Source organism: Balaenoptera physalus (assembly GCF_965194825.1).
Source record: "Balaenoptera physalus genome assembly, chromosome: 18".
In the NCBI taxonomy this organism is placed as follows: domain Eukaryota; kingdom Metazoa; phylum Chordata; class Mammalia; order Artiodactyla; family Balaenopteridae; genus Balaenoptera; species Balaenoptera physalus.
The window spans coordinates 51,790,848-51,862,936 of NC_138899.1; positions in this window are offsets into that span (position 1 = coordinate 51,790,848).

The window sequence follows — 72,089 nt, forward strand, 5'->3', positions numbered from 1 at the left end:
ATCCTCTTCCTTAGTCGCCCCATCCCTGGGGTTCAGCTTTGGTTTTCTCTCCACCTCTGAGTGTGGCCTACCCGCAGGAGTCTGGTTCTGAGGCTGCCTTGGGGCTCTTGGGTCTGCCTCAGTGAGGACAGGGTGCAGAGTTGGTATTACTGCTTGGATCGAGGGAGCCCCTGCAGAGCCAAATGCACAGGGAGACTGAGGGCCATAGGCACAAGAGATATGACCCTAGCAAGGGCCTTTTATGGCATCTGCCATATGGCACTTGAGAGCCAAACCTGACCAGGCTTTCTGTGGCAACCAGCAACAGATACATGAGGGCCAGCCCTGAGAGGGATTTACTGTTGCCCAGCAGCCAGCACATGAGGGCCAGCCCTGAGAGGGATTTTTTTTTTTTTTTGCCCCACAGCCGGCACATGAGGGCCAGCCCTGAGAGAGCTTTTGCTATTGCTTGGCAGCTGGCGTGTGAGGGCCAGCCCTGAGAGGGCTCCTTTTATTGTCCATCAGCAGGTGCTGGTGTGTGGGGAGAGAGAGGCTACATTAGTGCCTCCTCTCCCTGCATGTGACTCAGCAGTAGTGCCTGCTTCCATGGCAGTCTGGTCTTCCTCTGTAGGCATTCCCTGCTGCAGATTTCCTCCCTCCCGTCCCCTCAGTCCGTCTCCCACAGCCAGCTGCAGTTCTCACCCCAGGCCTGTCCTCCAAATCTCACATTCCAGCCCCCAGCCCCCTTGCAAACTTGTGAACACACGTCCCAGTCCAGGGTGTAGGGCCATGGTACAGACTGTCTATGTAGTTCTCACTCTGTCCCGTCTGACACATATCGGCCACTTCACCCTCCTCTGACAGCCTCAAATGCTTCCCTTCTTTCCCAATTGATTTCCCCACTGGAGAGAAGGTTTCCCCGGATTCAGGAATCTCTCCTCTGCTTCAGCTCCCCTGCCCCGGGGTGCAGGTCCCATCCCGCTTCCTCTCCTCCTCCTTCTCTCTTCTTTTTTTATCTTACCCAGTTATAGGGGGATCTTTATAGTCCTTCCAGTGCCCAAGGTCTTCTGCTAGTGCTCAGCTGGTGTTCTGTGGGAACTGTTGCATCTATAGATGTATTCCTGATGCATCCATAGGGAGAGATGAACTCCACCTTCTCCTATTCCTCCACCATCTGAACTCCATTCTGTACCACTTTTTTGTTAGTCTCTTCCCACTAAAATTTTATGTTTATGGAGGTATTTTAATATTCTGTGTAAAACGTATACTTAGGAAACTGTCCTACTACAGATATGTCACTTTGTTCTATTGATCAAATAATATCCTTAGCTTAAATTCTATCATAATCATGTGATTAGTGTCATGAGATATTTAAAAGATACATGTAGTCTATAAAAAAAAGTGCCTCAACAAATTCAGTACTTGCTTTATTTGTTGTCACTTACACTTTAAAAAAAAAAATAGTAAGAACATTTAACATGCAATCTACCTTTTTAACACTTTTTGAGTGTGCAGTCCAGTATTGTTAACTACAAACATGATATGTTACAGCACATCTCTAGAATATGTTCATCTTGTATAACTGAAACTTTATAACTATGAGTAGGAGCTCTCCATTTCCCTCTCCCCCCCATCCCCTTACAACCACTATCCATCTCTGCTTCTATGAGTTTGGATATTTCAGATAACTCATGTAAGTGGCAGCAGAGAGTATTTCTCCTTCTCTAACTGGCTTATTTAACTTAGCACTGTCCCCCATGTTCATATATTGTTGTATATTTCAGGATTTCTTTCTTTTTCAGACTAAATAATATTCCATCCTATGTTTACGTCACATTTTTTTTTTTTTTAACCCATGCTTCTGTCATGGACATTTAGGTTGTTTTGCTGCTGTGAATAATGTCCCAATGAACTTAAGAGTGCAGCTATCTCTTTGAGATCCTGATTTCAATTATTTTGGATCAATACCCAGAAATGGGATTTCTAGATCATGTGGTGGTTCTGTTTTTCATTTTTTTGCAGTGCCTCCATACTGTTTTCCATACTGGCTGTACAATTTTACATTTTCATCAATAGTGCACGAGTTCTAATTTCTCCACATTCTGGCCAAACTTGTCATAATTTGTTATTTAAATAATAGACATCCTAAAAGATGTGAGGCAATATCTTATTGTAGTTTGATTTGCATGTCTCTGATGATTGGTGATCTGGGGCATCTTTCCATATATCTGTTGACCATTTTAGAAAATGTCTATCATTTCCATTGCTCACTTTTTAATTGGGTTATTTGTTTGTTTTTATTGAGTTGAAGGAATTCCTTACATGTTTTTGATATTAACTCTTTATCAGATATAAATTTTGCAATTATTTTCCTGCATTGCGTAGATTGCTCTTTCACTCATGTCCATTGTTTTGCAGATGCTTTTTAGTTTGAGGTAGTTCCATTTGTTTGTTTTTGCTTTTGTTGGCTGGGCTATTGGTGTTATATCCAAGAATTCATTGCCAAGGCCAGTATCATGAAGCTTTTCCCCTAGGTTTTCATCTAGGAGTTTTATAGTTTCAGTCTTATGTTTAAGTATTTAATCCATGTTTTTTTTTTGTGTGTATAGTGTAAGTTAAAGATCCATTATCATTCTTTTGTACGTGGGTAGCCAGTTTTCTCAATGTCTTTTTTTGAAGAGACTATCTTTTCTCTTTTGTGGATTCTTAACACCCTTATCAAAGATCAGTTGACCATACATGTATGCTTTCATTACTGAGCACTGTATTCTGTTCCATTGGTCTATATGACTGTTTTTATACCAGTACCACACTGGTTTAATTAATTTAGCTTTGTAAAATACTTTGAAATAAGGAAGTGTAATGTTTCCAGCTTTGTTTTTCTTTTCAAGATTTCTTTGGCTATTTGGGGTCTTTTGTGGTTCCATATAAATTTTAGAATTTTTTTCTATTTGTATAAAAAATGCTGTTGAGATTTTGATACGATTCCACTGAGTCATAGTTTGCTCTAGGCAGTGTGGACATTTTAACAATATTAAATCTTCCAATCTATGAAAATGAAATGCCTTTCCATTTATTTGTATCTTTCATTTATTTCAAAAAAATTGGAAATATTTTTCTGGATTTCAGTGTATAAGCCTTTCACCTTTCATTAAGTTTATTCCTAAGTATGCTATTCTTTTTGATGCTATTGTAAACAGAATTGTTTTCTTAATTTTCTTTCTGGATAGTTCAATTTTAGTGTTTAGTAACACAGATGAATTTGTATGTTGATTTTTATCCTGCAACTTTACTGAATTTACTTATTAGGTCTAATTGTGTGTGTGTGTAAAAAAGTGCAGTCATATAGTCCATGATGTTTTGCAATGTGCTTCATATACTTAATGTGCAGTGAATGTCTTCTATACATTCACTTAAGTATGATGTGAGTAGATTTTTCTGGATGTTTGCAATGTTTAAATAATATCACACATTATTTTTGTATGTTTTTATTTCTGAAGATTAACGTCTGAGAACTCTGGGTAGAATGAGTGATGGACTAAGCAAAATCAAAGAATTTCAGAAATACAATATGAATGATTATGAGACTATTAAATAAAAAATGAGACAAAAATATTTAAAAGCAGGTAATATTACTTTAGTTATTTTTATTTTTACCAGTTTTTTTATTTTCATTGTCAAGGATCCTGCCCTTGCCTCTGTCCCGTTGCCCTCCTTTTTTATTATTTATTTATTTATTACTTTTGGCTGTGTTGGGCTTTCTCTAGTTGTGGCAATGGGGGCCACTCTCCATCACGGTGCACGGGCCTCTCACTGTCACAGCCTCTCTTGTTGCGGAGCACAGGCTCAGTAGTTGTGGCTCACGGGCCTAGTTGCTCCGCGGCATGTGGGATCTTCCCAGACCAGGGCTCGAACCCGTGTCCCCTGCATTAGCAGGCAGATTCTCAACCACTGCACCACCAGGGAAGCCCATACTTTAGTTATTTTTTAAAATATAAATTCACTTTGAAGATATAATAGAAATAAAACAATATTTAATAAATAAAAAGTTCATTAAAGTTGTTATGATGACAACATATTATTTGAGAAACTCTGTTATCATCATCTCTTACATTTTTTTCAGCCTCTACATTCATTTTACTTTTTACTGTGTTAATTTGGTTTTTACTTATGGTTATTTTATTTTTTTTTCTGCTGCATTAATATTAGTTTATATACAATTCCTCCTTTAATATATCCAGTTTCTTTATACTTAAGTTTATCAAGTATATAACCTTGTTATGCATATTTTCATAATGTGTATTTAATTTGAGAGCATCCATTAAATACTATCTAAAAATAATTTTACTTGGCAAATATTAATGAGCGTATATTTTCATCTCTCTTTTGTTGTTTTTTCTCAAAACATTTTCATTAATATTTTAAATGTATAATAAAATAATTATCACAAGTAAAAATTGGCATGAGTATAATGAACTGTTGTTCTCTTTATTATAAAATAATTATTCTGATCAACCATCAATACGACAATTCTGAAATATGCTAATTTTGTATGAATTTTTATAGAAGTAAAACGTTTTCTTCAAATAAAAATAGAAAGAAAATAAAATATGGAATTCTTTTCTACTTGGAATGCTTAAAAGGAATAAGAAATGTATTAGTAAAATTATAATTAGTTAATATACACATCAATGCAGTGTGGTATAGTGGGAAAGGACTGGAGTTTGTGGGAATAAATTCTTGGAATTATTCTGGCTTTGTTTCTATCTACATGCACAGACTTGATCCAATAATTTCACCTCTAACTCTGTCAGCTTCCTCTGAATCTAGGGAGTAAAGAGTGTGAATTAGTAGATATTTATGGCACTTTTTACAATCTCTATGATTTTGGCAATGTAAGCTTCTGTGTACTAAACACTCTACCTTGAAGATTTGTATCTATTTCACACAGATTTGAGCAAATGAAATGCTTTGCTTGATACTTTAGTAGATTCTTTCATATAAGGGAACTATCACTTATCAAAACTTCATTAAACTAGACAAGCCATTCAAGTGGCTATTGACATTACCAGTGAGAAAAACTGGCTTGAAGGGAATCAGAAGTATAGTAATATAAAAAGTGTAGGCTGCTGAAAACAGTTATCCGTCCATTTTGCATTGTTGGTCCTTGACTAGATATTCCAGTACTATTAGTTATAGACAACACCTCTGTCATCTCCACAGTACAGAAAGCCCTTTCAATAGCATAATCCACAACATTGCTAAATATGTGGCAACATTATAGTTAAACATAATATAATCATATAAAATCTTTTATTTGAAGAGAAATAATGCAAAGTGTTTGAAGGTTTCTGTCACTTTGATGTACTCTGTGTGTGCTTTTTAATCTATTCTCACTTTCTTTTATACAATATTCTAAGGTATAAAATAGTGTTCCTTTGATTAAACAGCCTTTCAAATATTTGTTACACATCATTCTTCCCCTGCTTTATTTCATTGTATGAAATAATTTTGCTTCTTTATTATCTTTTCTCTCTTCCTTTATTCAAAATTGACTTTATGTGTTCTAAATGTTAACTGGTTTGTCCTTTGTAGTTGCCTTTACATCAAGGTATATCTACACGATGCCAGACATTTCATCTGACACATGTCTTTTATAACACTAGCGGGTATGCTCTGTTAACATACACTGGGCCTTTGATGACCATAGTGTATGTTTTTGTTTTAGAGAAATGAAGGATGATAAAATAGACCGATTTTACTTTATGTTTTACTAATTGAAACGAGGTCTTACAGAAATAATTTAGATTTCCCAGTTGGTATAAAACCACTCAATAACAGCAATAAGGGCTCTCAGATTAGAAATAGCATTTACATTTTCTAAATTATCTAAAACCATTTTCCTTTCTATCCTACTCTGAAATGTCTATATATTTTCTTATTGGATATGCACTTTGGGTTCACAATTACCATTTTATTCCATTGGAATTACAGAAAGAGTTCAAAATACAACTGGGTTAACTAGGAGTCTGAAGGCATAACAGAAAACTGGTAAAATTACTTTATAACATAAACCAGGACTTGTCCCTATGCATGTGGTGTTTATTAAAATGAGAAAATAATGATGCTGGCCACTGTAAGATAGATAACCATGTAGGCCTGTAGCAAGAGGTGTGTACCCCAAGTTATTTCCAAATTGTTTCTTAAAACTTTCTCACCAACTTTTCATCACTGTATTTAAAGAAATCTCATTTTATTATAGTTTCTACAAAAATTAAGCTTTTCAATGAAATATATTGCAAAGTATATTTTTAGAATACGGTAACCATAAAATCACACACTTACAAATCATTTCTATTTTGATTTGCATAAAATTAGTAATTTTTTAGTATCATGTCATGGACATTTCACATTTGAAAAAAATAATGTGACATGTTTTTCTTTAATAGTCAAAGTCACTGATTATAAAAGATAAAAGATTAATAATTATTGGAAGAATTAATATTATGAAAATGTACATACTACCCAAAGCAATCTACAAATTTAATGAAATCCTTATCAAAATTCCAATGTCATTTTTCACAGAAATAGAAAAAACAATCCTAAAATTTGTGTGGAGCCATAAAAGACCCTGAATAGCCAAATCGATTTTGAGAAAGAAGAACAAAGCTGGAGGCATCAAAATTTCTGATTTCAAACTATATGACAATGCTATAATTATCAAAATAATATGGTATGGACAAAAACACAGAAATATAGGTAATTGGAACCAAATAGAGGGCCCAGAAATAAGCCCATGCATATATGGTTATTTAGTTTATAATAAAGGAGCCAAGTGTATACAATGAGGAAAGGATAGTCCCTTAAATAAAAGGTGTTAGGAAAACTGGACAGCCACATGCAAGATAATGACACTGGACTCCTATCTTACACCATACACAAAAATCAACTATAAAACAATAAAGATTTGAACATAAGACCTGAAAATATAAAAACCATAGAAGAAAATACAGGTAGTAAGCTCCTTGACACTGGTCTTGGTAAAAATTTTTGGATTTGACATTAAAAGCAAAGGCAACAAAAGCCAAAATAAAAAAGTGGAAGTAAATCAAGCTAAGAAGTGTCTTCACAGCAAAGAGAACCATTAACAAAATGAAACCTATGAGGTGGGAGAAAATATTGAGACTTGCAAAAATATATATGATAAAGAATATCTAAAATACATAAAGAACTCATATAATTCAATTGCAAAAAGATAAACAATCTAATTTTAAAAATGGTCAGACAACTTAAATAGAAATTTGTCCAAAGAAGACATACAGATGGCCAATAGGTACATGAAAATATGCTCAACATCACTAATCATCAGCAAAATTCAAATCAAAACTACAATAAGAAATCACTTCACACATTTTCCAATGGCTATAATCAAAAAAACAAAATATAACAAATGTTGATGAGTATATGGAGAAAAGGGAAATGTAAATTAGTGTAGTCACTATGGAAAATAGTATGCAGGATCCTCAAAATTTGAAAATAGAACTACTGTATGATCCATCAATTCTGCTTCTGGGTATCTATCCAAATGAAATAAAAACATTAACTCAAAAAGATGTGACAGGGTGAGAGAGTGTCATGGACATATACACACTACCAAATGTAAAATAGATAGCTAGTGGGAAGCAGCCACATAGCACAGGGAGATCAGCTCGGTGCTTTGTGACCGCCTGGGGGGGGTGGGATGGGGAGGGTGGGAGGGAGGGAGATGTGGGAGGGAGGAGATATGGGAACGTGTGTATATGTGGAGCTGATTCACTTTGTTATAAAGCAGAAACTAACACACCATTGTGAAGCAATTATACTTCAATAAAGATGTTTAAAAAAATAAAAAAATAAAAAAAAAAGATATCTGTATCATTATGCTCAATGCAACATTATTTATCATAGCCAAGTCATGGAAACAACTCAAGAGTCCATGGACGAATAACTAGATAAAGAATATTTGGTATATATATTTATATACTCACACAATGGAATGTTATTCAGCCATAAAAAGGAAGGAAATCCTGCCATTTGTCACAAAATGGACTGATACCAAAGGCATTATGTTAAGTGAAATAAGTCAGACAGGGAAAGACAAAAACTGTATGATGACTATATGGAATTAAAAACAAATAAATAAACAAGAAAAACCCAAACTCACAGTTACAGTGAACAGATTGGAGTTTGTCAGAGGTGGGGTTTCAGGACGGGTCAAGTGGGTGAAGGTGGTCAAAGGTACAAACTCCTAGCTATAAAATAAATAATTCCTGGAGATGTAATGTACAGCATGGTAACTATAGTTAATAATACCGTATTGTATGTTTGAAAGTTACTAGAGAGTAAATTTTAGTTCTCATTGCAAGGAGAAACAATTATATCTACGTGTAGTGACTGATGTTAACTAGACTTGTGGTCATTTTGCAATATTTATATATTTTGGATTATTATATTGTACACCAGAAACTAATATGTCAATTATATCTCAATTTTTTAAAAAATGAGAAAATTGTTGTTCAGAGATTAGATGACTTTTTATGTTCTAAAATGGATAAATTATGATAAAGATTGACACTTCCTAAGTTCTGATTTTTTACTCTTTGCTCTTGCAATATTTTTTTTTTAACATGTTTATTGGAGTATAATTGCTTTACATTGTTGTGTTAGTCCTCCTGTTTAAAAAGTTTTGGGAATTGTATTAGTTATCTATTACTGTGTAACAAATTACAAAATCTTAAATTTTAAAAGAGCTGATATTTATTATAATTTTTTGGATCTGGAGCCAGGCTTGGAGATAGTGGGTTCTCTGATTATGGTATCACACGGCTATAATCAATGTGTCATCTCGGTTGTATTCTCATCTGAAGACTTGCCTAGGTAGAATCACTTCCATGTTCACTCCATTTTGTGGGCACAGAGTTCATTACCTCATTGTCATAAGGAGCGAAGGTAATATTTCTTGCTGTCAGCTGGAGGGCACCATTAGTTCCTAGCTACTGGTGTCATCTTCTTGCCATATTAACTTCCCAACACATTCACTTATTTCCTCAAATGCAGATAGGAAGAGAGTCTTGATTAAAACTGTTAGCAAGACACAATCTTATATAATGTAACAATCACAGAGTGACTTCTCATCACCTTTGCCATATTCCATTGGTGACAAGCAAGTAACAGGTGTCTCCCACACTCAGATGGAGATTACACAAAAACATGATCTCTAAGAAGCAGGGATAATAAGAGGAGTACCAAATGGGTTTGTTCAATGAGGGGATACTCCTTCTGGTAGCACAAATTGATTACGATTATTCAGCTATTGTATGACTGTTCCTAGAATTTGTTATTTTGAGACCAGAAGAACTATTAAATTTAATTAAATCCTGGCCTCCAATCTCATCATAAAACACAAATTAAGAAATACTCTTTTTTAAAGTAATTATTGACTTCAACCATGAATTTCTAGTATGTGAGGGTCTTACTACAAACTACAATGCAAATAGCATCCTTCCTTTCTGTATTTCTGGAAGGACAGAAAAAATTTTAACATATTGTGTTAAGCCAATAAAGCTAACAATTCAGTGGGATATTTGTCAAAAATAAAATTGCCTCATAGATTACTATAATGTTTATTTAATTCCAATTTCAACTACAAAACAATAAAAAATAAACATTGACATATATCCCAGTATACTTTTACATTCACTACTGAAAACAAAAGAAAAAAACCAAGACCCTCAATCATCTAATTTTCTTAACAGTTTTCTGCATTTCATCAAGGTGTACATAGCTGAGTATTTTGTTCTTTTCTTTTTGCCTGCAAATCTTAGCACCATTCTTCTTTTTCTTTTATATTTATAATATAATGATGAATTTTGTTTTCCAGATCATTCTGAAATGATCGTTTGAAATTATTTTCAAATTATTTTAACAGACAATGGAATTATTTGGTGTTTTAGGATGAGTTTCTATATCGTATTTAATTTTGTATGAAACCATTTGAGAAAACACAGGAAAAATAAGTACATTGAAGGTGCTCAAATACGACTTGTAACCTCCCTAGAATTGCAAGAAGGAAATTTTGAAAACTGTAATAAAAACATACCTTGTGAAATATTTTGTTGCTGCAAGAGCTAATACATTTTCCATTAGGGAATTGAGAACATTAAGTAGTTTAAAATATAATTCATTTATTTTATTTAAGGTTATAAAACAACTTGAATTTTAAACAAAATTTTATGAATGTTTTATTGAATCAATAAATATGCTAAAATATATAATTTATTTTTATATCAATTGATATTAAAAAGAGTGGACAAAGGTACATTTATTCAGATTGAATATGCAGTATTCAAAAACTATTCCAACTAATGCAACATTAAAACATTGGTATTCAGACTCATGTGAAAATGGACTGGATAATAACCTCTTAATGGGTATTTTAATGAAGCAAAAATGAGAATGTTCTAACATATTTTTATCAAATCTACACTACATAATTCAGAATGTGTTAGAATATATTTAGCAACTAGTCTGAAAATATCTGTTATATGACTTGGAGGAGATGTGAATATAGTACAAGCTTACTTCGTTTTATTGCACATTGCAGATATTGCAAATTGAAGACTTGTGTCAACTCTGCAATGAGCAAGTCTATTGGCACCATTCTTCTAACAGCTTTGCTTTACAATTAATGCTGTTTTTTAAAGTTTGTTTTTTAGACATAATGCAACTGCACACTTAATAGACTACAGTATAGTATAAACATAACTTTTATATACACTGGGAAACCAAAACATTTGTGTGACTTTCTTCATTACTGTGGTCTGGAACTCAACCTGTGATGTGTCCAAGGTTCACCTCTAGAGGAAATTAATACACTTAAATCTGGAAATTCTCTCTATTAATTTTTATGTATTTTTCAATCAATAAAGGAGATAAATAACCAAAGTCCTATAATATTTGTAAAGTATTTTTAATACCACATCTTTTCATATCCTTTCCATTCAATCTCATTTCCCCACTTACAGGAAGATGCAAAAAAAAATGAAAGTTCTCTCCTTCTTGCTAGGGATCAAGGAATTACCAGGGATCAAACAATGAAATTCTCCTCTGTGAAGCCCACTTCAAGGTTCCCTCTTTAATAACTCCTATGGATATTAACCAGTCCCCCCTATGCATTTCAATAACAACTGTTCCTTCCTTACTTCTGAAATAACACTCATCTTATTATAACATATAGCTGAAATTTTGGTTCCAAAAATCTCTTCTGTCTTATTCCTACCATGCTTTCAATTGTACCTCATCTCCCATCAATTTATCTAAAAAAAAAAATATTTTTTAAATTTTTGTTGGAGTATAGTTGCTTTACAATATTGTGTTAGTTTCTGCTGTAAAAGAAGTGAATCAGCTATATGTATACATATATTTCCTCCCTCTTGGACCTCCCTCCCACCCCCCCCAACCCACCCATCTAGGTCATCAGAGAGCACCGAGCTGAGCTCCCTGTGCTATACAGCAGGTTCCCACTAACTATCTATTTTACACATGGTAGTATATATGTCAATCTTAATCTCCCAATTTGTCCCACCCTCCCCTGTGTTCCTCCTACATTATGCCATATGTTTCCAAGTGTCTGTGTTCTTGAACCTCCAGTTTCCTCTGCTTTCTCTGATCTTTGTTTGACTTGCCACATCTATTCATCTTTGAGAGCTCAACACAAGACTGGCTCCCTGTGGACTTATTTCTCTGATCAAAGGGGCAAAATTATGTGCTTCTTTTCTTTGTTATTTTTAAAACTTACTCTTTGTAGTTTATAAAACATACAAATTTGTTTTTCTACTAAATTTTAATGTTGTAAAGGGCATTAACTTCGTCTATAATATAGTAATTTTATATCCTAAAATCTTGATAATTACTTCTCATTTTAAATCCCTGATGAAGGAGAAAATATTTAGTAGAAAGAAAATGAGATAGGTAATGACAGATAGGTTACAAAATTTCCATGACATTGTTTTCCTTGAGAATAAATGGAGATAAAATTATGACCATCCCAAATATTATCCCAATGTATTTTATATAATATTCTATGCAAAATGCAGAATCAGTTACTAGCACATATAAAATGTTCACCATGTCTCAGCTTCTTTTCCCTTTATATATCAAAAGTCGTCTGTATTTGTTCTTAATTTTTTTTAGCTGTTCTATAAAATGTTACTGTATTGAGAAAGGAGTCATTTACCTGTACTAGGTCCTAATTCAATGTTTATAATTGACTCAAGAAATGGGGATTAAATGAATAAATAAATGGACATAGCTCTTGCATGTGAACTGTATATGGTAGATGTAGCCTAAGTAAAAAATTAAAAATTGTGGAAGATGTATGTTAAGGAGAAGTATGTAAAAGGAGAATTTGAAAAGATTCAAAGACTGCAAGTCAATGGGGACACACAGAGAGAAAGAGATTAAAGATTTTTTAGGAAAGATGTATGTTAAAACTCTCTGGAGAACCCCTTTAAGTAAACCAAAATTAAAGATTCATATTCTTTTCAAGATTTGTGGTATTTTTAAGGATTATTTTCTGAATGTTATAATAGAGACATGAGAAAGACTGTGATTATTGCAGTTACATCAGTGAACACTAAATGTACATACAATTCTCTTGACTTTGCCAGGGACCTTAAGAGGTCCTGGACCTCCTTTGCCAGGACCAGGGCATGATTAATTTTTTTCCCCAAATGTCTAAGTCTTTCAATGGAAGTCTTATTTCTATTTTTATTTTTACAATTAAATTTATACTCTGAAATTACGTTATTCAGATATATTTGGACATGCTTGTCATAAAATTATGATTATAATCATAATGGATTATATTTATTTTATATATCAACTTTCTTAAATAGTAACATGACACATAAACCCATATCTCCCATATGGATAAAATATTGAAGCCAGAGATGTAAAATGACTTAAAATGATACAGAGAAAAGAGATAGAAATATAATTCGTCCTTCCTAAATATATTTACATAGACTTTTATCACATTTATAATCTATCCATCTTTGATCATTTTAGTCTATGTTATTTTATGACGCATTTCAAAACAAATTACAGACACCAATATAATCCTGCATTTCTCCTTAAATAGTTCAACATACATATCATTAGCTAGAATTCAATATCAGTTTACATACTTCTTTTCAATTAATCTTTTACAATCAGGTGAGATGAACAAATCTTTGTATATACTTGCTAACTTTTGACAAATACATGACATATACAAATGCATGCCCGTTTGCATACAGAAATGCTGACTTCTACCACAATATAGAATATTATCATAAATTCAGAAAGTTTCCTCCTACCACTTCTCAAACAGTTTCTACCCTCAACAACCAGAGACAGCCACTGGTCTGATTTTCCTTTTTTCTGTCATGAATTAGTTTTGTATGTTGATTTTTTGTTGTTGTTGTTAAGTAGTCTTCCATCATATGAATATATCATTGTTTCTTTATTTACTCTCAAAATGATGGATACCTGAGTGTTTCATACATTGTCTATTAGATGAACAAAGATATTATAAACATCAGTGTGCAAACCTTTTTTTATGAGGCGGTACATATGCTTTTATTTATTTGCAGTAAATACTAAGACACTGGAAAACAAACTATAGTAGTGCTACTCAATTCAAAATTTGCAATTATATTCTTGAAGAATATCTCCTGATCCTTCTTCATTTTCTTTCTTCAGGATTTTAACTTTCAGGCAATTTATTTCTTCTGTTAATGCCTTTCTTTAGCAGTTCTGTTTCATCTCTCCCAAGCTCTGAACTTACTCTTATGATTTAAGTGTAGCTCTTTGAAAAGTTTTTTTTTTTCTTCTCCATAATGAGTATAAAAAACATCAAGAAAGAAAAAATACATTTGAATATCCTGTATTTCCAAGTTCAATAAAGATTACCTATGTCTCCAAAACTTCCACGTGCAGTGTAACAAAATTTTTGTCAAGTTGTTGAGGTCTACAATTAAAAGTTGAGTTGTAGGAAGGACTTATGTTACTATGAAAACTCTGTGGTCAAAATAGTAAAATTATGACAGGTGAATAAGTAGACCAGTAGAAAGGACTAAATACATATAAAAGTTTAATACTATATGATAAATGTGGTACCTCAGAAATCTGGGGCAGAGATTAATTAAGTAAAAGGTGCCAGGGCAACTTGTTAGCTATTTTGAAAAAGATAGAATGAGAGAATGAGGACTAATCTTGTAATCATACCCCAAAATAACTTTCAACTGGATCAAATAAAGAAAGACATCTTGCAAATAATGTATAAAATAGAAGAAATTCTCTTTAATCCAAGTGTAGGGAAAGGCTTTCTAAGTACAATTCAAAATTCAGATGCAATAAAGAAAAGATTGATAAATTTCACTTTATTAAAAAAAAACAACAACAAACTTCTACATTCCAAAACAAAAGCAGCTTTAAAAATAGAAATATAACTAGCAAACTGTAGGAAAATACTTGTTATATCTAATGTAGACAAAAGGCTCAAAGTAACCTCAAAAGATTGAGGAGATGTTTAAAAAAGTTGATAGAAAACTTGGTAAATTTAACGAATAGCCACTTTTCAAAACATATAATAATGGTCCTTAAATATGTGAAAATATGTTCCTCTCACTAATAATACAACAAATGAAAATTAAAATGATGATCAATATATTCACTTTTCAGATTAGCAAAATAATAAAAATTGCTCCATTGGCTGGTTGTGGGGAAACTTCGCTTGTGTACATTGCTGATGAGAATGCACTTTGGCACAGTCCTTATGAAGCAGAATTTGGAAATATCCAATAAGTTACATTTTGACCTTTGACTCATGATCTCACTTCTAGGAATTTACTCTGTATATATACCTCCAATGACCAAAAGGGCCTGTGGCCAATACCATTAAAGAATGCATAGATTTAGTTGCAAAACTTTAGGAAAACTTTAACTGCTCATAAATAGGAGAATTGGCTTAATAAACGATGGTATCTCTACCCAGTGGAGTACTAGGCATTAGCAAAAAATTATATAGGAGGAAGATGTTTGTGAAGTTATATGAGTGATTTTCATGATATATCATCCAGTGGATAATTCAAACTGCAAAAGAATATCTATGGTATGTGTCTTTTTGTGAAATAAAGAAGGAAAAATTAGGAAAAATACATATATTTGCTCATTTGAACATAAAGAAATATAGAAATGGCAAATTAGAAACTAGTGAGATAGATAACATATGGTGCACTAGTGAGAACAGAATAAAAGAAACACAGGAGTCTTATCAGATATATAATTTACAAATAGTTTTTCTCATACTATGGGTTATCTTATCACTTTTTTGAAGGTGTTCTTTGAAACACAAATATTTTAAATTTTGATGGAGTCCAGTCTACCTAGTTTCATTTGCCACTTGTGTTTTAGGAGCACTAAAAAAGACTTTGCCTAACCCAAGATCTAATCCTGTGTAAACATTTAATCTTATGTTTTCTTCTAAAAGTTATATAGTTTAGATCTTACATTTAGGTCTAAGATCCATTTTGAATTAATTTTTGAGTGTAAAGAAGGGGTCCAAATTCAGTCTTCTGCATGGAAATATCAGTTGCTTCAACAACATTGGTTAAAAAAGAATATTCTTTGCCTATTGAATTCTCTTCACATAGACAATAATTTCTATTTGTTTTTATTGTGGTAAAAATCTACATAACATAAAATTTATTGTTTAACCATTTTATTGACATATAATTGACATATAACATTATATAACATCATCTGCCAAAGATATTTTTGATTAACAGATTTATGTGAACCTTAACAAACACATCTAGTGACATTCAAGCTCCTGGTCCCGCCTCACTCAGCAGTTAATTATGACTAGGAAAGAGGCATTAATAGGGCACTTTTCAAATTTGAGATACAATATCAGGAACGTCGGATGACAGAATTTGGTCTCAACATTTTTGAGAGTCTGGAGGAAGAAATCAATACTGAGAAGAAACATTTTAATTACAAAACATAAAGGTCTATAAGAAACACATAATAGATATTGTGGCTTTGCATCATAGTAGATCGTGAAAGATAAGCATTCTCAATATGTAGTTGGCACAGGAAGCAATTTACTCCTCAGCTGTGTTTATTCAAACAAAATGCATAGAATGAGAAAGTTGATTGTTTCACTGTCTCTTACATTGCAATTGAAATGAATCTACTGTTTATTTGGTTTTTCACTAAGAGCATTTTTTTATTTTACATGTTTATGTTTATGCATCCTTAGAGATATTTCTTACTTTTTTCTGGAAATAGAGAGGTATTTCTTATTATGTAGAGTGCATTATGGTACTGTATAGTCTCAGATAATATGTAAATCAATGTTTTATATTATTAATTTTCTCTTGATAACATCTTATAATTGCAACAGAAAATATTTTATTAGTTTCATCATTTAATTAAATTATCAATAAACATCACTTGATACTTAAATCTAAATAAATGAAATTATTATTCTAAGAATACTTTCTACAGAATTTCTAATCAATACTGATTTTACTTTTCTCTATTTAAAATCTCTCTTTTAAACAAATGGTAGTCTAATAGATCTAAGAACAGATGGTTATTTCACAAGTTCAGTTTTTAACCTTAATATACAATACATAAATACTCCACAATGAAAACTGTAATACACTGATCAGGCTATCAATGAGCTACTGAATGCAGGACATGTCAAGCCAGTTCCTATGAGACCCTGATTTTATGTTAATGATATCCCAAAACTACAAAGATAGATGTTCATTTGTTATCAGTCCTGAGACTTAATGTTTAGTCCATATCCACTAATTTTGCTTATTAAAAATCATTTTAGTAATTCATATTTCAATGTATTAATAGCGTTGTCTAATCTTGTATCTTTGAATCTACTTCAAAATTGTGAAACTACATAACAAGATAGAGTTTAGAATGCAGGGAAAATGTTCACAGTTAAACCAAAATACAAATTCTGAGAGACAAGTAGGCATATGTATGATATAAATAAATTGTAGGTACTGTTAAAAGGCAGCAAGTAAGGATATAAAGCTTTCCTACCTACATTTTATCTACATGTAATATTTGAAAATGCTGCTTAGTTAAAACCAAATAAGCAATATGTACATGTCAATTGCAACATAACTAACTACATTCCAGGAAAAAAATATATGAAAGCATGTATATACTCACTCTATTTATTACCTACAGTATGTGTTGCAACAGTGGTTTATGGGTTCTCATATTCTATAACTAGGATGACGCTATTCCATCTGGGCACATTTCAATCTGATATATTTATATTCCTTCTCAAATGTGATATCCTACCCCCCACCCCATACATGTGTCTTTGTGTAGATTGTGTGTAAAGATATTTAATATATTTCTTTTCTAATACATATATATATTTATATGTATGTTTGTTTATATATGTTTGTGTAAATACAGAGCTTATATATAGGCAGAGATAGATATATAGATAGACAGATATGCATATTCATTCTCATACTCTGAGCCTATGAAGATCAAAGGAGCAGAGAGAATAAAATATAACTATGCATTTCAGAAATATTGTTCAAATACTTACACTGAGGAAACATTTATAAACTTCATTATTTTTGTTGTTGTTTTCTGTTCCATTATTTGCTGCAAAGGTAATTTTCAAAATATACAGAAAATAATTTTGTGCTCTAAGGGATTCCGAGAAATCTGTTACAACACTTAAATTGCCTTAATAGATATATATGCTCAGGCAGCTACTCATCAATTACATAGAATGCATTTCCATTATAGCTTAAAAGAGTATATGAGTCCTCTCTTATTTATGCTACAGGACCAGTCAAAAAGTTAGCATTTTGTTGTGTGGAGAATTTAATTGTGAATTGTTTCTTTTTTAAACAAGTTCTGGATACCATGCAGGTGTTGTCTTCACTTTTCCTCCCCAAAGTCATAGAGTGCATATGAAATTTCCATCACAAAAGAGAACATTATATATTACATGCTAAAAATATGTTATATATATTATATATAAAACATGATTATATATATTACATGATATATATAACAAATTAATTGGATGGCCTGTGATATGTTGTTAGGTGTTACTATCAACACAATTAGGTTCAGAGATTAAGCTGGCCTAGTAGGAGGATGCTGGGCTCACATCCCCTCCTGAACACGTCAACACTACAACTACATATAGAGTGACTCTCAATGAAATTGTCATGGAACTAGCAGAACAGCTCTTCTACAACCAAGAATAAAAAGAAAACTCCACATGGAGTCTGGTAGGAAGGCAGAAGAAGCAATCTGATTAGGACCCACACCTCTAATGGGGGGACACAGAAAAGGAAAGTGGTATTATAGGCTTGGGGAGTGAGGGGTTCGAATCACATGTTAGACACCCCAGAACTGGGTCCGACACGGGACAGATGAGCCCCCTTAGCTGGCTTGAAGACCAGTGAGGCTTCCTGGAGGGCTGTAAGAAACTGAAACTCCACTCTTAAAGAATGCATGTACAGACGTATTTACTCTCAGTCACAGCAGATTGAAAACTGGCTGGGGCTCTGTCCAGCTTGCCAGGACCACCCCAGCATGCCACCCAGCCCACACCAGGTTCCTGCTCCAGCCCCTCTTGCTCTGATGCTGTTCCCCACTAAGGAGAAGGCAATGCTGCCAAGGAGATTGCACACATATGGAGGGAATGGAGCCAGCTGGGACCACTGCCCTGCCTCTTACCAATGCTGAGGCAATCATTGCTAGCTGATGTGTCCCTGTACATACTCTGGAGAGAGCTAAGCTAGCTCCAATGTGAAGATTACCATCGCAGGCACAAGTCCCTATGCACAATTTGGAGAGTGTGTGTGCCAGCTCAGTGGTGTTGCACCAACCTCTCTGCACCTGACCCAGCCTCTAACCAAGGCATGCACATCAAGGGAAAAGTGAAAGGAGCACAGAAGTGCAGCCCCAAGCCGTCTGGCACTGGTAACATCACAAATTAAGGCAGAGAATGCCATAACACCTGGGAGAAACCCTACTCCCCTAGGTCTTCTGCTTCAGACATTTGGGCCCTGTTCCTGCCCCTAAATGGAGATGTACCCACTGAGCATAGGAGAAGCCCTGGCTTGCACCTGGCTCTGGCTCTAGCCCCTCTGACTCCAGCCTTACCTCCCAACAAGATGGTGGCTGTCAGGACACCCCAAGGGGAAGACACGGCTTGTGTTCATTTTGGATCCAGCTCTCCCGCCAAAGCCACTGGGCACATGCAGATGGCATAGGGATGCTCCCACAAAAGAACATGCCTTCAAGACCAAGATAGGTAACTGTTTCACCCAATTTCATAGAGACAAAGAAAAGTAAACAAAATAGAATACAGAGGAATATGATTTAAATGAAAGAACAAGGAAAATACCCTAATAAAACCATAAATAATTTACCTGATAAAGAGTCCAAAAGAATAGTAATAAGAATGCTAACTGAGCTGGGGTAAAGAATAGATGAACACAGCAAGAATTTCAAAAAAGAACTAGAAAATATAAAAAGAACCTGTCAGAGCTCAAGGATACAGTAACTGAAACTAAAAAAAAAAAAAAAAAAAAAGGGAACTAGCAGCATATTAAGTGATACAGAAGAATGCATAAGCTATCAGGAAGATAGAATAATGGAAATCACTCAGAACAGCAAGAAGAAAAACAAATTTTAAAAAATGAGAATAGTTTAAGTGACCTCTAAGACAACATCAAACCTACTAATGTTCACATTATAGGGGTTCCAGAAGGGGTGAAATTATGGCTGAAAACTTCCTGAACCTGAAGAATAAAAACAGATGTTCATGTATAGGAAGTACAGAGAATCTCAAACAAGCTGAACCCAAAAAGACCCACACCAAGACATATTAAAACTAAAATGGAAAATATGAAAGATAGAAAATTCTAAAAGCAGCAAGAGAAAAACAAAGAGTACCATACAAGGGAACCCCCATAAGGCTATCAGCTGATTTTTCAGCAGAAACTTTGAAGGCCAGGAGGGAGTGTCACGACACATTTAAAGTGCTAAAAGCAAAAAAAGTAAAAATAAAAATAAAAAAAACCTACAACCTAGGATACTCTACCCAGCAAGGTTATCATTCAGAATTGAAGGAAACATAAGGAGATTCTCAGATAAGCAAAAACTAAAAGAGTTCATCAATACTAAACTGACAGAACAAAAAGTGTTAGAGAGTCTTCTTTAAGTGAAAAAGGAGACTACAGCAAGAAATAAGAAATTGTGGGAAGGGACAAATCCCACTGTAAAGGCAAATCTATAGTAGAGGCTTAAATAAGCTAGGACAAAGGTTAAAAAAATAAATTTGTAAAATCAATTATAACTACAGTAAATAGGTAAGGGATAGACATAAAGATGTGAAATATGACCTCAGAAACACAAAACATGGGGGTGGGGTAAAAATCTAGAGCTTTTAGAATGTGTTCGGACTTAAATGATTATCAGTTTAAAACAAGGTGGTATAGCTATAGGTCAACATATATGAACTGCGTGGTAATCACAATCAAAACCCTACAATGTACATTCGAAAACTAGAGCAAAAGAAACACATGCATAACACTAAAAAGTATCAAACCACAGGGGAAGACACTAAAAGAAGACAAAAAAACAGAGAACTACAGAAACAACCAGAAAACAAGTAGCAAAATGGCAACAAGTGCCTACCTACCAATAATCTCTTTATATGTCAATGGATTAAATTCTCCAATCAAAAGACATAAGGTGGCTGAGTGGGTTAAAAGAAAAAAAGACCATCTATGTACTGTCTGCAGTTATAATATCACATATCATCCATTTATATACTTAAAACATTTAGTTGGGGAAACATATTTTTAAGCTAGAATGATCCAATAAACTTCTGTATGAGTCTAGAAATTATTCTCAGGATTTTAGCACCTATATAGGGAATTATTAGACAAGGGGTCTAGAAAAGAAAGTAGTTTCTCTTCAGATTTTTTTCTGGAATGTGTACATTAGATGCCTTTTTGAGAATTTAAGACAAGAAAAGTGTTAGTGAATTGAGAGTAATTGACTGGATAGAAGTAACACAAAACAGCAGTTGTGTGGGTCATAGATGTGGTGAAAAGTGGGAAGAAAATATGTACAAATTTCATGGTTTATAAAGAGAGAGCCATTCATATTTTTACTTCTTTATATTGTTCATATTGGTCAGGAACAGAACAGGTATAAATATTAGTTTTCTTTTTCCTCCCATATTCCTGATGTAACTGAGTAGAGATTCAAATTATAAGTTAGAAACTGATGTGAATTCCAACTTTTGCAGCATGTATAACAAATATTGTTGATATCTCAGAAACCCAAGGGACTTAGTGTAAACTCAAGGAATGAAGTTCCTCTTGTTACTTTTATTGAGATCCACTACTTGGCAAGAATGCCCAAGGCAGTTGTGCCAGAGGTGGCTCAGGAAAGCTTGGACTATGTATTATAACTGACTGTGGAGGAAAATAAAGACACTGCCAAGGCATTAAAATTGGTCATTAAATATGGTAGATTTGGCTTTGAGGAAACTAAAAATATAAGGTGCCAGAATACGCCTTTCTTCTGTTTGCCTCCACTCAGCTCCATAGCTCCACTTGGCCTTAAGAAGCTAAAGGCTGGGCTTCATAAACCTTCAATCTATGTGGCAATGACATTCATGGAAACTTGTTGAAATAAATACAGTATAATGAATAAGATCACACTTTTGGACATAGTAGGACCTGGGTATGACTCTGTTTCTGTCACTACCTGTGTCATTTTAGGCATTGACTGTGCTTCTCTAGAACTCAGTATCTTCATTTACAAAGAGAAAGAATACTGTATACATATTTAAAAAACTAGTATGGTGTTAGATACGTGATACAATTTAATAAATAACTGTTAGTATACTATAATTTATTCAGTCTAACATTTTAATAATTAAAACCTTTAAGTACCATTAAAAAAAAAAGCACGGCCAATTCAAATTACAAGGCTTATCCTGATGTTATAGGTATATTGGAATCAATAAAATATAGTACTACATACTTAAACATCACAATTTATTTCTAGTACTGAGTCCCTTATTAAAAATTTAATAGGATTTGACAGAAGTGTTGCAACATGGTTTTGTAAAAATTTTACTTGTTTTATTTAACATAAAGTAACATATTATAAAAGTAAATTTTTAAGAAAGCCTTAGTATTTATTTTACTAAGATGAGATGATCAGCAAAATCAAAACTTTTTCTTAGCTATTTTCTGTATGAAATATTATAATGAGACCCTTTCTGGGATTTATACATTTTCTTTAAAAAAGTAATAACAAATCAACCCAAATTAGACTGTTCCTAAGTTGTTAATGATCAAAGATAGATATTAATATGCAGTTTATTAATCTGAGAGTTCTCTTATCTTTTCCAGAGAAATGAGTAAAAAATGTTTACCTGTTTGCTTAATACTTATGGTGAATGCAAAAACAATCATTTTAAAAAATATTATGTCAAAACCTCTAGAATATTCATGACTAGAATAGATATATATGTTTACTGTTCACAAATTGATTAAAATAAAAGTTTGATATTGGAAGGAATATTAGATATTATGTTAAGTCATATTCAAAATATTTGGTTTAAATATAGGTGAAAATAGACAGTTAAAAAAATTCCAATATATTTAAGAAATTTAGTCCTCCACAATGTATTCAAAAAAAAAAAACAAAAACTACCTACTTACCTCTTGTCTTTACAAATCAAATTGGATTCCTAAAAGGTAACAAAATATTGTCCAGCTCTGATTCTTTTTATTCAAACCTGTTCCTACCACAGTCTCCCAATCAGAGTTAATGTCCTCAAGATTAAAGACCTTTTTTTTTTCTCCAGATTTATATCCAATCATTTAGGAAATCCTTCCAATTAAGCCTCAGGTCTGTCACCATCAACTTTCCCACCACTATCACTCTAGTTCAAGACACAGTTTTTTTTTTTTTTTCACTCAGTAGATTGTAAAGACCTCCATCTGTTTTTCCTGCTTATATCCTTGTAATCTTACTCTTTATTCTCAATGTAGTCACCACAGTTATCCAGTTAAATATTTAATCACATCATCACATCATGTCAGTATATTTTCAACCTCCACTGCCTCCATGGCACTACATTTTACTCCAAGTAAATGTCATACAAGATTTTATATAATTCAGTCTCTTGTTAATCCCTCTAACTTTAGCTCCTTACTGAGTAGTTTATTCTACTCAGTCTCCTTACTCTCCCTTGAACACTCCAGACATACTCCCACATTAAGGCCTTTGCACTATTTCCTTATCCTGAAGTATTCTGATAATATCCACTGGCTTACTTCCTCAAGTTCATCAAATATTTACTCAAATAGTACCCTCTTAATGAGACCCCACCTGACCACCTTATTTATAATTGTAACCACTCTCTCCAGTACACCCAGTTTGATTTCCTTCCTTTAGTTTTTCTCACAGCACTTTATTATTTTGTGATTTACTTATTTTTTTAGTTTACTATGTCTTACTCCAACTGAGAAGAACTAACTTGGGTTTTATTTTTATCATTGTTGATATATCTCCAGATAATGCCTGGAACATAGTAGGCACACAATAAATATTGATTGAATGAATGACTGTATCTACAAATATACCTTAATATACTAGGGCTTGAACAAGTCCCTTCAGCCATGTCACCATATACAACAAACTGAGTCATCAGACACCACACTGAGACCACGTTTCACTACCATTACTAAATGGTTGGTACCTAAGCTCCACTGATATGTCTATCGGTTACCAATGCCTGTGTTTACAATGGTTTGGGGCAGCAGACTATCAAGTTGGCTTTCTGATGGATTTCCCATAATAATGTTACTCTTACTGTAACTTCTCAAAATTCATTTTGGAGAACGATTTTGATATCCTTTAAGTGGGTATATAGTTGATAAAAATAGTGGTATAAGATTACTCAAAGTCTTTTTGCCTATTTGTTTCCAGGATTCAAATATAATGAGTCTTTCTGAATATTTGTAATTTGATAAGTTAAAACATTTTCTAAAATTCTGAGACAGAAATCTATTATTAATCTGCAGTTTTCTTACAACCCCTTTAAAATTGTGTGCATGATGGATGGGATAAGACATGTGCTATTTGTTGCCCTGTTTCACTCCTTTAGAGATAAATAATGGCTTTTTCACAGCAGTTCCACTTCATCTAATTCAGTCTGATCTGATACCTCCATTGGGAAGTATAGATCACTCAAAACTGATTGTTTTGGGAAGTTTTAACAGATATTTCATATTCAATGGATTAGCATAAATAGCAGACTACGGTTTTACATTTGTTCTAAAAGCCAACTATTATTTGGACCCACAGCTGCCCTGTTTACAGGCAGAATGCAAAACAGGATAATCTGTAAAGCTCCATGAAAACATAAGTGATTGGCTACACTTATGAAAATTCTGATTTTGTAGATCTGGATATACATCTCAATATTAAAAGAAAACTAACAAAACAAACAACCCAATCAAAAAATGGGCAGAAGATCTAAATAGACATTTCTCCAAGAAGACATACAGATGGACAAAAAGCACATGAAAGGATGCTCAACATCACTAATTATTGGAGAAATGCAAATCAAAACTACAATGATGTATCACCTCACACTGGTTAGAAAGGTCTTCATCAAAAAATCTGCAAACAATAAATGCTGGAGAGGGTGTGGAGAAAAAGGAACCCTCCTACTACACTGTTGGTGGGAATGTAAATTGGTACAGCCACTATGGAGAACAGTATGGAGGTTCCTTAAAAAACTAAAAATAGAGCTACCATATGACCCAGCAATCCCACTCCTGTGCATATACCTGCAGAAAACCACAGTTCAAAAAGATACAGGCACCCCAATGTTCATTGAAGCACTATTTACAATAGTCAGGACATGGAAGCAACCTAAATGCCCATCGACAGATGAATGGATAAAGGAGATGTGGTACATATATACAATGGAATATTACTCAGCCATAAAAAAGAATGAAATAATGCCATTTGCAACAGTATGGGTGGACCTAAAGATTGCCATACTGAGTGAAGTAAATCAGACAGAAAAAGACATATATCATATGATATCACTTATATGTGGAATCTAAAAAATGGTACAAATAAACTTATTTACAAAACAGAAATGGAGTCACAGATGTAGCAAACAAACTGATGGTTACCAAGGGGGAAGGGGGGAGGGATAAACTGAGTGATTGAGATTGACATATACACACTACTATATATAAAATTGATAACTAATAAGGACCTACTGTATAGCACATGAAAATCTGCTCAATACTCTGTAATGATCTTTATGGGAAAATAATCTAAAAAATAGTGAATATATGTATATGTATAGCTGATTCACTTTGCTGTACACCTGAGACTAACACAACATTGTAAATCAATTATAATCCAATAAAAAATAATTTAAAAAAATAAAATAAAATAAAAACTTCTTAGGTAATTATAATCTACATCCTCAATGTGGATTATAGAAGTACGGTAGGAATATAAACCTGCGAAAAAATAATTGTATATGTCTAGCTCATTTCCTTTTGATTTCTTCCAATTATCTCATGTTTCCCACCCCAGCAATGTCTGAAAAGTTAAAATTTGTCCACATTTGAGTATACAGAGATAAATGGAAATCCAAGATCATGGCCATTTAGCTGAAAAAAATGAATTGCTACTGTTACATTGAAATCTCTTGAAACAAAATTATTAGGCAGCTCACAGGGAACTATTTTTATTTATATTCTTTTATTTAATAACTATTAATATTATATACCATGGGTCAGGCTTGTATTAGACTTAACTTATAGATGAACAAAAAAGTCATATTTCATAATTTCATAGAGTTTACTTTCTAAATAGTGGTGAAAATCATAATCCAGTAAACAAATAAACCACAAAATAACAAACTGAAAAATGCTTTATAACAGGTTACTATGATGTGCATAAGTGTGGTGATATGTGTGTGCATGTGTGTGTGTGTGGGCAAGTGTGTGTATTGATAGTAGAGATAAAATGTTGATGCTGGGATTGGTTCTTATAGTAGTTCAAAAAGAAATTTCTAAAGAAATATTTTAACTGGTATTTAACTGAGATCAAATCTTATAGGCTAAACAAAATTTGTGGATTTTATAGTAAGACCAATCAGAAGAACTTGAAGATTTTAAGCAAACATGTAGCCTAAATAGATTGATAGTTTTACTTCATTCTACTTGCTATTTGGAGAATTGATTTTGAGGGTTTAAGAGTAAAAACATAGAGAGTGGGTAAGAAGCATCTTCACTAGTAGACAGGAAAACACAAATACAGAGAAATAAGCATACATTCCTGACTTACCACAATATAGAAATATGACAGGAACAATAGGAGCTTAGCACAACAGAAAAAGTAGGCCCATGAGACAAGTACTAGCAAGGGCTAACAGATACAGAAATTTTATAAATGCCATCCTTCATTTAATCCTCACCACCACCTTATGGAATAGATCCAGCTTTTGTCATTTTACACATGAGAACATTATGGCACAGAGAATTTAACCATTGCAAGGTTATACATCTAGTAAGTGACATAGCATAGATATGAGCCCAGAAACTTTATTCCAGAGCCTAAGCTGTTAATGATTATAAAGCATCTATGATATTACTATAATGCAATGGAGGAATCTCATGCAGATCAGCTAATACAAGGTATGATCCAAATTTGCTTCATAATATAGACACAATAGAATCTTGGACTCACCTGAAATTATCTTTCCAATTACTGAGTATTTGCTGCATAATATTAATACTAAAGTTTAAATAGAGAGACAAAAGTTCCAGAATAGCCAACACAATATTGAAGGACAAGAACAAAGGTGGAGGACTGACACAATATGACTTCAAACTTAACTATAACTCTACAAAAATCAAGGCACAGTGGTATTGGTGAACTAATACACAAATAGAACAATGGAACATAATAAAGAGCCCCAAAACAGACCCCCATAAATATAGTCAACTGATCTTCCACAAAGGAGCAAAATCAATACAATGGAGCAAAGATAGACTCTTCTACAAATGGTGCTGGAACAACTGGACATTCACATGCAAAAATATCAACCTAGACACAGACCTCACACTTTTCACAAAAATTAATTCAACATGCATCATAGAGCTAAATATAAAATGCATAAGTATAAAACTTCTAGAAGTTAACATAAGAGAAAACCTAGATGACCTTGGTTATCCTGATACCATTTTAGATACAATACATAAGACATGATCCTTAAAATAAACATTTGATAAGCTGCACTTCATTAAAATTAAAAACTTCTTCTCTACCAAAGGCAATATCAAAATAATAAAAGTATTGGGCTGGCCAAAATGGTTTTTTTGGTTTTCTATAAGATGTTGATGGAAAAACCTGAATGAACATTTTGGTCAACCCAATAGAAGCCATAGGCTTCGAAAAACTCTTGAAAAAGATGTATCCGATAAAGGATTATTATCCAAAACATGGAAAGAGCTCTTAAAACTCAATAAGATAATGAACAACTTGATTAAAAAATGGGCAAAAAACCTTAACAGATATCTTACCAAAGAAAATACACAGCTGACAAATAACATATAAAAATGTGCTCAATATAACAGGTCATTAGGGAACTGAAAATTAAAATAACAATGTATTATCACCACATACCTATTAGAATAGCAAAAATCTGAAACACTGACAATGCTAAGTGCTGGCCAGGCTGTGAAGCAGGAGAAACTCTCATTCATTGCTGGGGGGAATGAAAATTGGCACAGCCACTTTGTAAGATAAGTTGGTAGATTTTTAAAAAGCTAAACATATGCTTGCTCTACAAACCAGCAATTTCATGTTTTTTTAAAAATTTTTTTGGAGTACAGTTGCTTTACAATGTTGTGTTAGTTTCTACTGTACAGAAAAGTGAATCAGCTATACTTATACATATATCCCCTCTTTCTGGATTTCCTTCCCATTTAGGCCACCACAGAGCATTGAGTAGAGTTCCCTGTGCTATACAGTAGGTTCTCATTAGTTACCTATTTTATACATAGTATCAATAGTGTATATATATCAGTCCATGTTTAGAACTTTCCCAAGTGAATTAAAATTTATGTCCACACAAAAGCCCTAACAAGAATGTTTATAGCAGCTTTATTCATAATTTCCAAAACTTGGAAGGAACCAGATGCCCTTCAGTAGGTGAATGGCTAAATAAACTGTGGTACATCTAGACAATGGAATAGTGCTCAGTGGTAAAAAAAAAAAAAGGATCTACCAACCCATGAAAAGGCATGGAGGAAACAAATAAATATTACTAAGTGTAAGAAACCAATCTGAAAAGTCTGCATATTGTATGGTTCCAAATATATGGCATTCTGTAAAAGACAAAACCATGGACACAGTATAGAGATCAGTGTTTTCCAGGAGTTAGCAGGAGAAAGGAGGGGAACACAGAGAATCTTAGGGCAGTGAAACTATGCTGTATGACACTGAAGTGGTGGATATGTGTCATTATACCTTTATACAAACCCGAAAATATATAACCCCAAGACTGAACCCTAATGTAAATTATGGATGTTGGAGCAAAATAATGTGTTAATATATGCTTAGCAATTGTAGTAAATGTACCACTGTAGTGTGGGATGTCAATAGGGGATGCTGTGTATGCTTGAGGGCAGGGTAGTATATAGAAACTCTGTACTTTGTGCTCAATTTTGCTGTGACCAAAGACTACTTTATTTTTTTTAATTAAAAAAATTTTTTTGACCTATGACTACCTTTAAACAATAAAATTACTTAATTTTTAAAAATCTTTCTGTATCTAATTTAACCATCAGTGCTTAGGTATATCATAGGGACATTCAAATTTTCACTTTAAGTGTTTAGATGGTATATCTTTTTATTGTCCTCAGAACATACACACTATTTATAAAATGTACTGTGATTTCATCCTCTTTTCCTATTTGGTTAAACCCATATCTCCTTATTTTTTTTTTCCTTAACTAAATTATATAATGTTTGAATATAGCTTCTCTTAAAAAATGAACAAACAGATGTTGGTATCATCACATCATTTACAGCACATGACTCAGTTCAATCACACTGAACACTATGACTTTTGACAATGCTGTGAAACATTTGTTAGTTTTTACCGTCCTTAATATCATTGCATGATTCATGATGCATAAGTCACTTACATGTCTTTGGCAAAACAAATCACAGATTTTCTTTTTTATTTTTTCTGCTTTTTTAAAAAAATAATCTTCCTCTTAAAAATGTGATTTTTACCTAACAAACAAAACATCTGTGTAAGTCTTTTGTTTCTTTGTTTTTTGTTTTTTTTTCTATAGCAAGTAATATTTACTTTGCATGGAGCTAATTTAAGTTGAATAGATCTTTTTCTTTGCTCCTTGTACACTTTTTCCTTTCAATGTTATATGAAAGTGGAGATTTTTTTTTTCAGCTAAGTGACACTTAGAACTCCAAATTCAAGTTAACTTTTGACCTGATGTGGTCATATCAATGCAAATCATTGATGTGACAATCAAATGAACAAAAATGTTGTAGGTGTAGCCGGTTGGCTTTTATAGTTATAACAATTAATATAATTCAACTGTTAAGAAATGCATTTTCTCTAAAAAAAAATGCAATTGCTGTATTTAAACCCTTAGCTTTACTGATGACAAGGAGTTTAATTTATTCAAAGATGGTTTCTTACTTAAATCCATTAGTTTTTCAGAAAGTTGACTTAATAATTTCAACATAGATTTAAACTTTTCACCAATATCCCGCCCCCTGCCCATAATGATGAGGTGGGAATAGACATTTCTATGTGTCTAATCAGTCTTCATTATGCTGCCAAAACCTTTTCAGCAATACATAGTGCTCTTTCAGTTAAGTTTTGTCAGACCAAATAGCACATGATCTTCCTTGATTCAGCTCTCTCCAACTCTGCTGACCCAATGAGATTTAGCCACTTATTCCTTCAGATGAAGTTTGCCACATCATTCTGATAATATGCATCATTTTTGCATTTGCTCTGCCTCTCAGTAGACGTAATCTTGATTTCTTTTAAGTTTCCAAAATCAAAGACCCCAGAAAAACCTTTCTTGCATCAACACCTTGCCTCTTGAACACTGAGTGAAGCTTAGTTATAAGTAAATCTATTATACACCCAGCCTTCCTATACACAGAGACTGGAGTGAGGTGGAAAAAGAAAGACTTCTGTATCATTTCTAACTCTCTTTTTGCAAAAACATTTCTTTTCCTCTGCTTCTTGAAGCTATTTTTTCCTCCCTAGGACATAAAGATACAATAAAAACAGTGCAAGATGTTGCTTTACTAACCATAACATATTCCTATTTTACCTAAAGTTTTATGACAAGTTGACAAAACAACAAAAGATTGAGTTTTGTGTTATGTGTTATGATAAAACCCAACAGAAATGGAAAAAGGAATCTTGGAATGAAAATTTCCCCCTGTAGTTATAATCCCTAGTGACATATTTCATTATCTCTGTATAACTAAAGGGAGGTTTTAAGGTCATGTCTTATACGTATAACAATGTCTTTCCAATTTCAAGAAGACATGGGAGTCAAAATGTAGTTGTGTACCTCTAATTATTGTTCCTATAGAATCACTTTCAAAAGTTTTGCTTCTCATCTCTAGTACTCTGAGGTCCGCTATCCTGATGGTTACTTCCAGGGCTGGAATGATTCCATAAGAGGAAAGTTATCTTCAAATTTTGAACTATTTTATCATTGGAGCTTTTAATAACAATAGGAAAATGTAGAAAAGAAATGTCATGGTGACTAGTCAAGTAATTAACTATATAGAAGTAATAAGGTAGGCACTATACAATCAAAACAATGAGATATATGGCAGAGAATCTAAGGGTCTAGAGGAAATTGAAAGTTTGATAGTCTATTTACCAGAACTCTCATTTTGTATTAAAGGAAATTCAGACCTAGAGGATGGTAGAGACTTGGCTGAGGAAAATATTTGACTTAATTGTAGGGTCAAGGCCAGAACTCTTGCCCTTGATTTAGCAATTGTCTTAAGAAATGTAATGTCAGGAAAATAAAGATAGAGAAAGGGATGGTATTTTTGCAAAATCTAATATGCCTAGGACCATTTATGGTAGGATTATTTTGTGTAATTTTCAAGAAAATCAACATGAAGTATTAATAATTTTGCATTAGATAATGATTTGCCTAATAATCTCCTTAAAATTGAAGTAAAGAGTACACTTGCAATGTCATTTTGGAATTATTTGACAAAAAAATTATTCTTGCTTTTCAGATGAAATTCAGGCATAAATATGGACCAATAATGTACTTAGGGTAAGAATCATTTCAAATATGTGACTACAAGCCACGACCTATTTTATTTCAGTCTAAAGTCATTATAAGAATACTAGCATCTAGTCATCAGAAGAATTTCCCTCATATATTCCCCTAAGATTATTCTAATGAAAGCAGAGATTTTTATCTAATAGAACACTAAGATGGATCCATCTGGTGGCCAAATCCAGCTATGTCCAATAAAAGGTAAAATGTAAGAATCACTAAAAGTAGGGAAGAAGCAGAAAGTCATGCTCTTGTCAGAAAGGTTTTTATTTTCATTTCCAAAAAAAATCAATTTTCAAATATTTATAAAATATTAAACCTGATGGAAAACAATACATGTCATGCTTTGGAAGATAGAAAAGTAGGTCCTCCAAGAAGATTGTAAAAAACATAAAATGCTAACAAGTAGAAGAGTCTTTCATCAATCCTTGTATCTTAAGGAGCCATGTAGCTCTCTAATCTCTGAATCACCATTGGGGTCATTCTTCCTTTCCTTGAAAAATAACACACATTTGTAGCCATGATCCAATAACTCCATCATCCAACCCTGTAGAATACAAGAAGTGTAACAAACTTCTTTTATTCTGTTGCACTGTCTCTGTCCCTTTTAATTCAGACTGGCAGTTTTTTTTGCTGGTATAATTTCATTTATATTCCTGGCTTCTACTGAGATAGGTGATAAGTCCATGAGTCACACTCATGATCTCTTTATCAGCTACATCCCTAGTGTCCTCTTCAGAACACACTTTCTCATGTTTTTGCAATATGGATAAGCTGAGAATTTTCTAAATCTTAAGTTCTGGTTTCTTTATGCTTAACCTTTCTTTCTTTAATTTATCTCTCACTTTCCACATTTTACTATAAGCAGTCAAAAGGAACCAATCTGCTCCTTTAAAACTTTGCTTATAAACCTCCTCAGCTAATATCCAATTCCATTGCTCACAAGTTTTACCTTCCACGAAACACTAGAACACATTTCAGCTGAGGTGTGTTTTTTTGTTTGTTTGTTTATTTTTATTTGTTTTTGCCATTTTATAACAAGGATTGTCTTTTCTCCAGTTTCCAATACATGTTCTCATTTCCATCTGAGACCTTGCTAGAGTTGCCCTAACATCCTTTTTCCTTTTTTTCTAACTGGCACCTCAAAACTCTTCCACCTTCTACCCATTACCCAGTTCCAATGCTACTTCCATGTTTAGTAGTTGTTACAGAAGCACCCCACCCCCAATACCAAAATCCATATATTTCTGCATAGGTTGCCCTAACAAATATCATAGATTGTGTAGCTCAAACAACAGAAATTTATTTCTCTCAGTTTTGTAGAGTGGAAAGTCCAAGGTCAAAGTGTTGGTCACTTTGGTCTTTGATGAGAGCTTTCTTCCTGAGTGGTCACATTGGAAGTTATGAATTCTGAGGGTACACAATTCCGTCAATAGCAGTGTTTTAGACTATAAGTTTTGTAAAGAATTTAAGGAAGTTGGAGGTACCTGGGATTTGGGTCATGAAGGCTGTGAAATTTGAATAAAAGTATGAAGAATGAGGAGGAAATTCTGTTTCTAGCAGGTTGTCTGGTTTTTAACCCGGATCAACCCATCCTCTGAAAACATGTAAAAATGTTGTTAAAATGTTTTGTTAAAATGCTCATTTAATGTTCACAGTTAATACTCTGAAGCCAAATATTAAGTGAAAGCAGGAACCCAGAGGGGCAAGAATAGAAAAAAACTTGCATTTGCATTGAAGACATTTGAGGAAGTAGGTGAATTCAATTTTGTTTGTCTGTTTTTCATGGCCTTAGCGAAAATTGTGCAGGGTCCACCCATAGTAGAAGACTCCCACTTCCTTCTCCCTCCTGCAAAAAACCGGTATACTATAACCCAGGGCATTAATGAAGTATAAATTTTAAATAATCTTACCCACTGCTGAGAAGATTTCAGACAATATCCTGCTTGAAAAATATGTTAAATGCACAGGAAAGTTTCCACAGAGATTTGGTAAACACAAGCAAGCTCCCAGCCAAGTTTTCAGCCCTAATAAAAGTCACTTTGTTCATCATTAAAATTTCAAGTCATGAATATATTGTAAAGTAGTAATAGGAATTATACTGTGCACAAGTTCCTGCCATAAAAAAATCACACATCTTCTCTAAGGAACACAACTGAAACTTAGGTATTCACAAAGCCTACACTTAATTTTTCAAGAAGTAGGAGTTCAAAAATATAAGGAAATAGGAAGCATGAATAAAATCAAGAATTAAATAACAGGCAGGCTCATCTTTACTGTTATGATCACATCACATATTAGAAGTCAAGAATGTGAAATATTTACTGTGTTTGATAAAACAAAATATTGGACTGAATGTACAAGTAATGATCAAATGACTTTAAAACATAACCAAGTAGATTTAATCAACTAGAACAATAATTCTCCAAGAAAAACATTAAATTAGAAACTAATACCTGGGCAAATGGGACTCAACTCAAATGAGAATTTTTAATTTGGAGAAAACCTAATAAAATTAATATTACTCTGGTTAGAAGCAAGGCATAGGTCTTGTCCACATTCAAGAGGAGGATCTTATACAAGGATGGGGGGATAATTGGGACCCATCTGAGAGTGTATCTGCTGTAGATTACCATCTGTTCTCACACATGTATCCAACGTATAATAGTAAGATAGGTATAGATAATAGTTATAAAAATTACCATCCAAAAAGGGGTAATCTTGGAGGACTAATGTAGCCACTGGTCTAGTGCAATTCTGAAATCCAGTTTGACAAAATAATTCTCATTGACTTTTTATCTCTGCCTTCCGTACTCTGGTTTGCTGTCTTCTGAGTCATCCTTTGTAGTTCATGAAATGTATCACATGTTGAAGCTGAGCACATTTTATCAACTTGCTTCTTGATGATAGAATTTGGGGCCACAAAAAAAAACTATTTTCATTTGTACCCTCTCTGTCTCTTTCAACTAAATTGGCAGAGTTTTCACTGAAGTAATTTTCTCAATTTCTGGATCTTCCATGAAATTGAAGAGGTTGGGAATCAAGTCAGGTTTCCTTTTTTTGTTTAACAGTGTCTCAAAGTATCTGTCAGCTATTATACTTTACAATAAGAAACATGAAGAAACAAACAGTAGCTTCAACACTATGCCTGAAAAACTCCTTAGCTACCCAACCAAATTTATCACTTACATGTTCTGCTTCCTACCTAACTATAAGCAAACTTTTACTGTTTTCTGCCACGACATATTGGAAACACCAATTTTCAACATGTTCTTTACTTCCTTTTGCACTCTCAGTGACAGTATCCTCAAAATACAGATTTATAATAATAAAAGTATGTTCAAGACAAAGTAAACTTTATATGTCATATCATCAAAATTCTTTCAGCCTCAGCACATTGCCCAGTTCCAAAGTTACCTTCACATAAATAAATATTTGTTACCACAGCAGATTCTTTCAAGTATTAAAAATGTGTTTCATACATTGTTGCATAAGAATAGTACCACAAACTTAGCAGCAAAACAAACAAATAAAAACCACATTTATTATCTCACACAGCTTCTGTGGGCAAGAAGTTTGGATATGACTTAGCTTGGTCCTCTGCAAGGTTGCAGTGATGGTGTTGGTCAGGTCTGTGTGCTCATCTGAAAGTACAGCTGGGGAAGGAGCTACTTCCAAGCTCATGTGGATTGTTGGCAGCATTCAGTTGCATGCAGGCTTTCAGACTGAGAGCGTGGGCATCGGACTGCCTGTTAGCCAAAGGCTGCCTTAAGTTCCTTGTCTAAAACCAGATTATAGCTTGGCAGTGTGCTTCTCCTCAGCCAGCAAGGGAGAGAGCTCGAAAAACTGACATTATAATCTTAAGTAACATTACTGTTACTTAAGTGTTACAACTTTTAACGCTGTGGCAACTTTTATCAAATTATCTTGGTTGGAAACAAGTCATAGGTCTTGCCCATACTGGAATAAGTTACAGAAGGGGAACATAAGGAGATTCAGGGGGTAGGAATAACTGTGGTCCATCTTTGAGATTTTCCACCACAGCTTCTCAGAAATAATGCAAGTTAGAAGATAATGGACACATAGCTTCCATGTGATGAAATATTGCCTCATTTCATCATTTGTGAAAGGGACAAAAAAAAAAACATTTTTGATCAAACAAAAGATGTGTTTACTAAAATGACTCTCATTAATAGAAATTGTAAAGATGATTAAAAATAAAATTTATTTCAGTGGAAGAGCTGGATTACAAGAAGCATTAATAAGCAAATAAAATGATAAATATGTTAAACATAAATGATTACTGAATGTAAAAATTAATAATAATTGCTTTTTAGTTTCAAAGTTTTCAAACTAAAACACCAAATAAATAAATGCACAAGAAGAAGGTGATGAGAATCAAACTGTTACAACCTTTTGTGTTATTTGGAATGAGAGTATAGACACTGATTAAGTTCAAATATTGAAAACAGATATAGGTATTTTTTAATTAAAAAAAATTCAAATAGAATTATAGTGTTCAAATTTCAGATGACTTGAAGAAAAAAGTAAGTGCAAAAAAATCAATACAAAAAAAAACAATTAAAGAGGGAAAAGAAATATGAAAAGCAGGGGTATGGGGAGGTAGAGTACAAATAAGATGATAGAGACAAACACAAATAAATATAAACACATTTGTATAAGCACATTTCTGAGTCACACATAAGTTAAAGAAGATAGTATAATACAAATGACAAAATATTACAAATTGAATGATATTGAAAATTTATAGCTTGTGGATCAATTAGTGTCATCCTGTTAATAAAAGAGAACAAAAAATGGTCATCTAAATAGATGCAGAGAATGCATTTGAAAAAAATATCAGTACTCATGTGTGACTAAAAAATAATCTCAGAAAACTAGGAATAGAAAGTGTTCTTCTCATTCTGATACTATATCAATGAAAGTCTATGGTAAACCTAATATGTAATAAAATATTGAGGTACTTTTTTCTGATTTGGAAATAAAGAATGCAAAATATCATCACTACTATTAAACACTATCCTTGAGGTTCTAGCTAGTATACTGATCATAAAGAACAATAAAAGTACTTCTAAGGTGCCTATCTTTGTCCCTGGATGACAAATAACACTTCAGGCAGTACGTCATGCCACCAAAGCTCACTCTTGAGCCTTGACCATTTGTCTCAGTTTGGGATTTGGTTTTGCCCTGAGGTCATGGCTTTTTGAACTGGAAGACTCCTGATTTATTTGGAAGCTGTGGCTCTGTCTCTTTCTGCATATACATGACCACACATTGACCCAACTGTGGTTTCCAACAAGGTTGAACCAATGTCACCCAGAGCTGACAGAATGACAATCTTTACAGTCCTTGCAAACCCTAGAATTAGAAATGTATAAATGTGAACTTCCCCACCTTTATTATCCTTATCTAACGGCTTTTCTCATGGTAAAAATAATTGGTAAATGTTCAATTTTTCTATTTAAGTTCTTTTTTTAAAAAAAATAAAATCAAGGTTTAAAGTATGCAATAAAAAAAAGATATAAGAACCATAAAAATAAGTAAAATTGTCATTCAAAAATAATTTGATTACATTTCTTGACTTAATTAAAGATACATAAATAAGTGGAGAAGTATACACATCCTGGGCTGTAGGATCTAATATCATAAACATATCAATTATCCCAATATTTATCATGGATTCTAAACAAATTAAAGGAAAACACCACAGGTTTATGTGAAAACTTAAAAGCTGATCACAATGTATATGGAAGAACAATGGCTTACAGTAACCAAGGCATTTAAAAAGATCATTAACAGGATGCAGTAAGAAATATAGCTTACCAGTTATCAAGTATTATCATAAAGCTACATTAACCAAACAATAATTTATGGGTGTAGAAATAAATCATTTGATGAATGCATCAAAAACAGATACACATAATTAAATTCTTGACATGACAAAGCAGTAAGTCAGAATAAAAAATATCTGTGTAAGTTTAACTACATTGAAATTAAGTATATCTGGTTGTACAAATTAGGAAAAGACTTTGCATTCACATAGATAATAAAGGATAAAGAACTCTTAATCCAATGAAGAAAAAAGGCAAACCTGCTAATATGAAAATGGGCAAACATTTTGAACAGGGATAGCCTAGAAGAAGAAACCTATGGTCTATAAGCCTGAAATACATTAGTGATCAAGGAATCACAAAGTCAACCACATTAGATACACACCAGCTTGACAAACATATTAGAAGGCTAATAGTTTTCAGTGTTGGTGACAATGTAGAGAAACAATAAATATTATCCACAGCAGAAGGTGGTGAATTTTCATAAATCCAACTTGAAAACCACTCTAGCATTGTCCAGGAATTTTGAAAATTTCTTTATAACTCAGTAATTTCATGACAGTGTTTCTTGCAGAGAATGACTTCTACATATGCACCAGGCAAAATGCACAAACATGTTCATAGCAACAATTTTTTAAAACAAAAAGTAGTAACTGATGTATCTATCAACAGTAGCAGAGAGAAATAGATTGAAATACAGTCATGCATAGGATACCATATAGAGTGAATTATTGCTCTATGGGACAATATTGATGAATATCAGGAGGACAATATTAACTAAAAACAAAGTTTCAGAATGCATACATAATTCTATTTAACTAATTTCAAAAACATGTGAAATTAAGTGTTCCATTGTTCAAGATATAAGTATATGTGGTGAAATTATAAAAGAGAATACAAGGTTAAATACAGGAAAATTCTCTCTGAGGAAGTAGAGATGGAATTGGAGTATACAGGCTTTCTATATATGATTAAAATGTATTTTTTTCTTAACCTGAGTCATGAGTACACTTTTATATTCTTCATTTTTCACCCTAGTATCTGATTTAATATTAACATATAGGTACATATCAATACAATACTAAATATTGGATATCTATCTATATATCTATATTCAATATTAAATAAAATACTATTATTAAAAACAATGAGTAGGTTTTTAAAAAATTAGTCAGAAAATGTGACAAAGGTAATCCATGTTAAAAAAACTGGCATGACTAAACTTAATGGCTAGATTCAATATTTCATTTTGGTTAGATTAGTTAAAGTGGAGGATCTCTGTCAGGAAATGAAGAAGGATGATGTAGGCTGGACATAGGTGTCAGATTGTCTTATGTTCTGATATCAAGGCTGGGAAGGTGAGTTTGATTCTATCAGTGGTGGCATACATTGTACTTTTTTCATCTACAGAGCTAATATGATACTAATGTAACACTGCTATTCAAAATATCAATAGTTATGCTTAATTTTTTTCAATTTTAATAAAAATATTTAATAACAAAAGCTGCCTAGTGGGGAGATAAGGCCTTTGTGGAATATGCTGGAGGTTGATTTCACAATTTCTTGGATTAAATTCTCACCAATTCTTTTATGTCTTGCAGAATTGAACTTCCCGCATCATCACACATAAGATAATTTTTAGAACTGAATAATCTTCCTTTTAGCAAGACTAGATAAGAAAATATGCTGATGCTATTCAGTTACAATGCAGAGTTCCCTTGGGTTACGGTTCTTGCTTGTTCTCTCTTACCAAATCAAAAATGGAGAACAATTTCCTCAGGCCAGTGGGTAATGCTCTCCTGAATGGTGTTATTAAGGGACTCACATATACATAGTATGGACCACAGCGCCTTGCACTTAGCAAGTGGTTACTTCATTATTATTAAGTTACATAAGTTATATCCTCTTTGAACATATCTCAGGGCTGGGACACACTAGTTTTTGTTTTTGTTTTTGTTTTTGTTTTTGTTTTTCACGCTAGTTATTTAATAGTCATTATTGACTATGTATGAATGGGAAAACCACAGTCATATTTAAATTATACATCTCCAGTCTCAGGAATTTATGATCTAAGAAGTATATTATTTCAAAGAGAATATCAAGAATGTGTAAAATATTGAGGAAATATATAAATTAAATGGCAAATATAAATGTTTGCCCACACTTAGTTCCTTTATCTCAGGTTCCTCACCCAAACTGTGAGGATTATACTCCCCAGTTCAAAGGAGAAATAACAAATTGTTGACTCCAATATCCTTGAAGAATGAAAATGCCAGTAAAATGCTTCAGATATAAAGAATTCAAGAGAAAAGGAAATCTCATGCTGTTTAAATAGTGAGTGTAATAAAAGAATTCCTTAAAGAACACTTCAGAAACATTGAAATACAAAAGGATCCATCTTTCAGGCTGTTAGTATTCTGGTTCTGACCAAGGACAAATAAAGACCAGAGCATATTACCAACTGCTTTGTTAAAAGCTGAGCCCCTCCCTTTCCTTTTGCCTGCCACAGCACAGCAAGTTTCCTGAATGATAAACAAGTTTTCCACATGTGATCTGAATATATTTTAAGAGAAATTAAAAAAATTGAAGTGTACTGTTTAAAAAATATCCTGGTGATCATCATATTTAAACAAACTATTTAAACATTAAACACCAAGTCTCTTTTTTCTAATATATAAGTAATGCAAAGGTCGTGTGAGAATTAGTTTTCTATTCTTCCACTCGATGTCCATGTTGCTCATGCAATGAAAAGAAAAATAATGTGTTAGCATATGCCACCAATAATTAGTACAGGTAGAATCAATTATAAGTAACTCTTCATTTGTATATATTTTGAAACTACTCTTTTCTGTAAACAAATAAAAGTCATTCACACAGCCAGGCACACAAAACAATAATAATAATAATAGCAGCAACAGAATTGGTGGCAATAACTTTCCTACATTGAATGTATTGCCAAATCTTCTTCTAGCTGCATTCTGGTCTGAAAACTGACAGTACATTCATATTTTTTTAACTTATTAATCAGAAATATCATCTTCTAATTTTAAAAGCTACATAGCTATGATTCATTCACATCAGATTCAGGCCATGCCATGGCTCAGCAGCAGATCAGAATCTGATATGCCATAAATTCTACTTTCTCTAGAGATCTTAGATGGAAATAATATGGGTTTTTTTTGTTTGTTTGTATTAAGTTCCCCCTTTCTAACAATGGGAAATTTTGCATTGCTGTATTTCACAAATAACACTGTTTATAATTTTCATAGGGCTGCATTTTACTTATATTAATGCAGCTCTGTGTGGAAGTATAGAGACCTTTTAAATAATCTCATTAATCCCACTGATAGTCGAAAGAACTTTGTCAGGCAAGCAGTAGAAATAAATGATTAACATGAGTTCTTGATGATCTATATATGCTGTGTTTCTGATATGCCTATTAAGGACTGTGACAATTCAGCACTGCCTGTATATTTTTTTAAGAGCAAGTGCATATTTGAAGAATGAAAATTTTCATCACATTCTTAACAAAATGTTATTCACTTAGTACTCATCATTGTGAATTGTTATGAAACATCTATAAAAATTTGTGTAGATATTATGACCTCAACTATGTGAAAATGTGAAGACTGAATACCAGCTACTAAAAAGAAAGAATAATTATGTAATGTGATAGAGGTGCCAATTATTGCTACAATGGCAATCATATTACAATGTATAAATGTATCAAATTAATATGTTGTACACCTTAAATATATACAGTGTCATATGTCAAATATATTTCAATTTAAAAAAGACTTGAAAGAAAGAAAAAAGTTTATAGGTTTAAAAAACTAAAGCAAAACAAAACAAAAAAATTATAGACAAAATTCTAATATTTAGTGAAAGAGAAAATCTTAATCAAATTTTTTTTTAAATGTTAGAAGTGTATAGATTTAACTCTGCACTTGATATAAGTGAGTTAAAATCAATTAAAATATTAAGGTAAATTTAAGATTTAGCATTTCCCCATTTAAAAAATATGTTTGAAGTATAAATCACTTGTTTTACTAGAGTTCCAGAGTTTATTTTTGAGAGACTCATAATTTTATTTGCCAGGCACATAAAATTTAATGTTGACAAAATATATTTTATCTCTAATCAGAGTTTATCAGTTAAATGCAGGATAAGATGCTGATTCTGAAACAAGGAAGAAATGAGGCAGGATGATGTCTTTGTGTGATGAACATATTGGGAACTGGATATTGTTTCTAATTGAATAAATATATGGAGTAAAAGAAATCAAAGTGGGAGTAAGGAAAGAAAAGAGGTCAAACTATTAATATTATAGTCAAAACAAAATAATGAAACAAATCAAGAGACAAAGAGCAAATTACTAGTAATCTCTGACTCTTTAATAAGCTGTCAGTGATAGGTCATTTTATCTACTGTCTGGAGGAGGTTTTCTTTATCTATATATCTATATCTATATGTATATATATAAAACACCTTCATAAAAAGGCTATTAATTTTTCAGCATTGCTATTATTAATTCTAAAGGAATTTATAAAACATTGACTAACACTGTTGATTGGTTCCTTTGCAGAAGGATTTTAGTTTGATATAGTTCCACTTATCTATTTTTACTTTTGTTGCTGTGTTCTTGGTGTCGTACTCAAGACATCATTGCCAAGACCAATATCATAAAACTTTTCTCCTCTTTTCTTCTATATTTCATTCATTGAGAGTTTTTATTCTTCCTTCTGTTAATATAGTGTATCACACTTATTTATTTGCATATGTTGAACCGTTCTTGAATCATAGGTATAAATATCACTGGTCACATTGTATTATGATTCTTTTATTGGGCTGTTGGCTTTGGTTTGCTAGTAGTTCAGGAATCTTTGCATCTATGTTCATCAGGGCTACTGATTTTCTTGTCCTGTAATGTCTTTTTTTTTTCCTAGTGTTTCTTATTTGTATTGGGGGGGTGGGGGTGGGGAAATGCAGGGGTAGATAAAAGGGCTGGAGAACAGGTGACCCTTTCATTTTTATTTTTACTGAAAGAGGAAGTACCGTCACTCTGATAGCAGGTTCACCTGAAGGATACATCTTGAGAGTTTGTAACAGCATCCAGGACTGTCTTGTTGAATTTCAAAATGAGAAAATCTTTTTCCCTTTTGACAAATAATGTGCACTGGAATGTAGAGTTGCCTTTATCAAAGTCTTTGTGTGAGGCATTTTATGCTAGGCTTTTGTTTATTTTTAAAATAAGAATTAGAAGTAAATCCTCCAAACTTCTGTCATTCCAAGAAAAGGTGAGGGGAAATTTAAAGTTTTGCACAAGTTGTTGGGAGTAACTAGCCTGCCATCTACCTACCGTTGCTGCCGGATCCAGGGAAGACCTGGCTTGGAGGATGGGTAGTAGGCAATCCGAGGCATGCCCCACAGAGTCCACCCATGGTGTCGCCTCAGGTGTGTGACAGTCACTTGGGCAGTGGTCCTGTAATGTCTTTGTCTGGCTTTGGTATCAGGATAATGCTGGCTTAAAAAAACTGAGTTCAGAAGTGTTCCCTCCTCTTCAGTTTTTGGAAGAGTTTGAGAAAGATTAGTGTAAATTATTTAAATGTTTGGGAGAATTTACCAATGTAGCTATGTGGTCCCGGGCTTTTCTTTATTGGTAGGTTTTGATTACTGAATCAGTCTTCTACTTGTTACTGGTCTGTCCATATTTTCTATTCCATCATAATTCAATATTTATATGTTGTATGTTTCTAGGGATTTATTCATTTCTTTTAAGTTATCCCATTTGTTCTTATATAATTATTCATAGTAGTCCTATTTACTCCTATTTACTCTGTGGTTTCAGTTGTAATGTCTCCACTTTCATTTCTAAATTTCTTTATTTGAATTTTATCTCTTTCTCTTTTTTCTTAGTCTAGCTAAAGTTTTGTCAATTTTGTTTATGTTCTCAAAAACCAGTGCTTAGCTCTTGGAGGGCACACACAAAGTAGTGTGTGCATTGGGACTCAGGGGAAGGAGCACTGACCCCGGGGGAGACTGAACCAGACCTACCTGCTCGTGTTGGAGGGTCTCCAGCAGAGGTGGGAGGTGGCTCTGTTTCACCATGGGGACAAGGACACTGGCAATGGAAGTTCTGGGAAGTACTCCTTGGCATGAGCCCTCCCAGAGTCTGTCATTTGCCCCACCAAAGAGCCTAGGTAGGCTCCAGTGCTGGGTTGCCTCAGATCAAACCACCAACAGGGAGAGAACCCAGCCTTACCCATTAACAGTCAAGTGGATTAAAGTTTTACTGAGCTCTGCCCACCAGAGCAACAGTCAGCTCTACGCACCACCAGTCCCTCCCATCAAGCCTCTTAAGATAGCCTCATCCACCAGAGGGCAGACAGCAGAAGCAAGAAGAACTACAATCCTGCAACCTGTGGAACAAAAACCACATTCACAGAAGATAGACAAGGTGAAAAGGCAAAGAGTTATATACCAGATGAAGGAACAAGATAAAACCGCAGAAAAACAACTAAATGAAGTGGAGATAGGCAACCTTCCAGAAAAAGAATTCATAATAATGATAGTGAAGATGATCCAGGACCTCAGAAAAAGAATGGAGGCAAAGATTGAGAAGATGCAAGAGATGGTTAACAAAGACCGAGAAGAATTAAAGAACAAAAAACAGAGATGAACAATACAATAACAAATGAAAACTACACTAGAAGGAATCAATAGCAGAATAACTGAGGCAGAAGAACGGATAAGTGACCTGGAAGACAGAATGGTGGAATTCACCACTGTGGAACAGACTAAAGAAAAAAGAATGGAAAGAAATGAAGACAGCCTAAGAGACTTCTGGGACAACATTCAATGCAACAACATTCAAATTATAGGGGTCCCAGAAGGAGAAGAGAGAGAGAAAGGACCAGAGAAAATATTTGAAGAGATTATAGTCAAAAAATTCCCTAACATGGGAAAAGAAATAGCTACCCAAGTCCAGGAAGCACAGCGAGTCCCATACAGGATAAACCCAAGGAGAAACATGCCAAGACACATAGTAATAAAATTGGCAAAAATTAAAGACAAAGAAAAAATATTGAAAGCAGCAAGGGGAAAATGACAAATAACATACAAGGGAACTCCCATAAGGTTAACAGCTGATTTCTCAGCAGAAACTCTACAAGCCAGAAGGGAGTGGCATGATATACTTAAAGGGATGAAAGGGAAGAACCTACGACCAAGATTACTCTACGCAGCAAGGATCTGATTCAGATTTGATGGAGAAATCAAAAGCTTTACAAACAAGCAAAAGCCAAGAGAATTCAGCACCACCAAACCAGCTCTACAACAAATGCTAAAGGAACTTTTCTAAGTGGGAAACACATGAGAAGAAAAGGACCTACAAAAACAAACCCAAAACAATTAAGAAAATGGTCATAGGAACATACATATCGATAATTACCTTAAACGTGAATGGATTAAATGCTCCAACCAAAAGACACAGGCTTGCTGAATGGATACAAAAACAAGACCCATATATATGCTATCTACAAGAGACCCACTTCAGACCTAGGGACACATACAGACTGAAAGTGAGAGGATGGAAAAAGATATTCCGTGCAAATGGAAATCAAAAGAAAGCTGGAGTAGCTATACTCATATCATATAAAATCGACTTTAAAATAAAGAATGTTACAAGAGACAAGTAAGGACACTACATAATGATAAAGGGATCAATCCAAGAAGAAGACATAACAGTTATAAATATATATGCACCCAACATAGGAGCACCACAATAAGTGAGGCAACTGCTAACAGCTATAAAAGAGGAAATCGACAGTAATACAGTAATAGTGGGGGACTTTAACACCTCACTTACAGCAATGGACAGATCATCCAAAATGAAAATAAATAAGAAAACAGAAGCTTTAAATAACACAATAGACCAGATAGATTTAATTGATATTTATAGGACATTCCATCCAAAAATAGCAGATTACACTTTCTTCTCCAGTGCACACAGAACATTCTCCAGGATAGACCACATCTTGTGTCACAAATCAAGCCTCAGTACATTTAAGAAAATTGAAATCATATCTAACATCTTTTTTGACCACAATGCTATGAGATTAGAAATGAATTACAGGGGAAAAAAACGAAAAAAACACAAACACATGGAGGCTAAACACTACGTTATTAAATAACCAAGAGATCACTGAAGAAATCAAAGAGGAAATCAAAAAATACCTAGAGACAAATGACAATGAAAACACAACAATCCAAAATCTATGGGATGCAGCAAAAGCAGTTCTAAGAAGGAAGTTTATAGCTATACAAGTGTACCTTAAGAAACAAGGAACATCTCAAATAAACAATTTAACCTTACACCTAAAGGAACTAGAGAGAGAGGAACAAACAAAACCCAAAGTTATCAGAAGGAAAGAAATCATAAAGATCAGAGCAGAAATAAATGAAATAGAAACAAAGAAAACAATAGCAAATATCATTAAACGTGAAAGCTGGTTCTTTGAGAAGATAAACAAAATTGATAAACCATTAGCCAGAATCATCAAGAAAAAGAGGGACAGGACTCAAATCAATAAAATTAGAAATGAAAAAGGAGAAGTTACAACAGACACCACAGAAATACAAAGCATCCTAAGAGACTACTACAAACAACTCTATGCCAATAAATTGGACAACCTGGAAGAAATGGACAAATACTTAGAAAGGTATAACCTTCCAAGGCTGAACCAGGAAGAAACAGAAAATATGAACAGACCAATCACAAGTAATGATATTGAAACTGTGATTAAAAATCTTCCAACAAACAAAAGTCCAGGACCAGATGGCTTCACAGGTGAATTCTATCAAACATTTAGAGAAGAACTAACACTCATCCTTCTCAAACTCTTCCAAAAAATTGCAGAGGAAAGAACACTTTTCAAACTCATTTTATGAGGCCACCATCACCCTGGTACCAAAAGCAGACAAAGCTACTACAAAAAAAAGAAAATTACAGAACAATATCACTGTTGAATATAGATGCCAAAATCCTCAACAAAATACTAGCAAACAGAATCCAACAACACATTAAAAGTATCATACACCACGATCAAGTGGGGTTTATCCCAAGGATGCAAGGATTCTTCAATATACGCAAATCAATCAATGTGATAGCCCATATTAACAAACTGAAGAATAAAAACCATATGATCATGTCAATAGATACAGAGAACGCTTTTGACAAAATTCAACACCCATTTATGATAAAAACTCTCCAGAAGGTGGGCACAGAGGGAACCTACCTCAACATAATAAAGGCCATATATGAGAAACCCACAGTAAACATCATTCTCAATGGTGAAAAACAGAAAGCATTTACTCTAAGATCAGGAACAAAACAAGGATGTCCACTCTCACCATTATTATTCAACATAGTTTTGGAAGTCCTAGCTATGGCAATCAGAGAAGAAAAAGAAATAAAAGAAATACAGATTGGAAAAGAAGTAAAACTGTCACTATTTGCACATGACGTGATACTATACATAGAAAATCCTAAAAATGCCAGCAGAAAACTACTACAGATAATCAATGGATTTGGTAAACTTGCAGGATACAAAATAAATGCACAGAAATCTCTTGCATTCCTATACACTAATGATGAAAAATCTGAAAGAGAAATTATGGAAACACTCCCATTTACCACTGCAGCAAAAAGAATAAAATACCTAGGAATAAACATACCTAGGGAGACAAAAGACCTGTATGCAGAAAACTATAAGACACTGATGAAAGAAATTAAAGTTGATACAAACTGTTGGAGAGATATACCATGTTCTTGGATTGGAAGAAGCAATATTGTGAAAATGACTATACTACCCAAAGCAATCTACAGATTCAATGAAATCCCTATCAAATTACCAATGGCATTTTTTACAGAACTAGAACAAATCATCTTAAAATTTGTATGGAGACATAAAAGACCCCGAATAGCCAAAGCAGTCTTGAGGGTAAAAAACGGAGCTGGAGGATTCAGACTCCCTGACTTCAGACTATACTACAAAGCTACAGTAATTAAGACAATATGGTACTGGCACAAAAACAGAAGCATAGATCAATGGAACAAGATAGAAAGCCCAGAGATAAACCAACGCACCTATGGTCAACTAATCTATGACAAAGGAGGCAAAGATATACAATGGAGAAAAGACAGTCTCTTCAATAAGTGGTGCTGGGAAAACTGGACAGCTTCATGTAAAAGAATGAAATTAGAACACTTCCTAACACCATACACAAAAATAAACTCAAAATGGATTTGAGACCTAAATGTAAGACCGGACACTATAAAACTCTTAGAGGAAAACATAGGAGGAACACCCTTTGATATAAATCACAGCAAGATCTTTTTTGATCCACCTTTTAGAGTAATGGAAATAAAAACAAAAATAAACAAATGGGACCTAATGAAACTTCAAAGCTTTTGCACAGCAAAGGAAACCATAAACAAGACGAAAAGACAACCCTCAGAATGGGAGAAAATATTTGCAAATGAATCAATGGACAAAGGATTAATCTCCAAAATATATAAACAGCTCATGCAGCTCAATATTATAGAAACAAACAACCCAATCCAAAAATGGCCAGAAGACCTAAATAGACATTTCTCCAAAGAAGACATACAGATGGCCAAGAAGCACATGAAAAGCTGCTCAACATCACTAATTATTAGAGAAATGCAAATCAAAACTACAATGAGATGTCACCTCACATCAGTTAGAATGGACATCATCAGAAATTCTACAAACAACAAATGCTGGAGAGGGTGTGAAGAAAAGGGAACCCTCTTGCACTGTTGGTGGGAATGTAAATTGATACAGCCACTATGGAGAACAATATGGAGGTTCCTTAAAAAACTAAAAATAGAATTACCATATGACCCAGCAATCCCACTACTGGGCATATACCCAGAGAAAACCAGAATTCAAAAAGACACATGCACCTCAATGTTCATTGCAGCACTATTTACAATAGCCAGGCATGGAAGCAACCTAAATACCCATCGACAGACGAATGGATAAAGAAGTTGTGGTACATATATACAATGGAATATTACTCAGCCATAAAAATAAATGAAATTGAGTCATTTGTTGAGATGTGGATGGATCTAGAGACTGTCATACAGAGTGAAGTATGTCAGAAAGAGAAAAACAAATATCGTATATTAACACATGCATGTGGAACCTAGAAAAATTGTATAGATGAACCAGTTTGCAGGGCAGAAATTGAGACACATATATAGAGAACAAACGTATGGACACCAAGGGGGGAAAACCACGGTGGGGTGTGGATGGTTGTTTGCTGAATTGAGTGATTGGGATTGACATGTATACACTGATGTGTATAAAATTGATGACAAATAAGAACCTGCAGTATTTAAAAAACAAATAAACAAAAACAACTAATACTAAACTTTCTTTGGGTTATTTGTATGGAAATATGTTAATATAAATGTTTCAGACATTACATGAAATTTCTAAAAATCTTATATGTTCTGGTATAATGTTATGTCATAAGTCTAGTTATTACTTTAAAATGTATATCTCAGAAATAACTAAATTTCCTTGTCAATTGCATTATTATGAAATTTCATCAAATCTTTAACCATGGTCATTTTTAAGTCTTTTGGCATTTACAGAGAGTCCTGGGTGTACTGTGATGCTTTTGCAAAAATGTTCCTATAAAAGGGTTTCATCTTCAAGGAATTCATGGAAAAGACTCTGACAAGTACAGGTTTCTTGTAACTGACTATACTGCTGAACTGAATGAATAAGCATTTTCAGAACTCTAATGGAAAACTGATGAATTCATAAAAGTGCTAACAAAAGATCAAGATGAAAAAAAAAACATTAATTACATGGGACTGAGTGAACTGATGAGGATGATTATAATTTTTATGAATTTCTGTTTGAATAAAAAAAAAAAAAATCCCATGAGGACTCAGAGGCAAAAAATATACAAATCAGTTTTCACTGTAAAGTAAAGGAACTGTTACAGGGGAGGATTACTGGACTGAATGTCAATATTATGACATAGTATGAGTGTGTTTCGTGTTTGGTAAATCCAATCATTGTTGCTTTTGTTGTGGTCATCCATTTACAATGCTTGGTGTCAGTTTATTTATCTCTTGTAAAAATAAAATACAGTGTGTGTGTTAAAAAAAAAAAAAAAAAAAAGAACCTGGGAAAACGTCTTTCACAGTGAAGTCCCTCTATGGCTCGGAGCATGTAGGAGAAGAGTGAGGAAGGAATCCGAGGGTCAGCAGGACTTTGCCCAGGACTGGTGCAAAGTCTTACTTCAATCAACCAAATGATAATGAGGCAGGAGTTAGATGGGCCCCAGGCTGAGCAGCTGGAGTTTGTCCCCTGTGGACAGATACTCCAGGATGAAGACAGTAGCAGGAGGATAATAGGAGAAGTTAGGCCCTGCTCAGATAAAAGAGACCACATATTCCTCATTCTCGAAGTCAAGGAGGCCCTCCCGACTGTACATGTACAGAAATGCTCCTTAGAGGTCAAAAAGGAGTGATGTCAACCTACCCATAGGCCTCTTTGCTAGAATCCATCTTGGCTAAGAGATATGCACGCACACAAGGGAGAACCCTGAGATAAACCAAATACAGACTCAGAGCCAGGCAAAGCAAGATGATTGTCCAAAGGAAACCCAGAAGAAATGCCCCATGTAAGTGATTAAAACTACTATGAGGGTGTGACTTTTTCTCTGAGCCGGGCTGTGTGTGCCTGTTCACATGTACTCTTTTTCCTCCTAATAAACATTTGTTTCACTAAAACAAAACAAACAAACAAACAAAAAACAACAGTGCTTTGTTTCCTTCATTTTTTTCTATTGTTTTCCTAGTATACATTTCATTTATTTCTGCTCTAATCTTTATTATTCCCTTCTTTTGGCCAAATTTTGACATATATTTTTTCTAGCTCCCTGAGGTGTAAAGTCATATGTCTATTATATATATATTTATAATGCAGATATTTTTATCTTTGAAATTCCCTCTTAGAGTTGCTTCAGCTATATCCCATGAGTTTTGGTACATTGTGCTTCCATGTTTGTTTGTCTCAGTATATTTTCTAAATTACATTTTAATTTGTTCTTTGACTCATTTGTTTTTCAAGAGTGTGGTGTTTAATTTCCACATATTTGTGAATTTTTCAGTTCTCCTTCTCTTATTGATTTCTAATTTCATTCCATTGTGGTTAGAAAATATATTTGGCATGATTTCAATCTTCTTAAATTTATTGATTTGTTTTGTGTCCTAATAAGTGATCTATCCTGGAGAATGTTTCTTGTGCACTTAAGAAGATGTATATTTTGTTGCTTTTGGATGCAATGCTATGTTATGTATACATCTGCTAGGTCCATTTGGTCTATAGTGTTGTTTCAAGTTCACTTTTTTCTTACTGACTATCTCTCTGAATGTTCTATCTATTATTGAAAGTATAGTAACAAAATCTCCTTTTATTACTGTACTACTGTCTATTTCTCCTTTCTGTTCTGTCAATATTTGCTTTATATATTTAACTGCTCTTATGTTAGGTGTATATATATTTAGAATTGTTATATCTTCTTGGTGAGTTGATCCTATTATCATTATATATAATGTCCGTATTTGCATCTTATGACAATTTTTGACTTAAAGTCTATTATGTCTGATATCAGTATGGTTACCTTTGCTTTCTTCAGGTTGCTATTTGCATAGATTTTTTTCCCATTTCTTCACTTTCAGAGTCAAGAGACTATATGTATCCTTAAATCTAAAGTTAATCTCTTGGGTCTTGTTTTTCTATTCATTTAGCCTCTCTATGTCTTTGACTGAGAAGTTTAATCCATTTAAGTTTAACATAATTACTGATAGAGAAGAACTTTCTATTGCCATTTTGTTCATTGTTTTCTGTCTGTGTTGCCATTCTTTTATCCCTCTTCCTCTCTTGCTGTCTTCTTTTGTGATTCATTGATATTTTTATAGTGATACAGTTTGATTCCTTATCTTTGGTGGTATCTTCTATAGGTAATTTCTTTGCTGTTACCATGAGGTTTATATAATTTGTATTTTAGTTATAGCAGTCTATATTAAGCTGATAACAACTAGTGTTGCTATTGCATGGAAAGAAGAAAAGAAAATTTTATGATATGATGGAAGTATTGCATATTTTCATATGGCTAATGGTTACCTGGATATATGCATTCATAAAACTCATCAAGCTCTATACTTTTAATAGTTAAAATTGTTATTATGTATTAATTAGAACTCAATAAAAAGCACTCAGTAGAAATTGTACTTAGCTTAACTGTTCTCAGAACATCTTTACAGTCTATTCACTTTATAGCAGTATCTGTCCCTAATTCTATGCCATTGTTATTTTCCTGAAAATGTTTTTTTAATAATATCTTACTTTCCCCAACATTTGTCTAATGCTTTCTTCAAATTTGTCTTTTAAAAGGTTGAAGTTTTTGACACCTGTTTATATAATTTTATAAAACAAAAATATTTTTATTTAACAAAAATCTGTCTATACAGGTGCTGAGGTATTTTGTAGCTCTGGATAAAATATTCTTATATATATATATATATATATATATATATACACATATATATATATATATACATACATAAATTCATATTCAATGTTTAAATATTTTGAGTTAATTCTTTTGATAAATAGTACCCTTTTGCTTCTAATCATTTTTTACAAATATATTTGCAAGACAAACTTATCAAATAAATTGTATCTACTCATAGTTAGCCTGAATATATTGTCACATTTAGATGCCACAGAATCATAGACCTCTTCAATTATATTTCATTCAAGACAGAAAACATACTTTTAAGATTCAAATTAGAGCTCACCAAAATGTTCTTTCCAGATTTTGAGTTATTTCAAAAGGCAATTATAGAATTTCAAAAGTAAAGTTTTATACAATTTGAATGTTCAGAACTTAACTTATTCAGTTATTTCATTTTAGGCATACCCTTTGATTATTCTTCTTTGCTAGGTTTGTTATTAAGTCAATAGAAGCATTAAAACATAACCTTTTGACATTCTATTAATGAAATGTTTATTTAAAGATACCTAATTTGTTTTGTAGAAAAGGCAACAAAAATTTAGAAGAATCATTTAAAATACTATCCAATATAATAATTGAATATGTAAATAAAAATTTTAAGTAGTTCTTCAAATGCCCAGGCATTGCTAAAGGTGATTTCTGCTCCTGGACTTACTGGTTTAAGACATACCAGATGTATCCTCCTACCTTAAAAAGCTAGATAAATGGACAAAATATTCAAAACAACTCTTTTAAGCCATTGGAACACAGGCAGTGCAAAAATATAACCCTCGAGGAAACATAAATAAATGAGATAAGCTGAAAAGCATGTCAGTTTGGCTGAGTTAACACAACAAGGGTAGGAGTTTGGGGAAGTAGAAGCATCTGAAATTTGTAGGACAATGTATTGCCTTATTCAAAGGCAAAACAGAGAAAGAATTCTAGAAAACAACATAGAGGTTCCTTTAGGTCTATTACTGAATAAAATACTAATGCATAGTATGAGGCTTCATAAACTTGACAAAGAAACTATTTGCCACTTGGATGCAGAACCACTCCCATAGCTTACACAGGATATGGAGACATTTGAGCCCTAACCAGTCTTAGTATTGATATATCATTGAACACCAAGATTATTTCTTAAGGATGCCAGAATTATCACACATTGTAGTAGAAATTAGCACTTGAGTAAAGAGAAATCTAGTTCTGGCCCAACATAGTTTAAAAATATGTCTCATATAAAACAAGCTACTCCAACATGTACTTAGATATTTGACAAATAAAAGCAACACCCTTTAAAAAATAATAGTGAAAGCAGACATTCAAAAATGTATCATTTTGAAAAACAATATCATTTTCCATGTTCAGCATTTAATTATAAATTTCTAAACATGCAAAGAAACAGGAAAATATTACCCATAAACAAGAAAAATTAATTATATAAAGATAATAAAAAAGAGACAATTATTGAAATTGACAGGTAGGGTCTTTAAAAAGTTACTAGTAATGTGCTCAATAATTTAAAGGAACTATGGTCTCAGAAGCTATGAGAAATATATAAAGAAATTCATTTTACTAAAGATTTTACACAAAAAAAGGTATAGGTCCACAAGTTTTCACTTGTAATTGAGTCCATCATGAAGGAATAAATAATATCAATCCTAAACAAACTCTTTCAAAAAATGAAAGTAACAGTTATCAACAAATTTTATTAGACCAGAATTACCCAGATACAAAAATGAAAGACATTAAGAAAACAAAAGCACTTAAGAAAATATATGCAAACCTACCAATATTAAAAAAAATAAAAATAAAAATCATGAACTGATGAGGTTTATCCCAGGAATTCAGGCTTGTTTTACATTAAAAATTTATTTGTTAATTATCAGTAATTTTTCATTAATTACTTTTTTATATTAAGAGGTGAATAAAGAAGAAAAATGGTCATCTTAACCCCATTTTTCTTTGATTAGTTTCTCGACTTGGAATTCTTTTTAATCAGCAATTTGTTAAATAATCTGTTTTACTCCCTGATTTGGAATATTGTCTCTGTCACATATTTCTACACACACTCACAGCAACATTTTTTCTCCCTTATCTAATTCTCTACTCTATCAGAAGAGGTAGTGCGTGTGGTGGTGGTGGTGGTGGTGGTGGTAGGATGATGGTATGTAACGGGAAATAAATTTCACAGCATTATACTTTGAGAAGATTAAGCAATCACATTTTACCAGGCAGGGATAACTCATTTCTGAATTTTGTTTTTGTTTATTGTTTATCTTAGAGAGTTGCAAGCAGATAGAACAATTAAAACTATATGGCAGTATTTAATATGATTATACTGCCATTATCAGAGAACAAGAGAAGAAATAGATGAGCAGAAGCAGATTCAAGGATGCAGATCTTGAGGATGCAAACTCAAGAAAATTGTTTTAGCTAAAGTATGTTTTTCCTTCATGGCAAAGTTCTTATCTGCAAGACCACATGTTGCTATCACATCCTCGATTTTTTTAGTTTTGCCAAGCTGCACATTAATATTTACTTCATGATTAGGACTTTTTTATTATATTGGCATTGCCATAAAATGATACAAGCATTACTGGGGAAATTATTTGTGTATTTTTTGTAGTACAGCTTTGATAAATATATTTAACATTTTTAAAGGAGGTAATCTCTGTGAAATGTCTCTTTTCTTTTGTGTTACTTAAATAATCCGATCTCCATATAGGTCCATCTCTTTTTTTTCTCATTTGTCCTTCACCATAAGTTCTCATAGACCTACAAAGGAGTTTTTGTTTTTTTGTTTGTTTGTTTGTTTTAAATCAAGTTACCACTTTACCTTCTTGAGGCAATTTAATCTTTTATTAAGATAAATCCTTATTCTGATCAATACTAATCCTTACTCCTTACTCATTTAATACATTTAATTAATTAAATGTATGCAGCATATGTTTATTTTAAATTCTATAATACAGGTTCTGTTCTAGATTGTGTATTTTTTGTGCCAATACAATCATATTTTGACCACTCATAAATATTCTGAATACCATGTAGAAAAGAGATCTGGAAATTTGTTTTGTAAAAAGCTATACCCAAAATACCTTGTGCTTTGGTGGCCATATCACCTCTGATACCACTACTCAATTCTACCATTTTAAAGGGAAAGCAGCCATAGGTATTTCAAGTACTATTAATTCCAGTGAATCAAAGGAAAATTAATTGTAGTGTATATAGCTGATAAGATATATAATATACACCATATATAAATTCGTGAACCATGGTGGGGCAAATAAATCGATCAGACAATGGCAGAAATATATTTCAATATGGGGTCCACAACAGGAGAAACATAAAGGGCTAATAATCATGTAATGTAATATACAACTTTACCAATGAGCAGAAAAATGGCAATTAACGTAATACCAAAGTAGTTCTTTTTCCTAAATTTAAATATTAATCCACCCTACCTTGACTGTACAATATTGAAGGAAAAAGAATGTTATATACTTATTGTGCAATACTAAATTGGGGCAGTATGTTTGGATGGCATTGCTAAAACAATGCAATTGTACTTAAGAATTCCATCCTATGAAAATAGTTCCTCATATATAGAAACACACACACACACACAGAACACAATAGCAAAATAAAACAAACAAACAAAAAACTCCAAATCTGTAGTCTTAGTTTCCTAGGGCTGCCATAACAAAATACCACAGACTGCATGGCTTAAACCAACAGAGATTCATTATCTCACAGTTCTGAAGGCTAGAAGTCCAAATTCAAGTCCATTAGCAGGGCTGTGCTCCCTCCAAAGCTGTTAAGGAGTATCCTCCCTTCTGTTTTCCCAGCTTCTCACCATGGCTGCCATTCCTTGACACTCTTGACTTGCAGTTGGAGAGCTGCAGTCTCTGCCTCTGTTGTCACATGATGTTCCCCTGTGTGTTTCTCTTCACATCATATTTCCTCTTCCTGTAAGGACGCCAATCATGTTGAAATAGGAGCCTATCTTACTCCAGTATGACCTCATCTTAACCAATTATATCTACAATGGCCCTAGTTCCAAATAGGTTCACATTCTGAAGTATTGGTGGTTAAGACTTCTTTATCTTTTGGGGGAACACAACTCAACCCATAACACCTGCATTTATATTTGCTATTTCCAAAAATGGATTACTACATAGCTAATAAAGTATGAAGCAAGTCAATATATGCTAAATTGAACAATGTTACTAAGATATTATTAATTTAGAAAGAAACAGGTCATAGATCATTGTGCATTTATTATATAATACTTAAAGGTAATCATGTACATATATTTTTATTTCTGGATTTTATTTAATTATGTATTATATATATAATGTTCTAAAATATACATAATGTTTACATAATCCTATAAATCTAAATATACATATAAAGGTGAAATTTCTACATTGCTAGGATAATATGCAACAAGCAGTATTAGATATTTCACAAGCTGGGGAATGGGAGATCAAGTGAAAGAGAACTTTTATTTTCAACTCGATAGGACTGTGTTGGTCAGTTAAAATCAGCAACAACTTGGATGGATCACTTGATAATTTGAAATCGTATGCAATGCAAAAATATATATGTCACACCTATTATCAAAACAAGGCAATGTGTAGGACTGGTTAATTTCCTCCTCTTCCCCAAAAAAAGAGAAGAAAGAAAGAAAAGAGATGGCAGTAAGTATACTGTCAGAATGGTGAAGTTCACTAGTAGCTTAAGGTAGATTCTATTTATGTTTATCTAATTAAGAAACATTTTTAAAAAATTAAAAAAAAAACATTTATATATCTGTTTATATGGAGTAGAAAGAAGAATATAAATTTTTATCTGTAATCTGATCCTATAACCAGGAAACTGACTTAAAGAAAAACTCAGTGATATATGTAAAAATTGCATGTCTCCTGAGATTCAGCAACATATAATTACGTAGGTATGTAACACAGTGAACATAGTAAATGATGGTTGAGATATTACATCATCACTAAAACTATTTTTTCTAACTATATAATGATATAAGAATATTTGTATGATACAGTATTGTTAAGTGAAAAAAATGATTTGGAAAACTTTATATTCAACAACATATGAAATACAAATATAGTACACACAAACAATCTATCCATATTGGAAAGAAAAATTAAGAACTGACATGAAGTATTAGCAATAATTACATAAATAAGAGCTAACTTACCATATTTTATCAATGGCTACCCTATACAGATTTCCACCCGCATCAAAGTAATAATGTTTTTCTTTACTGCCATATTCATAATTTAAAAAATAAATCAAGAACTTTTACACTGTTTGGAAAATAAATATTTTTTTGATTTCTAGATTCCATAATCTGGAAATCAGTGTGATTCTTGTTAAAATAGGCACTGTTCTAAGGGAAGGGCAGACTTAAGCAAAACCAGGTTATTCTTTTATATATATCAAGTTTCACTCATCAATTTATTTTCTCATGAGTGAGTAAACTCTCCTCTTATCAGATGTTCTGCCAGATAAGCTTTTAAGATTCATTAACAATTTTACTTGTGTAATGAAGTTTCTCTATTTTCATAAACTGCTCAGTTATACTTTCTGAAGTATAACTAAAATTAAAAAGTTTAATAAACATTTAATATTATTAAAACTCTAGTACAAGCTTCTGTGTATTTGTGTCTCTTGCTGTTTCTGTTGAGAATTAACATTTCTCACTGCTTTCTGGCTTTATTTAATTTCTCTGGGATTTCATTTTACATATTCTAAAATCTATTTATAGAGTGTTTTCTACTTTTCTTTTGTACTGAGGTATTTGTTCCAAGTAATTGAGCACATTTTCACTCTGTCTTGAGGCTCATTTATATAAGCATATCAATTAGATATGTTGATAGCAGATTTGAGCCCTTTTCTTAATTATGAGTGAAAGTACTTATATAGAAGAGTTCTATTCAACTCGAAACTTTTGATTAAGTAGTTTTACTATTGTTAATATGTGATGGTAAATATAAATTGATGTACAGAGATAAGATATATTTGTTTCCTTCCACTATGCCTTTGATTTTATCTACTTCTATCAAGATCCAAGAATCATTTATCAAGACTTATTTATATGCAACCATACAGCCTTTTAAAAGGAAAGACACAGGTTCACAGAGCTCACACCTGATCAGGAAGTGTATTTTCCTATGTTAGATTAAGAGTTTTGTCTAAACTAGGTTTAAAAGATTAAAGATGGTGGGTATAAGCATTTCCCCAGGAAAATTATTTCATGAACTGCTAATCCTCACTAGCAAGAGACACACGGTACATCTTGATTCTGATATTGATCTGTGGAAGAATTTATCTTGGTGGAGTGAGGAAAGGTCCCTGACTCAAGTCATATGACACCTGTCTAGAGAAAAATTTTAATCTGTTATAGGGGCTCACCTGAAAGTTCCCAAGGAGCAAGCAAAATATCTTCAAAGGCTTTCCTGTCATTGACCTCCATAATTTTAACAAGTGAATTACTACTTACGCTAGAGTTAAATTATATTTTTACCTGTTTCATCTTTGTAATACTTTTTTTGACTTTTCTATAATCCCTTTCTTTCTTTGAATACCTTAAATTATTTTCCTAGAACAATTTTACCTATGAACAAAGTTGATAATTTCTTTAAAAAGTTAACATTTTTCGGTTTTTCCTCAAGAAACCAGGACAACCGTGACTGTCAATAATTTGCTTTGTTTTTCTGTCCTCACTGCAGATTTGTCTTGCTATCTCTTTGCGATGGGTGGAAATGGATTTTCCTCAGCGTGGTACTTGAATATTTCAGTAGGCCAATTGTTCAAGCCTGAAAGTGCGAAGTAACAGCCAGGACTAGAGAATTTGTTTTTAGGGCATTAGGAGACACATTGTCAAGAACATCAGCAGAAGCAGACTGTGTTGCAGCTGTTCTCTTACATTATATAATAGGATACCCATATTTTAACTCTTGGCTGTCACAAGCAATTAACAAGAAATGAAGAAAATAACTTCAAATATTCATAAATAACTAGGAACTTCCACACACTTTGAAATAAGCCATTATAGACTTCAAGATTTCCTATCAAAATATTCAAAACGTTGCACCATTTCAAGAAATGTTTTTCGGACAATTTATTTTGGTTTATTTTTCTCTGGGTACATTTCTATAGCTATGAAATATAGTAGGTGATTATTTTATTAGGAAATACGTATTTGTCTTATTATAATTTTTGTTGCCCTGAGATATTTGTTGTGTTTAATCCCTCCTTTGATAAGAAACAGAAATAAGAAAGTGGATGTATTAAAAAGGTATTCAACCTTCTAGTATATGCTGTTTACTAATTTCACATTAGGCATCAAATACAACCAATAGTGCTACAGTGAAGTTCTTACAAGAGTCAAGAGTTGATCTTTGTAGGATGCTGGAAAAGCTATAAATGCAGTGTTTGTTGAAAATTATATAATAGCATTTCAGTCAATGTTTTAAAATTTACGCTTGTGTCTGCTTTGCCAAGCAAGCCACAGTCTTTCCCAGAATACAAAAGGATCAGGTGGTGCTCAAACACACTCAAAGAGAAAAGATTTCAACAATATACTTGACTGCAACACATAAGTGTCTAAAATTTTAGAAAATTTTCCTAAAATTACAGAAAAATAACTAAATGTCTTGTAACAATGCATGGATTTTAAATTTTATTAATCAATTTTATTTTGTTTTTTTGGTTTATGGCTTACAGTGACTACAGTTGAATATTGATTATACAGTTCTTTGTATTCTAAAGATGTAAATACAACATCTTAGATTTTCATTCCTTCTTAGACTTAAAAATTGTAAGAGCAAAAATAATTTATTCTCTCATTTTCATTATGACTTTACTTTGTATGTAATTTTTATAGACATGATGAAATATTTTAAAACATGTAATTTCATTTCTCTAAGTCTTGCTAGTGAGCATAAACACAGGTGAAAAATTGTGTAACCTCTACATACTGTAAAATATGGTACTCTTTAATAAAGGGAAAATTGATTTGCTAAATTTTTATTCAATTTTATCATATTCAAACTACTTTGGACTTCTATGGTAATAGAAATTTACATAAATTTTACAATTAAAAAAGAACACTAGAAAAAGTGAAAAACTAATTTTAATACTAGAATAAATATAAATATAATTAAGATCTTCCAGAGATAAAATAGCTTATATATAAATGAATAAAGCATATTATACAGGAAATATTAGATGCATCAATATTGGTACTGAGGTAAAGAGGAAAATGATTTTTAGAATATTGATTGGAGCCAAACTATGGAGGAGTCTTTCAGTGAAGGCAGGAAATATGGATTTTACTTAAAGTAGTGACTTGATAGTTCAGGATGATTAATCTGACAGTTAGTGCACAAAGTAGAAAGGAATTTTTTAAGCATGTATTTTAATTGCCTACACATATATTGATGAGCATTAAAAAGATTGTTAAGAAGTTAAGAAATTATTAATAATCTTTTAAAAGTTGTAAACTTGTGTAAGTGTAAATATTCAATTCAGGATTTTTATTGCATCTCTATTAATTATCTTTCACAGCCAAAATAAATAAATAAATAAAAAGGAAAAGAATAGCATTTCATTTTAAAAAATGGATTAAAGACCTAAATGTAAGGCCAAACACTATAAAACTCTTAGAAGAAAATGCAGGCAGAACAGTTTTTGACATAAATCACAGCAAGATCCTTTATGACCCACCTCCTAGAGTAATGGAAATAAAAACAACACTAAACAATGGGACCTAATGCAACGTAAAAGCTTTTGCACAGCAAAGGAAACCATAAACAAGATGAAAAGACAACCTTCAGAATGGGAGAAAATATTTGCAAACTAAGCAAATGACAAAGAATTAATCTCTAAAATATAAAAGCAGCTCATGCAGCTCAACATCAGAAAAACAAAAACCCAATCCAAAAATGGGCAGAAGATCTAAATAGACATTTCTCCAAAGAAGACATACAGATGGCCAACAGATACATGGAAAAAATGCTCAACATCATTAATCATTAGAGAAATGCAAATCAAAACCACAATGAGGTATCACCTCACACCAGTCAGAATGGCCATCATCAAAATATCTAAAAACAATAAATGCTGGAGAACGTGGGGCAAAAAGGGAATCCTCCTGCACTGTTGGTGGGAATGTAAATTGATACAACCACTATGGAGAACAGTATGGATATTCCTTAAAAAACTAAAAATAGAACTACCATATGACCCAGAAATACCACTACTGGGCATATACCCTGAGAAAACCATAATTCAAAAAGAGTCATGTACCACAATGTTCATTGCAGCTTTATTTACAATAGCCAGGACATGGAAGCAACATAAGTGTCCATCAATAGATGAATGGATAAAGAAGATGTGGCATATATATACAATGGAATATTACTCAGCCATAAAAGTGGAACAAGGGCTTCCCTGGTGGCGCAGTGGTTGAGAGTCTGCCTGCCAATGCAGGGGACATGGGTTCGATCCCTGGTCTGGGAGGATCCCACATGCTGCGTAGCAGCTAGGCCCGTGAGCCACAACTACTGAGCCTGCACGTCTGGAGCCTGTGCTCCGCAACAAGAGAGGCCACGATAGTGAGAGGCCCGCACACCACGATAAAGAGTGGCCCCTGCTTGTCGCAACTGGAGAAAGCCCTTGTACAGAAACGAAGACTCAACACAGCCAAAAATAAATAAATAATCATTAAAAACAACAACAAAAAAAAAATGGAACGAAATTGAGTTATTTGTAGTGAGGTGGATGGACATAGAGTCTGTCATACAGAGTGAAGTAAGTCAGAAAGAGAAAAACAAATACTGTATGCTAACACAAATATATGGAATCTAGAAAAATGGAACTGATGAACCTAGTGGTAGGGCAGGAAAAAAAGATGCAGACGTTGAGAACAAACTTGAGGACACAGGTGGGGAAGGGGAGTCTAGGACGTAGTGAGAGAGTAGCATTGACAAATATACACTACGAAATGTAAAATGGATGGCTGGTGGGAAGCTGCTGCATAGCACGGGGAGATCAGCTCATTGTTTTGTGATGACTAGAGGGGTGGGATAGGGAAGGTGGGAGAGAGACGCAAGAGGGAGAGGATGTGGGGATATGTGTGTGCATAGCTGATTCACTTTGTACGGCAGAAACTAACACAACATTGTGAAGCAATTATACTCCAATAAAGATGTATAAAAAAATGAAATATATACAAATTTAATTTTAAACAAACAACTTTGAATCTTAAATTTTCTGAAATGATAGAATTAAAAAAAATACTTCTGAGGCTCTGTTGTTTTTCAAGAAAACAAAGTTTATTGTACTCCCAAGTCTAGAGACAGGAGGTATGGCCTGACATGCAGAACCACATGGAAAAACATCAGAGTGGTGAGGAGGCAGAAGACAGGTGTGAGGATGGGGACGCTTAAAGCAGCTTTTATTGGCTTTTCATTAGGCCATAGTAGACACCTTAATATTGGCTAGTTGAATAATTTTTTCAGTGAGCTTTAGGCTATAGGAGTGGTCTTGAACTGATTGATGCCTGACCGAGAGATGATTATAGCAGAAGAATATTCCCCTTTGAGGTACATGGATCAGAAAGAGGAGGTATGGCTCTGGATTGGATAGTTCCACATAATGATCTCAGCTGCACCATTTGTTATGTCTAAGGATTGACGGGCCTATGGAGGGGCAGTCTCTCATCAGCCAGAAAGGTTTCTTTTTAAGATGTCAAAACACTATATATATATAATACACACACACACACACACACACACACACACACACACTACAATCAGTCCTCTGATATGTTGCATCATATTAGGAATGTTCAGGGTGATGGTAGTGCATATTTTTAGAAAGTAGGGCTTAAGTTGGCTTAAACAGCATAGAAAATATTTTATTTTGAGAGTAGAAAGGAGGAACACAAAAAATACAAGGAGTATATGCAGTTCACCCCATAAGTAAGGATCCTTTTCACATGGCATTAGCCAAGAAGAATAGATTTGAAAATTTGAGGGTCTCTAAGAATATCTTGGTGGAATTGGAAAAATGTGTTAGACTCCTATTTTTTTTTTTAACATTGTTATTGGAATATAAATGTTTACAATGGTGTGTTAGTGTGTTCTGTATAACAAAGTGAATCAGCTATACATATACATATATCCCCATTTCTCCTCTATCTTACATTTCCCTCCCACCTACCCTACCCCACCCCTCTACGTGGACACAAAGCACTGATCTGATCTCCCTGTTCTATGTGGCTGCTTCCCACTAGCCATATATTTTACATTTGGTAGTGGATATATGTCCATGTCACTCTCTCACTTCGTACCAGCTTACCCTTCCCCCTCCCCATGTCCTCAAGTCCATTCTCTATATCTGCAGCTTTATTCCTGTCCTGCCCCTAGGTTCTTTAGAACCGTTTTTTTTTTTTAATTCCATATATATGTCTTAATATATGGTATTTGTTTACTCTTTCTGACTTACTTCACTCTGTATGACAGTATCTAGGTCCATCCACCTCACTACAAATAACTCAATTTCATTTATTTTTATGGCTGAGAAATATTCCATTGTATCTATGTGCCACATATTCTTTATCCACTCATCTGTCGACAGACACCTAGGTTGCTTCCATGTCCTGGCTATTGTAAATAGTGCTGCAATGAACATTGTGGTACATGACTCTTTTTGAATTATGGTTTTCTCAGGGTATATGCCGAGTAGTGAGATAGCTGTGTCATATGGTAGTTCCATTTTTCGTTTTTAAGAATCCTCCATACTGTTCTCCATAGTGGCTGTATTAATTTACATTCCCACCAAAACTAAAAGAGGGTTCCCTTTTCTCCACACCCTCTCCAGAATTTACTGATTTTAGATTTTTTGATGATGGCCATTCTGACTGGTGCGAGGTGATACCTCATTGTAGTTTTGATTTGCATTTCTCTAATGATTAGTAATGCTGAGCATCCTTTCATGTGTTTGTTGGCCACCTGTATATCTTCTTTGGAGAAATGTCTGTTTAGGTCTTCTGCCCATTTATGGTTAGGTTTGTTGGTTTTTTTTGATATTGAGCTGCATGAGCTGCTTTTATATTTTGGAGATTAATCCTTTGTCAGTGGCTTCATTTGTAAATATTTTCTCCCATTCTGAGGGTTATCTTTTTGTCTTGTTTATGGATTCCTTTGCTGTGCAAAAGCTTTTAAGTTTCATTAGGTCCCAATTGTTTATTTTTGTTTTTATTTCCATTTCCCTAGGAGGTGGGTCAAAAAGGATCTTGCTGTGATTTATGTCATAGAGTGTTCTGCCTATGTTTTCCTCTAAGAGTTTGACAGTGTCTGGCCTTACATTTAGGGCTTTAGTCCATTTTGAGTTTATTGTTGAGTATGGTGTTAGGGAGTGTTCTAATTTCATACTTTTATATGCACCTGTCCAGTTTTCCCAGCACCACTTATTGAAGAGGCTGTCTTTTCTCGACTGTATATTCTTGCCTCCTTTATCAAAGATAAGGTGACCATATGTGCGTGGGTTTATCTCTGGGCTTTCTATCCTGTTGCATTGATCTGTATTTCTCTGTTTGTGCCAGTACCATACTGTCTTGATTACTGTACCTTTGTAGTATAGTCTGAAGTCAGGGAACATTATTCCTCCAGCTCTGTTTTTCTTTCTCAAGATTCCTTTGACTATTCCGGGTCTCCTCAGTATCCATACAAATTGTGAAATTTTTTGTTCTACTTCTGTGAAAAATACCAGTGGTAGTTTGATAGCGATTGCATTGAATCTGTAGATTGCTTTTGGGTAGTATACTCATTTTCACAGTGTTGATTTTTCCAATCCAAGAACATGGTATATCTCTCCATCTGTTTGTATCATCTTTAATTACTTTCATCAGTGTCTTATAGTTTCTGCATACAGGTCTTTTGTCTCCTTAGGAAGGTTTATTCCTGGGTATTTTATTCTTTTTGTTGCAATGGTATATGGGAGTGTTTCCTTAAATTCACTTTCAGATTTTTCATCAATAGTGTATAGGAATGCAAGAGATTTCTGTGCATTAAGTATGTATGCTGCTACTTTACCAAATTCATTGATTAGCTCTAGTAGTTTTCTGGTAGCATCTTTAGAATTCTCTATGTATAGTATCATGTCATCTGCAAACAGTGACAGCTTTACTTCTTCTTTTCCAATTTGGATTCCTTTTATTTCTTTTTCTTCTCTGGTTGCTGTGGCTAAAACTTCCAAAACTATGATGAATAATAGTGGTGAGAGTGGGCAACCTTGTCTTGCTCCTGATCTTAGGGGAAATGGTTTCAGTTTTTCACCATTGAGAACGATGGTGCCTGTGGGTTTGTCATATATAGCCCTTATTATATTGAGATAAGTTCGCTCTATGCTTACTTTCTGGAGGGTTTTGATCATAAATGGATGTTGTATTTTGTCAAAACGTTTTTCTGCATCTGTTAAGGTGATCATATGGTTTTTATCATTAAGTTTGTTAATATGGTGTATCACATTGATTGATTTGCGTATATTGAAGAATCCTTGCATTCCTGGGATAAACCTCACATGGTCATGGTGTATGATCCTTTTAATGTGCTGTTGGATTTTGTTTGCTAGTATTCTGTGTAGGATTTTTGTCTCTATGCTCATCAGGGATATTGGTCTGTAGTTTTCTTTCTTTTTTTTTTTTTTTTAATATTTGAAATTGTCCCTTCGTGTCCCTGGAAGTTTTCACATCCCCCAGCAGCACACTGTGTTAAGGTTCGGGACTGTTCTCTTTTTTAAATTAATTAATTAATTAATTAGTTATTTGGCTGTGTTGGGTCTTCGTTTCTGCGTGAGGGCTTTCTCCAGTTGCGGCAAGTGGGGGCCACTCTTCATCGCAGTGCGCCGGCCTCTCACTATCGTGGCCTCTCCTGTTACGGAGCACAGGTTCCAAACGCACAGGCTCAGCAGTTGTGGCTCATGAGCCTAGTTGCTCTGCCACATGTGGGATCCTCCCAGACCAGGGTTTGAGCCCGTGTCCCCCGCATTAGCAGGCAGATTCTCAACCACTGTGCCACCAGGGAAGCCTCTGTAATTTTCTTTTTTTTTGTGACATCTTTGTCTCTTTTTGGTATCAGGGTGATGGTGGCCTCATAGTATGAGTTTGGGAGTGTTCCTCCCCCTCCTATATTTTGGAAGAGTTTGAGAAGGATAGGTGTTATCTCTTCTCTAAATGTTTGATAGAATTCGCCTGTGAAGCCATCTGGTCCTGGGCTTTGGTTTGTTGGATGATTTTTAATCAGGGTTTCAATTTCAGTGCTTGTGATTTGTCTCTTTCTATTTTCTATTTCTTCATGGTTAAGTCTTGGGTGGTTGAGCTTTTCTAAGAATTTGTCCGTTTCTTCCAGGTTCTCCATTTTATTGGCATATAATGTCTTATAGTAATTTCTCATGATCCTTTTTTATTTCTGCAATGTCAGTTGTTACTTCTACTTTTTTATTTCTAATTCTACTGATTTGAGTCTTCTCCCTCTTTTTTTCTTGATGAGTCTGGCTAATGGTTTATCAAATTTGTTTATCTTCTCAAAGAACCAGCTTTTAATTTTATTGATCTTTCCAATCATTTTCTTCATTTGTTTTTTATTTATTTCTGATCTGATATTTATGATATTTTTCCTTCTGCCAACTTTGGGGGTTTTTTGTTCTTCCTTCTCTAATTGCTTTATGTGTAAGGTTAGGTTGTTTATTTGAGATGTTTCTTCTTTCTTGAGGTAGGATTGTATTGCTATAAACTTCCCTCTTAGAACTGCTTTCACTGCATCCTATAGGTTTTGATTTGCTGTGTTTTCATTGTCATTTGTTTCTAGGTATTTTATGATTTCCACTTTAATTGCTTCAGTGATCTCTTGGTTATTTAGTAGTATACTGTTTAGCCTCCATGTGTTTGTATTTCTTACAGATTCTTTTCTTTTAATTGATATCTAGTCTCATAGCATTGTGGTCAGAAAAGATACTTGATAGGATTTCAATTTTCTTAAATTTAGTGAGGCTTGATTTGTGACCCAAGATATGATCTGTCCTGGAGAACATCCATGAGCACTTGAGAATAAAGTGTATTCTTTTGTTTTTAGATGGAATATCCTATAAATATCACTTAAGCCCATCTTGTTTAATGTGTCATTTATAGCTTGTGTTTCCTTATTTATTTTCATTTCTCCATTGGTGAAAGTCCCCTACTACTATTGTGTTACTGTTGATTTCCCCTTTCATGGCTGTGAGCATTTTCCTTATACATTGAGTTTGTCTTATGTTCAGTACATAAATATTTACAATTGTTATACCTTCTTCTTGGATTGATCCCTTGATCATTTTGTAATGTCCTTCTTTGTCTCTTTTAATAGTCTTTATTTTAAAGTCTATATTGTCTGATATGAGAATTGTTACTTCAGCTTTCTTTTGATTTCCATTTGCATGGAATATCTTTTTCCATCCCCTCACTTTCAGTCTGTATGTGTCCCTAGGTCTGAAGTGGGTCTCTTTTAGACAGCATATATATGGGTCTGTTTTTGTATCCATTTAGCCAGTCTATGTCTTTTCATTAGAGCAGTTTGCCCAGTTACATTTAAGGTCATTATCGATATGTATGTTCTTATTACCATTTTCTTAATTGTTTTGGGTTTGTTATTGTAGTTCTTTTCCTTCTCTTATGTTTCCAGCCTAGAGTAGTTCCTTTCGCATTTGTTGTAAAGCTGGTTTGGTGGTGCTGAATTCTCTTAACTTTTGCTTGTCTGTGAAAATTTTAATTTCTCCATCGAGTCTGAATGAGATCCTTGCTGTGTAGAGTAATCTTGGTTGCAGGTTTTCCCCTTTCATCACTTTAAATATCTCCTGCCACTCCTTTCTGGCTTACAGAGTTTCTGCTAAAAGATCAGCTGTTATCCTTACGGGGATTCCCTCGTATGGTAACTGTTGCTTTTCCCTTGCTGCTTGTAATATTTTTTCTTTGTATTTAATTTTTGATAGTTTGCGTAATATGTGTCAGTGTGTTTATCCTTGCATTTATCCTGTTTGGGACTCTCTGAGCTTCCTGGACTTTATTGACTATTTCCTTTCCCATATTAGGGAAGTTTTCAACTATAATCTCTTCAAGTATTTTCTCAGTCCCTTTTTTTCTCAACTTCTTCTGGGACCCCTATAATTAATTCGAATTTTGGTGCATTTAATGTTGTCCCAGAGTAGACTACTATTTTAAAATTAATATTAATCTGATGAAATGTTTGACACAATGGTCAAGTCTGAAGTTTTTCTAGATCCATGTTATATGTGTTTGCATATATTTCCTTGTTTATGTGCTTTATCTTTCCCACATACATTTCTGATGATTCATTTACTATTTCTTAAAATATTCTGTTCATTGTTACTAACACTGATGTTATCTTTAGAGTTTCTCACATAATAAAATATATTTAGCAGTTCTTTTCCTGAAAGGCTTTATCATTTGGTTTGGACTAAGTGTGATATCTTCTGCACTAACACAGTAGTTAAATACTATTATGAACCAGTAGTCAACAAGCAATAGATCCTACTGAATTTTAATGTAAACTATAGGAAATGTTCCGGAGCATTTGTTTCTTAAAATTTCTGACTAGTTAAAATTGGTTTTGAATTTCAAAGATAGTACTATAGTGTCTACTTAGTTTTAAATCATCTTTAAAGGAACATTTATATTATCTGCTACTGATAAATATCATTAGTGTTAGAATTTTTGGTGCAGAAACTCTTAAGCAACATGCTTCCTTATTTCAGATAATACAGTTATGGATTTCAGTCACTAGTTACTATATGTTGATATGTAAACATCTCTCTTAATGTTGGGACAGTTGGGAAAGGACTCAAACTTAAACCTTCTTCAACATCTCAAAACAAAAATCCTCAAATTTATTTATTTCAATAGAAACATTAAGTTAATGTCATGTTTAAAAATATAACATTTCATATAGATTGAGAACATAAAGTAATCATTCATAAACCTTTAAAAAAATAAGTTTATGGGAGCTGAGGAAGATTTAGGAATTGATTTTTCTCTTATAGAACTTTTTTTCTCTCTTTCTTGTGCTATTTAATCTTCATTTTGGACATGTGCCCAATGCACCATCTCTACTTTCTATATTTTATGTTAATTTTTTCAACATCGTATCTTCTTATTAACTCAAATTGTCTATTTTCTTATAATTTAGAGCTTCTGAGAGACTTCTACCCTAACTTCCTCTGACCCACACTACTTTCATCACTCTTCTTGCAACCTATCCACTTCTGCTTCAGATATTAACAATATCCTCACCTCAGGAGTTCGTCTTTAAAAATTCTTAAGAAAGATAAAATGATGGACACAATTCATTTTATTTTTTGCTCAAAATATTGCTCAACATACAGCATACTGTCCATGGTTTAAATATTCCATGCTGATTAGCTATTTTTGGAATAGTGGAAGACTTTTCATAATATAAAACATAGCAAGCTATAATATTGAAAAAAATAATTCTACATTAAAGGGATTTGTCATAATAGTAATACTGTAATTAACATGTTTCTTTAATCCACATTTATTTTAAATGGAATAATAAAACAGAAATAGTCACAAATCAAACTTATGAAAAGAAACAAATCCACATGATCTCTCAATAACTAATACATAATATGTTATTTTTATCTGTGTATCTGAATGGCTGAGCGACTTATGGGAGTGTTTTTAGGAGAAGAAACAAGTAGTGAATCTAACATTAACACAATTGTCAGAAACCTCTGTGTACCCTTTGCTCCCTGGGACCTGATAAATATTCCTGGAAAACAACTAACTCCTTTTACTGGGTACTCTGTTGATTCTTCCGACCTTAGCTTCTATCTGAACTCATTTAGAAAGTTTTCCTGAAATTTTCAAGATTATGTTAGCTGAAAGTCATATGTGATGCCATTTCAGAAGTCTGAACCCTGGATTGAAGTTGCTGAAGTCTGGAGACTTGGGAAGTCTTCATATCAAAGATAACACCCATACCAAAGGAACAGGAACTACAATTGTTTATGTTATTTTTTTCTAAAGAAATCAAAATTATCTACATATCATCAGTGATGTCCTGGGGAAAAATTACCAAGAACATGGAAGACAAACATATTCTCACATTTCTTAACACGTTTATTACGTGGCATATGTACGAGAGAAGAAATTGTTCTTATTCTCAAAAAAGTACCTTTCTGTCAATTGTTTAAACAGAAAAGATGCAATATTTACACTTAAATGTATACTTCATATATTTTTAAGATGCTAATATGATCACGTTAAAATGAATTATTTGTGAAGAGAATTTTAGATCTCTAATTCATTGACATGATTTCCAACAATGAAAATAATCACCCCCTTATGTAATATATTACACAAACCTTTTTTAAAATTCATAAAATTTTCAAAGATCATAAAAACAGAAGCACTAAAACTTGGAAAGTTCTGTTTTATTCTGTCTTTATGCTTAATGGGTTGAACTGGATCTTTTTGTAAGTATAGCAACTAGAATAAACTAAAACTCTCAATTTATTTTAGAGAATAACTAGGCAGAAAAAATTAAACAGCTGATGACAGTTTAATCTTACCATCCATTACATAGCTAAAAACTTAAGAATTATATCAGGTGGATAAATATACTCCCTAAAACAGAACATCTCCCATTTCAATAACACCAGCAATGATTCAGTCAAGTATGAGGCATGAGGTCTGTTCAACATCAACACATATAAGATATGTATCCTCTCCACAAGAAAGCTACAGTAAATAGAGATTTGGCAGAAAAAGAAAACTGGGGGAAGATATATTTCTATTTTGAAGGAACGTGGAAAATGTTATACAACTGTATTAATGAAGAGGAGATGGGTGTGAGAAATGAAGCATTCCTAGGAATGGAGGAACTATAAAATGGATTGACATTTCAGAAAACATTTGGATTTTAAGGTATCTCTTCTGACTATGATGGAGTCCTTCCACAATAAAGAACTATAAAAGCTAGAAATGCATTGATCGACCAAGACTGTCATAGCTTTAGGAACAAAGATCTTGGAGATCAAATAAATCCATTAAAGTGAGCCTTACTTTTACCATAGTTTCTCCTCCCCATCCTCATGAAGACACTTAGTCATTCACAGCATGGGGCATACAGCAGCCTAGAAAGTATAACCGTCTCACTAGACAAGGTTGGGAAAATGTTCACATCAAGCCTACTGGGTCAGTCAGAATTTAAGAGGTTAAATCCTTGAGAAAAGGGACCTGAGAAAAATGCATCACATTATCCACATTACATTATGGATGTAATTAGTTTTCAAAGTTTTTGCTGAGACCTAAGCTGTCAGGTATCAGTTTAGAGAAGGAAACACAATATAGAAAGCAACTACTGTGGTGTTAAAAAACAACAAGCTAAAATTTTGTCAGACCTACAGTTAGGGAAGTAAAGACACAGAAATAAGGGCATGCCAAATAGTGGGGCTCTAGTAAAAGCACAAACTTTTTGATGTTTCCTCTAAAGTTCTGTGTCCAAGGAATTAAGGCAAACCAGAAATAGTGTAACCTTTCCAAAGTCTGAAATCTAATCATGATTGGATCAAACTGATCTGCTTGTACTTTACTTGCCTTCCAGAGGAAAATTAAAGGAGAACAATAATACCGCTCCCCCCAGACCATAAGTTTTTCATATGCCAAACTCAACATTGAATTAGTGCAGTCATTCCAGGTGACAGGATCATATGACTAAAATTCAACAGGAGAAAAGATGCAATGGAAACAGACCTAGAGGCATTTATATATTGTAGTTTTTTAAAGACAGATTTATAGCTGTTATTAAAATATTGAAGAAAATCAATGGAAAGAAGAATTGGCCAGAAAAGTAAAAGCAAGTGGAAATTCTAAAACTAAAAACACACAATAATTAAAATTCAAAAATTAGAACTTAAATTTGAAAGAATGTTAGAAACAGAGGAAGAGAGGATAAGTGGACTGGATAATGCCCAGTAGAAAATATCCAGTTTGAAACACTAGAAAAAAGGAAGGAAAATT